The sequence below is a fragment of the Impatiens glandulifera genome, chromosome 2 (assembly GCF_907164915.1).
Source record: "Impatiens glandulifera chromosome 2, dImpGla2.1, whole genome shotgun sequence".
NCBI lineage: Eukaryota > Viridiplantae > Streptophyta > Magnoliopsida > Ericales > Balsaminaceae > Impatiens > Impatiens glandulifera.
The window spans coordinates 4,824,838-4,896,317 of NC_061863.1; the positions used below are offsets into that span (position 1 = coordinate 4,824,838).

Genomic DNA, 71,480 nt, shown 5'->3' on the forward strand with positions numbered 1-71,480 from the left:
AAAATTATCCACTTAAAATTGAAAATATGAAAAATATTTGAGCCAAAACAACTCAATTCAATTCAATTCGATCTCACTAAGAGTGCTCTCAATGAAGTGGGGATCTAGATGAAAATAAAGAAATTTACCACTAATTTAACATCAGAAATACCTCACTTCGATTGTCACCTAGAACACTATATTAATGATGTTGGAGTTAGATCGCGGAAGAAAAAATAATACCAACTCAAGTGGAAAATTAACTAAAAGTTTCAACGAGGTTTTGTTCATTTTCTATTATTAAAAGTTTTTGAGATTTTGCGACTCTTCTACTTCTTTTTGTTGCGTAGGTTATTTGAGCCTTTTTAAATCATCAATAATTTAATTAAATCACAAATATTTTTTTATTTATAATTTAAACAAATCTTCCAAACTTGGCCATGTCCGGGACAAAAATCTCTCAAACATAATAATTTTTCTGATTTTTTTCTCTCTCTCTTACACATTGTTGAGTTATGGAGTCTACACTTATAATAAATTCTATAATAGTTAATTAAAGTTTATTGAGTTTGTATTTTGTTTGAGATTGAGAGTTTGAGACTGACCAGGAGTTATTTATGTTTTATTACCTAAATATTTACCCTATAAATATGTTATTATTAAGGATTTACATTAGTAAGACAAAATTCTATTTAGATAAAGTGTGAGGCAAAAATTATGTATTTCTTCTTCTTCATAGTAAAATATAGTGGCGACTGAAGTGCACGTAGCTCATTTGAGTGAATTACTATAAATCTGTGTCTTCTTGTGTTCTTTTTTTCTTGTGTTTTTACATATGGTTTGAAGTAGGTCAAATTTGGGGATCCAAATCCTAACAACTGGTATCAGAGCTACTAGGCTAGATCGAAGCATTGAAATTGATGACAAGCGAGAATAGTATAGGACACGGGATTAAAAGATTTGATGGAACAAATTATGTCTTCTGGAGGTTACAGATTGAGGATTATTTCTATAGAAAGAAGCTTCATGTTCTTTTTAGTGAGAAACCATAGAAGATAAATGAAGTTGAATGGAAACTCCTTGATAGACAAGTTTTGAGAGTTGTCTGATTGACGCTAACCAAGAAAGATGTTCACAATGTAGCAAAGGAGAAGACCACTATGAGCCTGATGAAAACTCTTTCTGATATATATGAGAAATTATCTGCTAACAATAAGGTAGATTTAATAAAGAGACTCTTTTACTTAAGAATGGTTGATGGTACTTCTGTCACTACTCATTTGAACAAATTCAATACAATTGTGAATCAACTGCTACCTGTTTAGATTGATTTTAGGGTCGAAGTTAGTGCCCTAATTTTGTTAGCATCTCTACCAAATAGTTAGGAACCTATGAGGACAACAATTATTAACTCTGTTGGAACTTTTAAATTGAAATTTATTAAATTTAAAGATCGAATTATTGTTGAAGAGGTTCGTAAAATTGATTCTGGTGAAACATTCTAAGGTTCTGCTATGAATGTTGAAAACATGGGCAGAAATAATGATAGAAATTTCAACTGAGGTAAGAGCAGATCTATGTCGAGGATTAGGAGTAGTCAGTCCAAGTTTAGACGGATATTTGATTGCTAGAATTGTGGTAAGCATGGTCACTTGAAGAGAACTGCAAAGCACCAAAGAGAAATGGTGGTGATGATAAAAATGATGTAGCCAATGCAGTTATAGAAACTGTCTCTGATGCGTTGATTTTTTCTATTAATAGCCCGATAGATTAATGAGTTTTGGACTCGGGAACGTCTTTCCACACCACTGCTCACAAAGAATTAATGAAGAATTATGTGGCTGTAAACTGTGTAAAAGTTTATCTCGTAGATGGTGAGCCACTAGATATTGTTGGCATGGGGATATCAAATTGAAGATGGCAAACGGTTCTTTTTGGAAGATTAATAAGGTCAGACACATTCCAGGTTTAATGCGTAATCTGATTTCTGTTACACAACTTGATTAAGAAGGTCACAATTTTATTTGTGGAAATGGTGCGTGGAAGATGACTAAATGAGCAAAGTTGTTGCTCGAGGTTACAAAACTAGAACATTATACATGAATTCAACTTGTAGAGAAACAATTGATGTTGTAGTTGATGACTCGAAGAACAGTGAGCTGTGACATTGTAGGTTGGGCCATATGAGCGAAAAAATGATGAAAATTCTTTTGAATAATGGAAAGATTCCACAACTGAAGTTTGTTGAACATCAGTTATGTGAAAATTGCATTATTCAAAAACAGAAACATGTGAGTCTCTTAAAGATTGGGAAGGAGCTCAAGAAAAAAATGCTAGAGTTGGTACACACTAATATGTGGGGACATGCACATGTTTCTTCTATTGGCATATCACAATACTACGTGGTGTTTATAGATGATTCGACGAGAAAAGTATGAGTATATTTTATGAAGAGCAAATTTGATGTATTTGTGATTTTCAAACAGTGAAAGATTTTGGTTAAAAACGAAACAAATCAGAAGATTAAGTGCTTGATATCCGACAACGGAGGTGAATATATCAATTCAGATTTCAGAGAGTATTGTGTTGTGAATGAGATAAATATGGTGAAGATTGTTCCCCGAATATCTCAAGAGAATTGAGTAGTTGAACGAATAAATTGAACATTGAACGAGAGTGCTAGAAGCATGAGATTGTATGCAGAGCTGTCTAAAACTTTCTAAAAAGAAGCTATCAACATTGTTGCCTACTTGATAAACAGGGGACCCTTTGTTCCTCTTGAATTCAGAATTCCTGAAGAAGTGTGGAGCAATACAAAGGTAAACCTTTCTTATTTGAAAGTGATTGGTAGTTTATCATAAGTTCATATTAATGAATGTGATAGGAACAAGCTTGATCCAAAGTCTAATAAATATTTTTTCATTGGTTATGGTGATATCGAGTTTGGTTATTGTTTCTAGGATAATCAAAATCGGAAGATCATTCGTAATAGAAATGTTATTTTTAATGAACAGGTTATATACAAATTATATTGGGAAGACATCAAATGGTGATTCTAAGTTGGAAGAGACTAATACGGTCGATTTGAGAGAATTTTCAGCTGAATATATACCGACTATCGAAGAATACTAGTGTCTTGTTGAAGATGAAATCGTTGAGAACATGACCCTAAAGGCAAATCAGCAAACATCAGTTATACAGTTGAGAAGATCGTTAAGGAATCGAAAACCAGTCGAGAGGTGGTCTCCATCTCTGAGCTATATCTTGTTGACAGATAGAGGTGAACCTGAATGCTATAAGGAAGCTGTTAGATAAAATCAGACCGGTTCAAATAAACCTAACTTAAATAAATCTTCCATGCAGGAACAAAAAGAACCGGACCGGACAAACAAAAGAACCGACTAAAGAACACTAACCGGTCAAGCTAGTAAACCGACCAAGAATACTTGGAACGTGACCGCACAAAGAAAGGATCGGCCAAAGCTTAAAACCGGAATCATCAAACAGCCGATCAGTCACAAGGCAGAGGAATAACCGGAAGAAGTCCGGTTATATCATCCATACCGAAAGCCATCCGGTTAAGTCAAATGACCGACCAGTACAAGAAGACAATTCGGGTATCTGTTGAGAATGATACCAAAGGAACAGACTGAACACTTCCATATCCATACAAGTCTGAGGAAAGTCTGCAGGCTACAGAAGACAGTACTACCGGATCTTTCCACTTCGGGATAAGTCAGAAAGAAGATCTTCCAAGTACAGACAACTGTCCAACAGATAGTGCCTACATTGAGTAAAAGACAAACCTAGCAGGTTTGTCTTACATACCGGAAGAACAGACCGCCAGGTCTGAGACAGAATGCCAGGTCTGAGGTTGACCATCAGGTCTGAGGAAACGACCGCAGGTCTGAATCTCTGAAACACTGAATCACTACACCTCTGCTCCGCCAATCAGATTCAAGGTAGTGAAATATGACCGTTGGCATATTTCACCTATAAAATGGGCAGTTGAAGAAGAGTAAATGCGGGACAAGTAAGATACAGTGAAGCAAGTGAGAAATTCTAAGAGCATTTACTCCACAAGTGATAAGATTGTGCTATTCTAGAAAGCCTAAGTGCTAAAGTTAAAGTGTGTGTTTTACAATTTCGGTGTAAATTGTAAGAGTGTTATCGAGCAGGAAATAAGTCTCGATCGGATTGTACTTGTATTCCTTAGTGAATATCCTTCTCGCGGTTTCGAGAGGAAGGGGTGACGTAGGAGTTTTATCTCCGAACATCTATAAAATCTGTCTTGTTATTTATTGTCTGCCGGTTTCATTATCTAACCGATCCGTACCGCTATAACCGACTTAACTCCATCCAAGTCGAATCTCCAGATTACCGAAGCCGACCCATCAAATCTCAAACCTCCATCATATAAAACCGATTCTGCCTATCATACAAGTGTGCCGCTTCAACCTGAAAGCAAATCTCTTCCGCGCTTGAACCTAGTTCAAGGGTTTGTGACAGGTTGTGTAGTATTGAAACCCCGGTGTTAATCTCTAACCGGATTAACCACCACCTCACGAGTAAGAACCGCTAACCGGTCCAACCCCCGGTCCTCCAGCGGCTACCTAGATCCTAACAGAAGCAATACAATCTGATAAATCAGTTAAGTGGGAGTCTACAATGAAAGATGAGATGAACTCTTTGACATTGAATCAGACTTGGGAGCCCATTGAGCTACCAAAGGGAAAGAAAGAACTTCACAACAAATGGATCTTCATGATTAAAGAAGAACATGAAAAAATCATGAGGTACAAGGCAAAGTTGGATGTGAAATGATTTCAACAGAAGGAAGGTATTGACTGCAATGAGATCTTCTCTCTAGTAGTCAAATTTATGACAATTAGAACTATTTTGAGTTTGGTTGTGAAGAAGACCTTCATTTTCAAAAAATAGATGTCTAAACTATTTTTTTTAATGGTGATTTGGATGAAGAGATTTAAATACGATAATCACAAGGTTTTGAAATCAAAGGAAAAGATGAACTTGTGTGTAAGCTTTAAAAGAGTCTGTATGGTTTGAAACATGCTCCAAGTCAATGGTATAAGAAGTTCGATAGCTTCATGAAAAGTAATAACTTTTTGAGGTGTGAAGATGATCATTGTTTCTATATCAAGAGGTTTGATAAATCGTACATTATTCTGCTCCTTTACGTTGACGATATGTTGATTGTTGGAGCAAACTTGTATGAGATTAAAAAACTAAAGAAAGAGTTGTCTGAAAAGTTTGCAACGAAGGATTTTGGTGCTGCAAAACAAATCATTGGGATGAGAATTTTCAAGGATAAAAAAGTTCTCAAGCTGTCACGAGAAAAATATGTGAAAAAAGTTCTTAGCAAATTCAACTTTTATGATGTAAAACTAGTTACTATCCCCTTAGCTAGTCACTTTAGACTATCTAAAGATCAGTTGTCTTCAACAGAGGATGAGAAAAATTACATGGTCACTGTTTTATATGCATCTGTCATTGGTTGTATTATGTATGCGATGATATGCACAAGACCAGACATAACACATGCAGTGGGAGTTGTTAGTAGATTAATGAGCAACCCGAGTAAACAACATTGAGAAGTAGTAAAGTGGATACTACGATACTTAAAAGAAAGTATGGGTCTCGTTTTGTGTTTTCAAAAATCTAATATGAGTTTGAAAGATATGTTGATGCTGACAATTGTGGTGATGTTGATAGTAGAAAGAACACAACATGGTACATTTATACTCTGTAAGGTCCTGCAATCAGTTGGGTTTCAAAATTGCAAAAGATTGTTATTTTTTCTAGTTGTGAGGCAGAATATGTTGTTGTGACAAAGGCTCCTTAGGAGATGATGTGGTTGCAACCCTTTTCGCGAGAATTGGGTCAAGACTACGAGTGAAGTGTGTTGCGATGCGACAGTTAGAGTGTCATTCATTTGGCAAAGAATCCAGTTTATCATGGCAGAACGAGGCATATACAAGTTCGTTATCATTTAATCCGATCAACTTTAAAAGATGGAGTGTTAGCTCTTGAGAAGATTCCCGAGAGTGAGAATCCAGCTGATATGCTGACGAAAGTTGTGACAAACGAGAAACTGAAGTTGTGTGCAACTTTAGTTGCTCTTCTTCGTTAAGACACCGGATGGAAGCTACTACCTATCGAGAGATGATGAAGTTATCTCCAAGTGGGAGATTGTTGAGTTATTAAGCCTACACTCATAATAAACTTTACAATAGTTAATTAGAGTATTGTGTTTGTATTTGGTTTAGGCTTGGGCCTGACCAAGAGTTATATAGGTTTTATTACCTAAATGTTTACTCTATAAATATGTTATTATTAAGAGTTTACATTAGTAAGACATAATTATAGAGAGATAAAGTCTGAGACAAAAACTTTGTATTTCTTTTTCTTTATAATGAAATCTGGTGACAGCTGAAGTAGATATAGCTCATTTGAGTGAACCACTATAAATCTGTGTCTTCTTGTTTTTCTTCTTTTTTGCGATTTTACAGAGCGTTTCAAGCATGTTAGATTTGGGGAATCTAAATCCTAACACACATGGCCATGTTCATGACAAAATCTCCCGAACATTGACATTTTCTCAAAAATTAAATTTATCTCTACTCCTGAACATGGCAATGTTCGGGACAAAAATCTCTCAAACATTGACATTTTCCAAAAGAAAACTTTGTACTCCCGAACATGACCATGTTCGAGACAAAAATCTCCCGAATATGGTCATGTCCAGAACAAAAATCTCCCGAACATGGTAATTTTTCGAATAGATAAAAAATTATATTTCCTCTCGAATATGACAATTTTCTCTCTGGTAATTGTCGGGGATTCGTAACTTACTCTATTTTTTTTTTGTCAAATCAATCTTCTAAATATAATAATAATAATTTTCTATTTTAAAAAATATTCTTTTTTGTTCAATTCTTTAATGAGATAATAGTTTTGTTTCATTCTCATCCCCGAGGTTTACGACACCAAAACATTTACATGTCTATTTTTTTATAAATATATTAGATTACATTTATAAACAAAAGTAAAAATAAAATTGATTTCAAACCTAATCATGTGTCAAAACTTTATTATAAATAATCATACATATCATCTCTTTAAAACTTAATTATATATCTTTATAAATCTTCATTCTTATTAATAATTTTAAATTGTGAGAGTATAAGTTTGTAATTAATTATATAAAATAGATATAGTGACATATATAAATGTTGGGACCAAGTTTGTTTTTCATTAATATTTTCAAAAGATGAGATTCTTGGAATGGCTTGAATGTAGTACCTAGGCATCTTTACTTATGAGTTATGAGTACCCATCAAGTAAGTAACCACATCCACATGCATATGTTTTACTAGATACCTTAAGTTGTTCATAATAGTCAAAATATCTATCTTCCTAACACTAATTTTTTTAAAGTGATTTTTTTTCCATTCATTCATAATAAAAAACTTTTTAATGAAAAAATAAAACAAAATAAGTATGTTACAAGTTCAACTAAACTAAATTATTCACCCACTAATCAAGGAGAACTATATTCTAGAACCAATTTAGGTCAACATGGACATGAATGTTGGTCTAATTTTGAACCTATCACTTTTCTATCCCTATTTAAAAGCACCTATATCAAATTTATTAAAAATACAAGAAAAGGAAAGAAAGATTGAATCTTGATACCTTACCACTTCTATGAAGTGGTCAGCTTTAATTTATTTACTCCATCCATCATGGGAGACAAAAGAAAGACTTGTTTAATGAATTCCTTCTCAATCTTCTTTTGTACTAGTATAAGTAGACGTGAACAAGGAATGCTAATTAATACAAATCAAACCCGAAAAAAGAGAGATGGAAATGGTAGAGATCGAGAATTCATCCGAATGGGTAATCAAAGTGCAGGACAATGTCGATCAAATGGACAATTCCAAAGAAGTAGAGTTTTGGAAGAAACGTTCAATTTACAGAATTCCAGACTCGGTTATTAACATCAACAAGAAGGCCTACAATCCTCAATTCGTCTCTTTTGGACCTTATCATCACGGAGAAGAACATCTCAAATCCATGGAGGATCATAAGGAACGTGCCCTCCTTCATTTCCTTAAAAGATCGAAAAAGCCTCTCAATCTTTACGTTCAATCATTGTCTAATTGTATAAACACTCTTCTCGAATCTCCATTTGATTTTATTTTTGTTTTACTTTTGTTCAACCATCTAATATCGTGTGCATGTTTTTGTTTTGAAGTGGTGAAGGATTTAAAAGAATCTTATGATTCATTGGACGCTTTTCATGCGTGGAATGACGATGCGTTCCTTAAACTAATGATTCTCGACGGTTGTTTCATGCTTGAGGTCATGAGGACAGCAACTCAAACGCTCGATGATTATGCTCATAACGATCCTATATTTAGTAATCATGGAAAGCTTAACATCGTACCGTATATTAGAAGAGATATGCTCATGCTGGAGAATCAACTACCTTTTTCTCTCCTATGCAACTTGGTCGCCATTGAAAATGGCAAATTCAAGGTCACAACTTTCTTTGCATCTTTCTCCTAAGCTATAAACTAAATACATATTCTAATTTATTTTGTATTTTTAAATATTTAATACAAGTAATTTAATCAAAATAACTCATAATATATCTCATTTGATCACCCTACAATTTATATATTTTTTTCAATTAATCCATATTATTTACATATTACACTACATCTAACAAACTCTTACTATTATAAAATGAACATATTAACAACATAAACTCAAAACCATCCTTGATTCATTAGTAGCAACTGTCTTTAAATAAAAGTGTAAGTAGAACCAACTGATCGCCTAAATCGAACGAAAACTAGTTTATAAAACTTTCTATTTAAGGGTTAAACTATCAAACCTGTCATGGGTAAAATTTTAAAAATATGCATAATATAGTTATAACTTAATATTATGTTTAACTTAGTTATAACTTTAACATTTCCCTTAATAATTATGTTTTAATTTATATATATATTGTTATTTGTTTTTAAAGTAATTTATGTATAATTGTATTATTTAGCAATAAGTATAAACGAACTAAACCGAAACCGACGATTTGAGTTTTGTTATATATTTTAGTATACAAACATACCGAATCGAAACACTTACTTCTAATCCCTCTTATCACAGGACGATGAAAGAAAAGTAATCAAGCTAGTGTTGAAATTCTACTCCTTATCAACAACAGTAAACAACATTACAGAAATGAATGGAAAAAGTTTACATATATTAGACATCTTTAGAAAAAGTCTTTTATGGCAAGATCCAAAAAAACTAAAGAAAATAGAATCCAAGAACAAGCTAAAAACTATCCACGAAGACAGCGGGGGAGGCGGAGAAGAGATAGTTCGATCAGCAATGGAATTAAACGAAGCCGGAATCCAATTCAAAAAAAACAAATCTGGCAGCCTAAAGGACATCACATTCAAACGAGGATCACTCAAACTCCCACTTATAGTCGTCGATGATGCGACCGAATCAATGTTCCTAAACTTAATCGCATTTGAGCGTTTCCATGTAGATGCAGGAAACGAAGTTACCTCCTACATATTCTTCATGGACAACATTATAGACAATGCAAAAGATGTCAGTTTGCTGCATTCGAGAGGGATAATACAAAACGCGATTGGTAGTGATAAGGCGGTTGCGAAACTGTTTAATTCACTTTCGAAAGATGTGACGTTGGATCCAAATAGTGGTTTGGATCGAGTTCATAAGAAAGTTCATCGGTATTGTAAGAAGAGTTGGAATGAATGGAGGGCGAATTTGATTCATACTTATTTTAGAAGTCCTTGGGCAATTTTATCGGTGATTGCTGCTATAGTTCTGTTTGCTCTTACGATTGCTCAAACGATTTATACTGTTTATCCTTATTATCATCCTAGTGGTGGAGATAGTTCTTCTCCGCCACCTTCCACCACGCCTAAATCTTGATTTTCTGGCGTGAGGTTATGGAGGATTTCGTGTTTGGTGTTGTTTTAAATTTATGAGTTTGAGCGTGTTGTCTTCAATAATTGAGAGTGTTTGTTAATTCCCATGTTTTATGATATGGAAAAGTATTTGATTTGATAAAATTGATTTTTTTACGAAACAAAACGAAAAAAATACATTTCGTACATTAAATAAGAACCGACCAAGTGAGTATGGAATTTGAGATATTTAGTATGTTATGCAAAAAAAATTTGTCATTTGAGCTTAAGCTAATATGTTTGAATAACAAAACACTTACAATTTAATCTTCGGAGTTTTGATTATTCGGATCGTTATTGATTCTCACGCCCCTTGTAAATCGCCGAACAACTTCCTTATACAAACCAAGAAGTTTCTCCACATCTGAAACCGTTAATTCGCCAGCTTCTGCTTCCATAAAAGGAAACTCCCAGTCACCTGATAAAATCATGTCCATCATAAAGAAATAAATTAATAAAAGTTCATTTTTATTTTTACAAATGGGTAAAAACCACCAACTTCCATTACCATTACTGTTTGTTGAACCAGGTGGAGACTGAATTGGCGTCAATATTCTGTTTGTTTTTATTTTAAGAGCTTGAGATGGCAACGAAGTTTGCTCTTTTGGAACAACTGGATTGTTCCTTAAAGCTGCCCGGTCAGCTAAAGCTGTCTGCATGCTATCGTGAAACTCATTTTCGTCAATTGAAAGTGACTTTGCATCTAAATTGACGATAAATGAGTTAACCGATACAAGGTTGGTGAAATAGTAAGCAGCTTCTGAGACGAGTTTTGATTCCCTCCGATATAGTTGGATAAACTTGAGGTTAGAATGCAGTTGAGGAGGATTGGACTGCAATAATGAAACAAATTATTAAATGGAGTTTCCGCATATTTAGCCCAATCTGTAAGAACAAACCATCATATCACACAATTATCTCAAAAGGGAAAAGTACACTGAAGAACTGAAGAACGCTCTGAATGAAGCTGGGGGATCCAGATGAGAAACAAGGAAAAAATACCTGTGTACTTAACATCAGAAATACCAACTCAATTTGATTCCTAGTAAGAACGCTCTGAATAAAGTTGGGAGATTCAGATGAAAAACAAGAAAAAAGTACCCGTTTAATTAACATCAGAAATATCAACTTAGTTCGATTCCCACTGAGAGCGCTCTAAATGAAATGGGGGATCGAGATGAAAAACAAGGAATAATACCAGCTTACTTGACATCAGAAATAACAACTCAGTTCGATTCTTAGTAAGAACGCTCTGAATGAAGTTGGGGGATTCAGTTGAAAAACAATGAAAAAGTATCCGTTTAGTTAACAACAGAAATATCAACTTAGTTTGATTCCACTAAGAATGCTCTGAATGAAGGGGAGTCCTGATAGCCTCCAGATAATAAACCCAGGTCGTAGAAGAAAATATAATACCAACTCAAGGTAGCTCAAATGTCAACTTAACTAAAATATTGAGGTCTCGTGTTCATTTCCTACTAAAAGGTTTTTGAGATTTTGGGACTATTTTCCCTCTTTTGTTGTGTCTGTGATTTGAGCCTCTTTTTGGAATTCATGAATGAAATCATCATTTCTAGCCTTATTTTCTTGAGTATCATTTTCCAAACTAAGTACAAATCATAGTCTCAATGATTTTCGTTTTTTCAAAAGAAATGGTGTCAAAATGCATACATTTAAGATATAAGTACATACTGAAAACGTGAAGAGAAGGTTATTACCAATGAGAGCTTGCCTTAATGGTAATATATATGAGAATCGGAAGAAAATCATCAGCACCAGAGACATGATTGTCAGACATCGATCCATTGAGCAACAAATTGTTGATGATTCTGCAGCAACTCATAATACAAAGGAGTTTCTCTCGAGGCGACTTGAAAGCATTTATTTTCTGCAGCTCTTTCTGTGCAAGCTTTACAAAAAACAAATATGCAAATTTTCAGTCCTTCTATTCAATTGAATGGTTATAAAAAGAAAGTAAAGTACCAGCCATGAAGATTCATTATGAAAATTTGGAGGGATATCCAAATGCTCAGGTTTTAAAAAGCTCCTTAGAAGGCATATTTTTTCAGATATATCTTGATCAGCCTTGGAATCTTCGATCGAAACAGCAAATGTTCGAGAGAACAACTTTGTCATAACGTACTTCTCCAAACCCTACATAAAAAATCCACTCGATTTGTAAAGTTTCAGAAGAATCAAGCAAAGAAAACATATGAATTTCGAGAAATTAACCTCGACAGCACTATCAACTTCTTCTTCCGTTGCACCAGCCCATAGAGTATGATCTCTTATAGTAGCTTCCATTGTCTCAAGAAATTCTTGTAATCTTTTCCCATCACTTTCAGAGTTTGGTGTATAGAATGAAAATGAAACAATGAAGCTAAACAAGAACAACATTTCACCAAAATTTCAGTAAAAAAGAAGTAGATATTATGAATCAAACATAGAACAGAAAGATAGATAGATTGCATCTAGCTAGCTTGATCATTGCAGACTTGGTTTAATCCACTTATGTTTACTTACTCTTCTTACAGTTTTCACTTTCCAGAAATCCAAATCAATCCAATTCTTAAGAGTTCATGCATGTTTGCTTCAAATTATAGAAGAATTCAAGCAATAGATGTGCAAAAGCGATCCAGAAAACCCTAAAATGAGTACATACCTTTTAATTGATCGAACAAGATCAAGGGAAGCTGGATTCCGCATCCGATCGAGGAAATCGTAGAACGAAAGTGACGATGTTGCCTCCATAATTAGTATTCAATTGTTGATGACGATTGCTCAATATTCGTTATTGAAACAAGTTGTATCAGTAAACCTAATATGGAGTAATGCCACCAGAAACATCATTTCTCACACTAGAATTCTTCGGTTTAATTCGTGCGCCAAATTGTAAAGTGAAAAGACAGAAGATATTTATCCATCTGATTGATAGAGAGCTACAGTAAGCAAACTTACAAAGAATGGCCGGAGGAAGAAGAAGAAGACTGGTAGTTGTAAGTGGGGGTATTGAACCGTTCAGTTAACCGGTTCGGGTTAGATCCGATTTTACATGTCCGTTTATATTTGATTTTTAAATTAAGTATTAAATTTATTTTAGTTGTTTTTAATTTTTATTTTAGAATTTTATAAAATTATAATTTATTTTTTAAAATAATTCTACACATATTATAATTTAAAAATAATTAAAAAGTTTATTAAATATTATAATATATCTAATATTTACAAAAAAAAAAAACAATAATAATAATAATTAATTAATATAAATATATAATTAAATTATTATTATTTTACCGATAAAAAAATAGTTTAACCGAAAATATAACCGTTTAATTTATAAAGAAAACGGTTAATAAAAATTGCTAGAAAAAGTTAATTGGAATTGCTAAAATCGGTTAATCGATAAACCGGTAAATAAAAACGGTAAGTTATCAGGTATTTGCAAGGCTCGATTATATTGCAATGAATCTTACATGTGAGATTTTTTTAAGCGAAATATATTTCATTATAAATTTATTATTATTTCAAATAAAAGGTTATATGTATAAAAATATTAAATTATAAAATCAAATAGGTTAAATAATATGTTACAATAATCTTGTAATCTCTCGGATAACTTTAAATATTTGTAACGAATAGTGGAATAGATCAAATTGAACAAACCGATTTGAAAATTTATCTGAAGAATCTCTATCAAATATTATGAACGATATTGAAATTTGTGACACAAAATTGGTAATAATAACCGAAAAAAAAAGTTACTTCACATAATCACTTTTAAGATTATTTTTTTTTTTAGAAAAAGAAAATTAATATTCAACAAGTTACAAATAAACCTAGTCCATAATGAAATTAAAGCCCGGCCCAGGACAGTCCAACCTCAAACAAAAATTTTAGTTTCTATTTATCTTGTATATTATATTAAAAACATATAACAATTTATATTTAAATTAATAAAAATAATATATCTAGGTTAGCTCGCCTAACCTAATAAGTTAGGACCGATTCTGGTCATATATATCTTTAAGTGTGGTTAGAGATGTAATTGTGTCGAGTCAATCCGAAAAATGTTAGCATCGAGATCGACTCGTCGAGTATATATATTTAGGTTCCAGTTCGTTTTGAGCTTTTACAATCGAGCTCGAGCTCGTCTCGTATAAATTTAGTTGAGTTCACGAGTCGCTCGTGCTCATCTCGTTTAGAGCTTTTAAACATGAATTCCTCTAAAGCTCGTCTAGCGAAAGATTGTTTAATTATTTGGTTGTATAAAAGTTAATTTGTATAAAAGTCAATTTATGAATTCAACATAAAAATTAGAATTATAAATATATAATGTAATATTAATTATTTTAAATATATATATATATATTTATAAATTCCTTAAATATTTTTTAATGATTTACAAATTATATTTAACAATATTATAAACGAACGTGTTCATGAGCCTATAAACGAACATGTTTGCGAGCTTACGAGTCGAATATCGAGAAGTTCAAGCTCGTCTCTCGTTTAAATTTATGAGCTCTTAAACGAATCTGAGATGAGCTCGTTATGACTAACGAACGAGTTCGAACGAGCTTTTTATCGAGTCGAAATTCGAATAGCTCGCGACCAGTTCTATTCATTTACATCCATAAGCGTAATAGACTAATAGTTATATAAATTTATAATATTAGAAAATACTTTTTCTATGTGAAGAAATAAAAAAAAAAAGGTTTGAGCTAAATCGATTAATGCTATTATTATTTTTTAAAGATAATTTGAAGTATATTAATATTATTTGAGATTTATTTTTTTTGTGAACCAGAATAAAATTCGAATCCAATAAATCAAAAACTATGGTTTCTCAACAGGTTTAGTTGTTGTTCCAACAAAGATGAAATGTTTGAATCCTTTTTTAAAAAATAATGTTGATTTTATTATAGCTTGAACACTCTTACATTAATCAAACTAGGCCTAAATTAATTACAATTGATAAAATTCGAAATCTCCTCTGTCATTATAACTAGTTGTTATTTTGCGTAAAGAAAGAGGAACCCACCACGAAAATTTCGCCCATCTTCACATGCATATATTTATTTATTTATATTTGTATAATTAAGGAAATACAAGTCCTACCAATTAATTTATAATGAATCGCATGCAATAATACAATTAATTTATAGAATAATGTTAGAAGTCATAAAGAAAAAATGGTAGCCATATCATCTTGATTGCAAAAGACATGGTAACTAGGCTTGATTGTCCAGGAAAAAATATTAATAAACGGGTAAAGTTCATTGAAAAATATAAACCGTGTGCGAAAGAGGAAACATACATAGATATGCTCTGAAAAACTGAGAAGACGAAGCAATAGATTGGCTCACCGGTTTTTGAGTTGTTTGAATTTGTTGGAAAGTAACGGTTATTGTGGTTATGAGTTAATTTTCTTAATGTATGGAGAAAAAAAAATCATAATTGTGTTCATTTTTTTTTTATGGATTTCACTGTTTGTTTGGGATCATGGCGATTAGATGGATAAACAAATGTGTATTATCCTTTAAAAAAACAATTTATAGAATGAGATAAGCTTCTTCAAGTTAGAACATTTTCATTTATCTTAATTTTTCTTTTTAACCCCACTCAAACTTAAAACGCTTCCAGTTAGAATCGAATTCGTAACTTTTTGGTCTTTTAAACTGACTCTTATCACTGTGTTACTACATAGTTATAACATACCAAATCGAAAACAATATATCTTGCCATGAAAAAGTTCAACCCTTCAAATGAAACGGAAAAAAATGAAAAAAAAATATGAAGAAAATGAAACATAAAGAATTCATAGCAACTTAAGTTATAGGGATGCCATTAATGACTCTTTTAATTGGTGCATGAGTTTTCCGCATGATTTGTGATTTGATATTAATTTTATTTTTATTGGTACCAAAATCTATAATTTTGAAGTATTCAATTAACATTAAAATGTGTTAACTTGAACCTCTAAGCCTAATATATGAATGACCAAATTTAACCCAAAAAAAGAACATCTGAAATCTCTCAAATGCAGTGTAAACTAGTTTCATGTCATTTCTGTTTGCTTTAAGTCTAAAATCCATCCATTTTCAATAGGGTGCTTTAGTCAATGTTTGACAAAATAAACCACAATTGTTTAGGTTTCATTGAAATGACAATAATAATATAACTCATTCATTTAATTAAACAATCAATAAAAAACATAGTTTTCTAAACTATATATATATATAATAAACATAAATTAGTTCAAATAAAAAAGTGATGTCTAAAATAACAAATGTGACAGATTTTTAAAAAAAATATGTATCTAAAAACATAATTCAATAAAACTAAATTTAATATTTATAATTCGGTTAGACTATGTTATATTAGTTGATATTATATTATTATATATGATTAAATGGGCCGGAAATACGGCTCATTAGGTTATAAAATATTCATGTATATATATACTCTACACAAACTCTAATCATGGTTAAGAATAAAATTACATTTGACAACATCCAAATGAATCGGTTAATTCGGATATAAATTCGGTTAGTTTTTTAATTCAGATATTTATATACTTTTTCTAAAAATAAAAAATCTAACAATAATTTTTTAGAACATTTCTCAAGTTCACAAATTAAACGATCTAATTTATTATAACTTATAAGAAAATTAAATATAATGTTATCAACCAATTACAAACAATTTATAAAAGATATTTGATGAGCAATTATAAAAGTATTGTACATGTAAAATACTTTTTATTATTAATTTGAGATAACTCTTAGTTTTTTTTAATTAATTCTCTCAATAATAAATGTATAATTGAATAATTAATTAAATGAAAATTAATTTAGGATTAAATTCAGTTCAAAACTCATAGTCATCGATTAAATATTTATCTAAACCTACGCATTAGTTTTTTTGGGTGTTTCAATGTAGACTTTAATTATGAACATTTTAAAATATATTATAGAAATGTATTCACTTCATTATTAAACCAGATATATATCAATATGAATTAGTTACATAAATATTATTTTTATATGAAATGATGCTACACATATACACTCTTTATTGCTAATGGAAACAAAATATATTTGTATTCATTATACAAGCAAAGAACAACTAATAATGAGTTTCATGTATATTTGTTATCGGTGCTCAACTCTCTTAAGTTAACATTTTTTTCAACATTCTTTTTTTATATGAATTATCATGTCATCCCGTTTTTTAATTATAGTAAGAATTGAATCTGATAGATTTTTATCACTCGTGATCTAATAACTAATTTAAGTTTAAACGCGATAATTAACTAGTTTTATTAACCATGACAAGAAAATATCAAACAAAATGGGTTTTTTTTTTGTTAATAAGAAATAAAATTAAAACTTCAATAGTTTGACCTTTTTTTCTCAAATAAAAAAAAATAACCTTTTAACAATCCCAAGAAGGAGGAAGTGATAACCAGACTGCAAAACCTTGCTTAAGGGGCAATCCATTTACCTCATAAATGATTATATATAGCTAATTAAACTTTGCCTAGGGATCGTTTATTTATTACATTAATAACTATGCCTTGTTTGTTTGCTTCTCAAACACTTCACCTTTAGTCAAAGAACATGTTAATGTTAGTTTTTTTAATATGAATTTATTATCGGAAGTAGTTTGAAAGGTTCAAAAGTTAGGGTTTCGAACCAGATGGAATTACTTTCAAATTGATACAAAAATTAACTGAATTGATCGAAACCAAATTAATATAGACAATAACTCAAACCCTAAAGTTATGCATCACAACATTAATATATATAGTTTAAAATTGGTGCTTCTTGATCATTTTTATTTTTGGTTGAAACAAATTAGGTTGTCGATAATAACCAACTTATAATGTATTTTAGTGTACAAATCGATGATATAAATTACGCCGAAATGTGGTATCAATAAAGTCGTAGGTTTGAACCTAAAATTTTTTAAAAATATATATTAGTTACAAATATTTTTATTCTCTACCCTTAGCTAGCTAATTTCCACTTGCTTCCTTTTCACGGTAGCTTTAAGCATCCCCGCCGGCGTAGTCACCGGCCGTCAACTTTCTCTCTAATACACACCCCCCTTATACCCATATATAAGCCTTTTTCTATCACCCTCCCCAAGAAATGATACTTCCTCTATTAATATTATTGCCTTATTAATTATATATATAATCTCTCAAGAGCACACAATTAAGCACCTTTAGAAAGAAAAAGAGATCTAGTTATGGCTTCTGCTGTGCCACCAGGGTTTCGGTTTCATCCAACCGACGAAGAGCTTCTTCATTACTATCTTAAGAAGAAGGTTACCTTCGAAAAAATCGACATGGAAGTCATTAGAGAAGTTGACCTAAACAAGATCGAGCCATGGGAACTTCAAGGTTTACATTTCTTTCATAAACTTTAGAATTTCATATTAAATTTCATGGGTTAGATCGAAACCTCGATAAATAACCAATTTTTTTTTGTCTTTTAGAGCGATGTAGGATAGGGTCAACGCCACAAAATGAGTGGTACTTTTTTAATATGAAGGATAAGAAGTACCCAACCGGATCAAGAACGAATAGGGCTACGAGTGCGGGGTTTTGGAAGGCGACAGGTAGGGACAAATGTATAAGGAACAATTTCAAGAAAATTGGGATGAGGAAAACACTTGTTTTCTATAGGGGTAGAGCCCCTCATGGCCAAAAAACCGATTGGATCATGCATGAGTATCGACTCGAAGATGGGGATGACCTTCAAGGAAATGGAAATGTAAGATAAATTTCTCTCTTCGATCATTAAAGATAGAAACTAGGTCAAATTTTATGTTTCTTATCAATTGTATACAATTTGTTTAACTCGTGACAGCTTGTAGTATTGCAATTGTTTTTGTTTGATTGTTTTAATATGGATTATACAACCCTAAAGAAATTACATTTGTGTAGGATGACGGATGGGTTATTTGTAGAGTGTTCAAGAAAAAGAATTTAATAAGAGTTGGAAATGACCACCAACAAGGAACCACAACATCAAGTGGTAGCATTGCAACTTCTGATCAAATAAATGCCAATAATAATGTCACCCTAAACATCAATCATCCTCACATGCCATATGGGGATCATAACACAAACACCAACCAATACATGTTCATGCCCCAACAACAACAACAACACCAACCCCAACAACAATCGAGCTTCGATCTCTACAAGCATTCATCGCAAGGGTTGGCCCTAAATTATTCGACATTGCCTTACCCTCACAATTTGCAAACCCAAGTGGCCCTAGTTGATCCTTTGACAATTAGACCCATGGCCGGTTATGTTGACCTTTCAATGTATACACGAGATTGTGATCATAATCATACAACTACAAATGATAATCTAGAGGTGGGAACATGCGAACCAACATCTAATGCCCATCAAAATCAAGAAGAATGGGGGATGATCGATAGACTAGTGGGTCATGAAGACTCTACGCCCAAAGATGTTGTGAGATTTGAGGATGCAAATGCGGCGTCAACATCATCTTCCATGAACCATATCAATCAGTTGTCACTGCGCGGTGAAATGGATTTTTGGGCTTACGGAAAATAATCGATCTCAAAGATTTGGTATGAAGTCAGCTTCTTTTTCCACAATTGTTCATGTTAATTTGGTGAATTCATTTGATTGAACGAAGTAGTTTAGAGAGTTGAATATTGTGTGCATGACATGCCATGAACAAGTTAATGGCTTGCATGAAATGATGTTTATATATGTAATATTAATATGATTGATTATTGCGTTAATCTTGTTGTTAAAATAATTTATTTTTGATTGGTTTTGTGTTAATTTCTTTAGATTTTGGTTGAATGATTGTATTATTAGTAAGCATTGATCATAACTATGAGTTCGGTTGGTTTTCTAAAGTTACTTATGTTTGAATGGCTTATGTTAATTTTTTAAATTTTTGTTTAATAGTTATATATTGATTAAATTGTTAAACAATGATTATGACTGAGTATAAAATATATAATTGTTTTAAAATTAAGAAAGAAGAAGATGTTATTAGTTAAAACATTATATATTAGATTAAGTACATCAACAATTTATCAAAATAGTTTGGAGATATATGAATTTTTATGTGATTTTTGAATGTTAATAACATTTTAGATGAGAATCAAAAGAAAAGTAAAATTAAAATTACTTGATATTAAAAATGGAAATAATAACATCAAAAAGAAGTAAAAGATTATTTAAAATAATCTATGTCAAAAAAATAGTTTTATATATCATAAAATCGCGTGTATGAAAAATCAATTGAATTCTCAAAACCTAACTAAAGCTTAGTCAATTGAGTAATTTTTTAAGCACTAAATCGACTCATGAGGACTAAAATTTCAAAAATACACATAATGATTGGAGCAAAAAATATCGATGCTGTAAACTACAATGATGTGGAAAATATAAATATATAATAATAGCATAAAATCTTTTTCGTATAATTATTTTGTATGATAAATTAATTTATATACTTACTTAATTTATTATAAATACTATTTTTTTTAAATTAGTTTTAAGTATACTTATTATCTAAAAATATTTTTTTGCTAACAAATAAAATGGATCGAAAACTGATCTTCTCACCACTAAATCAAAAATCTAAAATTCACCACACTTGTTATGTAATTTTCTATGTATAAATTAACTGAATAAAACCAAAACTAAAAAAAAACACTTGTAGAATTTATGGCCTAAATCTCTTACCCCTATTAATTATTTATACTTTGTAATGATACAATAATATATATTTCATTTCTTTTTAAAAGTACAAAAATAGATTAAATAATTTTCTAAACATAAAGTCTCATGATACCCACAAATATGGGGTGACCAGTCCTAAGATGCTCCCGGAATTATGTCAAGTTTCATAATAATTTTAAATTTGGTCCTACAGTTATTTTTGTTAGGTTATATTTCTAATAAAAAATTTACCTCCCAGCTTATTAGAATGGATCCAATTGTTATTTAGGGTTTAACTTACATTTGTTTATTTTAAATGGGCCTTTTTTTATATAAATATATTTTTATTTAAATTTTTTCAAAATTTTTCTCATGTTACACATTTTTTTAGTCACTCAATTCATGACAAATTAAAATGCTTAAAATTTAAAAACAACAATCAATTTAAAAAATATGTACAAAATGTCTCTAAATATAATTTTATTTTAAAATGTGATAAATTAATTAAAAAATTAAAAATAATATAACGTACATTTTATCTAATTTGAAAAAATCTCAAATAACTATTTTTAATAATTATAGTTCGGGAAGAATGTCAATTTTGTTTACAAAGTTGAAGCGAGGTGTCAATTTTGTTTATGAAGTCGCAAAATTCTATTTTTGTATATAAAGTTGTCAAAATGTTTCAAAATTAAATAAAATAACGGCAACAATTTAACAGGGTTAATTTGTATCCATGTGGCATACACGTGGCATCCACATATTTATTTTATATATTTATTTATTTATTTGTTTAAAACAAACTTAATTATCATTTTTTTACATACCTAATTACCTCCATCTGTTCACCAGCAGCCGCGATCATCAATCTCTTCATCAGCCCGCCGTCGCCGCCCTCTTCACAGTCGTGGTCGTCGCCGCCCTCTTCACAGTCGTGGTCGTCGCCGCTCTCTTCACCCTCCTTACAAGCAACCTTCGTCATAACCCTCATCGCGGCAACCCAAATATGAATGGACGAGAAGAAAGGTTAGTTTTATCTCCCTAATTTCTCTTGATGAATGTACAAATTAGATCATCTTAATTGCTGAAAACACCGGTTAGTTAATTAGATCTTTTATAATAATAATCTCAAGCATTGCGTTTGATTTAGGTTTCCTTTTCCTTTCGTTACAGTTGTTGTTTAATAGATCAGCTACTACTACTCTTTGTACCTGCATCTGAAACAAACATTGAGCAATTTAATTGATCAATCTTTTATTATGCCAGATCATGGTCTTCTAGATGTTGTTGAATTCAAGTGGAGAGACTTAGATGGCAGACATGTAAACAAAGCACTTCTTTTTAGTTTTGTAATTTGGCTTAAAATGGTCTTTCTCTATATGATCGATCATCCATGGATTTTTCTGAACAAGAAGTATGCATAGCAAATCCTTGGATCGAAATATTATCCGCCATCGACTTAATGGCTATGTTGACTCTTTCTCAGATAACATGAGGGATGCTGTTGATATACTACTAAAAGCATCAAGTTACTTGGAATTTTGTGTCAAAAATCTTCTTCACTTCCCAATAGACATCAAGTGTGTGATCTTCACAAGCAGTCCCTGTTGCTGCCCTCTTCGCCCTCTTCACAACAACCGTCGTAAACATTCTCTGTCGCAACCCTAATATGGGCGAATTGAAGACTAAAGTGAAGGAACTTAATATGGAGATTCAAATAGAAAACTCTGAATCATTTCTTAAAGATGAATTATCATTTTATTTTGTATTGTAAGAATTGATTATCTATTATGAAAACCTATGTTGAAGTATTATGTTAGTATTGTCTATTTATCCTCCTTTTAGAACAACTAATTGAAATGTTAAGTCCTAAAAATGAGAGCTTTTGAATTCTATGTTCTTTATTTAGTGAATCAGTAAACATGAACAGTGAAAAGAAAACTAGCTAAAGTAGAAATCTGTGTTTGTCCATTCCTAAGAGAATGTAGCTAGAAAGGCAGAATAAGGTTGATAAACTAAACCCAATTCAAGAGAAGCTCACAATGAATTGTCTGTTTATCTGCTAAAAATGTTTTATCATTTTTCATGTATTTATTTTGAACATTCCATTCTAATATTATAAAAGATATTAAGTGCAGTTTTATTTTAACCTCAATATCTTTATTTATGCAGCTTAGTTTCCAACCTAATATCTAAACCTGAAATCTGAAATGAAATATGTTATTTCACAATTGAGAAATCTAAACCAAGAAATATCAGATTCAAACAAAACTATCAATATAACCAAGAAATACTGAATTCAAACAAAACTACCAAAATAAGCTTCTCGGAAGCTGAGTTTACAATAAGAATTTCAGTATCATCAGAGCAACAGTACTAAAAGATAAAGAGCAGAACTTCAGTATCACCAAAAATACATAAATTGGTTGTCCAAGAGACCCTCAAATGTGAAGATTCAGGATTCTGTAACTATTTTTTTATAAACATAATAGGTTTATGTAACTCTTGATCCATTAAACAACTGTAACGAAAGGAAAAGGAAACCTAAATCAAACGCAATGCTTGAGATTATTATTATAAAAGATCTAATTAACTAACCGGTATTTTCAGCAATTAAGGTGATCTAATTTGTACATTCATCAAGAGAAATTAGGGAGGATAAAACTAACCTTTCTTCTCGTCCGTTCATATTTGGGTTGCCGCGATGAGGGTTACGACGAAGGTTGCTTGTAAGGAGGGTGAAGAGAGCGGCGACGACCACTGCTGGTGAAGAGGGCGGCGACGACCACGACTGGTGAAGAGGGCGGCGACGGCGGGCTGATGAAGAGATTGATGATGGCGGCTGCTGTGAACGGATGAAGGTAATTAGGTCTGTAAAAAAAAAGGGTAATTTTATTGATTTATTTACTGAGGTTTATTTTAAACAAAAAAATAAATAAATATGTGGATGCCACGTGTATGACACATGGATACAAATTAACCCCGTTAAATGGTTGCCGTTATTTTATTTATTTTTGAAACATTTTGACAACTTTATATACAAAAATAGAATTTTGCAACTTCATAAACAAAATTGACACCTCGCTCCAACTTTGTAAACAAAATTGACATTCTTCCCATTATAGTTCATTTGGTCAAAATTCAAAAGTGGGTCTCATGCATTGAAAACTATTCAAATCACTTTTAAAGACCAATTGAGTCTATTATAATGTAAAATATTAGTTTATATTAATATTGAGAATTGATAAACTCAACGAAAAATTCAATAAAACAGGTCCACGAATCCGACGTGGCCTGCTAGGTGTCCCCACGTCTCGAAAACGCTCGTTTCGGGTCCCGAAACCACTCATTTTGGGTCCCGAAATCACTCATTTTGGGTCCCGAAACGGTCATTTCGAGAATGAATTTTTTTTTCCCGAAATGGCCGTTTCGGGACCTGAAATTACCGTTTCGAAACCCAAAATTACAGTTTCGGGACATTTGAAAATTTTCTCTCTCCTACCCACGTGTCATGCCACGTTGATTCGTGACTTACTTTCATTGAATATTTCCTTAAGTTTATCATTTTTCATTAATCTCATATGTTAGTTCAAATTCTAATAAACTGATTTTAATCAATTTTTATTATTAATAAATAAAAAAATACATGATAATTTAATTAATATATTTTGAATATATGGATTTTTCAGTTCATATTGGATAGGAAGTTAATGATTCAGTGACAAATGAGATCGTTAAATCTATTATGTTTTCCCGGCTCAAATTCCCTTTATCCGTCCAATCTCTCCGGCGATATATGCCGCCGGCAACATTATCGCCGCCGCAAATTCATCAGTACTGATAACCTCTGCAACTACCGAACCGTATTTTCATTTCCTTCTTCTCCCCGTCGCCGATGCCTTATCACCGCCAAAGCCAATACTAACTGTTCTTTGGACGATGGCGATATTCATTCGTTGCTACAGGTTATTTTGCTTTTCTTAACTTCAATTAAGTCGAAGAACAAACAAACAACAGAACTATGAGCTAGTATAGTAGATTCTTCGATGTTTTGCCTTCCGAAACCCTAACTTTAAATTCAGCTTCTCTTACTGCAAATCCTTGAATCTCACTGTATTGTAGAGTTGAAGAATGTGATAGAAACAGTATATAACAATAGATAGAGATAATTAGCCAAAACTTGTGTAATGTATTTGTATATTGAAAGAATTTATACATGAAAGGTTGAGAAATAAACAATTATTCCTTAATTTTGTTGAGTTTCTATGTATATGAGCCTCTTGTGAAAGAGTGTGATCTTGACTCTTTGATAATTGAGTTTGGCTATTGATAATATCTTTTAATATGGAGTTGAGTGAGCCAACCAAATGTTCGAATTTTAATGACAGATTCTACCTCATGATCTGCATGACAATGTTTTATCCACAGCCAAAAAAGCTCAGCTATTAGAGGTGATGACATTTTCTTCTATAAATTCTTATATCACTGTTTGAATGTATTTCTTGAATCAAATTGATGTGTGTATGTATAGGTGATACTGGATGTGGGCCGATTGCCCGAGGCACGGTATTATGGTAAAGCTAGGAGGAGGCATTACTTGAGGGAAACTGAGGTAAATATCTTAAGGTTTCACTGTTTCAGATAAGTTGATCAATTGCATAGGGTTCTTTTGATTAATTGTATATATAATATATACTAGCTAGGTATCAATGGAAGAGTTAGTACATGCTCAAAATGAAATAGGAGAATTTGGAGAAGACAATCGGGCTGGTATTGATGGAACCTTGCACAGAATATCTGCTATAAGAAGTAGAGAAGGTGCAGTCATTGGTTTGACTTGTCGAGTTGGTCGGGCTGTTAGGGGTCAGATCGATATGATTAAGGATTTGCTTCAATACGGAGAGAGCATATTGCTTATAGGAAGGTATCAAATGTGCATCTCTAAACCAATCGTTATTAACTTAACTGAAATTCCATCAAGGTGAGACATAGAAATAATTGGGAATTAGAGAAGGCAAGATTAAGTTCCATTCATTTCAATCATATCATTTATAAGATCACAAAAATAGTCATGAATATGAAATGTGTTTACAAATTACAAAATTAGGGGAAAAAAGAGGTCAAAGAAACCCCCATCATATGTAGGTCTCTCCTTTAATGATTGAAGAGAAAGAGTTCTCGTGAATCATTTTTCTTCAAAATTTCCCACCACCACAATGCAATGCAAGAGGTTTGATCTTCCATTTCAACTCAATCCTTGTTAAAGAGAACCAACCAATTCTTTGTATTTCAAAAATGTACCATGCCAGCATGACTCAATGATAATTGAGGACAATCCACAAAAAAATCCAATTGCCTCATTTGTAAACACTTGTTGTTTGTGTAGCAAGACCCCCCTACTTCATTCAGGGAGTTCTTACTAGAAATCAAACTTGATTTATTTGTGATTTTGTATCTATGTTTTATACATTTCATATGATTAGATAGCAGGAGTACTTTTTATTTCTTTACTTTTTCACATGTATAATGAATGTTGTTCAACAGGCCTGGTGTAGGTAAAACAACTGTAATGCGAGAGATTTCGCGTGTCTTGTCAGACGAGCTTCACAAAAGAGTGGTATGAGACTTTTGAAGTTTGTTTAATTATTAAGACTTTTAATAATAAGCTAATGGAATTTCTGAGAATTTAATAAAACAGGTTATTGTAGACACTAGCAATGAAATTGGTGGTGGAGGAGATATTCCACATCCAGCAATAGGTGGTGCAAGGAGATTACAAGTACCCAAACCATCAATGCAACACAGAGTCATGATTGAGGCCGTGGAGAATCATATGCCCGAGGTAATCGTTATTGACGAAATTGGGACAGAAGCTGAAGTAAACGCTTGTCGTTCTATTGCTGAGAGAGGAGTTATGCTTATAGGCACAGCTCATGGTGAATACTTGGAGAATATAATAAAAAATCCTACACTATCTGACCTGGTTAGTTTTTTATTGCCATTTCGTGTTGAATTAAGATTTCAGACACATAAACATTTGAAACCGAACCTACTTCGAGACAGATTCAGAAATTTATTGTTTCGTAACTTGTTTGGATGTGTACAGATTGGAGGAGTTCAAACTGTGACATTAGGAGATGAAGAAGCCAGGAAAAGAAAAAGTAATAAAAGCATTCTTGAGAGGAAAACTCTCCCAACATTTCCCTTCTTGATTGAATTGAGGGAAAGGCATCATTGGATTGCGCATCGGGTAACTAATTCCTTTTGTCATGTTTATATCGAGAGGGTGTATGGGAAGACCATGGGCTAGCATGTAGAGGATTATAGTCTTAGGTTATTATATCTTTGAATGAAGATTGAAAGTGTCTGTATCCTCTCATCCTCTTCTTTTTCTTCATGTTGCAGACAGCTAGGAGCTTAGATTTAATTCTTAGAGGAGAAAAGCCATTGGTGGAGGTATATAATCCTAATACCTTATTCTACTTTATCTTGAATTGTAATAGTGAAATATGAGATTTTAAAGGCTATTTTGGTTGATGATTTGAATGATTTTATTATTGATATGGATCGATTAGTGGACAGTGGTTTGTTTGAGATTAATCTGCATCAAATAAGGCTAAAATGTGCTTGAATAACTTGGTTTTTGCAGGTTAGAAGGAGAGATAAACAGTTGAAAGTGGTGATAGAAAGATGGAAAAGAGAGGTCTGAATTTATATTTGCTTTGATTCTTTCTTTATTTAAATGATAAATGACTGAGAAATGTTTATTAGGCCACAATTACATTTGACAAATGAAACCCTATGTCCACCAATAACATATTTTTTCTTCCCAGCATAGAAAAAACACAATTATAAATATATAACATTTAGAGTTTTTTTTTTTCGATTTGACTACTGATCAGAGATAGGATGTATCATCTTATTCTACTTAAATATAATTAAATATATAACATCACAAATATAAATATAATTAAGGCTATAATTTTTAATATAATTAACCTTCTAAGTAAGGTTATATGAGCCTGTATTTTGTTTTTAATAATATTTAACTTAAAATATCATAAAATCAAAAAAATTATATAATTCTTTGTTTGTTAATAAATGTTATATTTGCTTAGTGATTTAAATTTTCATTTTGTAAATGTTATATTTATTTAGCATTTGTTTTATTTAATTTAAAAATATTTATTTTTTTAGTTATTGTTTATATATTCTCTCAAATTTAGTTAATTAAGATTTTTTATTTCAAATCCTTAATATTTGTAAACTTATTTTTACATAAAAATAAATTATTATTAGGTTAGTATTTTTTATATTTTAATTTTAGTTTTATTTAATTAATTTACAACAAATTATTAGATGTATATATTTAAATTTATCCCAAAAAAAAATACTCAACCTCATCACTACCAAAAAAATAAAAATAAATAAAATAAAAATAAAAATAAAAAATAAAAAATCCAATTTTATAAGTTTTTATTTTTCCAAACCAATCAAGCTTAGAAATATTTTCAAATAAACTTTGAATATAGTGTATGGTTTTACTTCTTATTTATTTATAAATCGGTTAACCAACCATTTTTGTCCTATAATTCAATTTTTAAAATTAGTATTAAATTTATTAAATAATTTTTTTTAAATTATTATTTGGACCATTTATTATGTTATTCTTTCCTTTTTTTTATTTTGTCTATGTTAGATTTTTTTTAAACAGTTTTATAAAATTATAATTTAAAATTTAAAAATAACTAATATACAAGGTTTTAAAATACGCGGTCCGACCGGCGGTCCGACCGGCGGTTCAACCGGTCCGACCGCAAAACGTTTCAAAGGACGATCCGATTTTTAACTTTGATACGGGAACCTTTCGAACCGGTCAAAATCCGGTCCGATCGGACGATCCTACCGAAAAACCAAACCGGAAATTTCCGGTTCGAAAGGTACATAGTGATATTCTTTCTTTTTACTACTTCTTTTTCGGTTTGTTCCAAATCTTCTGAACCTCGCGAGCAGAGAAAGAGAAAGAAGAAGAGAAAACCAGCAAAATGAGGGTCTACGTGCAAAGAGAAAATCAACCCAGATCTATAATCTGTGAGAATAGAGAGAGAAAGTCTCTGGTGCAAAAATGTGGAAACGAAAGAAGTGTTTATCTTCATCTCCCTGTCAATGGAGAAGTTTTTAAAAGTATTCGTAGCTATTAATAGCTGTCATTTCAGGGGTCTCATTTTGTTTCTTTCTCACTTATTATTTACAGTCTTTTATTGAAGACCGAAACGGTTTTCAGAATCTTGCTAATATATATAAATTATTAAATATTATTTATAATATATTATAAAATAACTAATATAAATTATAAAATATAAATATATAATTAAATTATTACTGATTTACCGGTTAAACCTCTATTCAACCGAAAATCGAACCGTTGGAAACAGTTAACTAATAAACTAGTAAAATAAAACCGATAAACTATCTATTCGATTATCGATTTTTTTGAACAGCCATGGCTGTTTGGATTCTAAGTAAACATTTTTAATTAATTACATAGAACACATGCATGTGTTTTTGGTTGTATTTCATCATCTTCAACTACACAACAAGATCCTGTTAAACAAAATAAAATCCATACCAAAACTATACAATAATGTTTCGACATTCGAGGTATAACACGCCTACAAGACAAACATCAACTCCTCCAGTTGTTGGTTCCCGACGACATATATAAGTATATAACGAACAAATTTACCTCTATTCGAAACAATTTGTCTCATGCTATGTTCCAGGCAACAATCAGCTAGAAACAAAAAGAAGCATACCATGAATATTAACAATTCCTTAAATAAAACCAGACAAGATAAAAGCCCCACTTCTGTTCTTATCTGATCTTCTTACTGTTCTTCTTCATCTTCGTGTTCATGCTGTTCTAGTTTACGCCATGGGAGTAATTTGTTGGGTTGGGCTCCACTCTCGTATCCACTACTATCGCCTGATTCACTCACCCGTTTCTCCATCAATCGGTCATTTATACGCCCATTAACTCTCGTCGGCCTCCTATCCTGCACTTATATTGGTTTTGTTTAGTAAACAAAGAACAACCAAATCAATAGACATTGTCTTTTACCCATTAATCATAAGACACTAGGGTTTGATCCAAAAAACATCACAAATTTTCTTGGAAAAACATCTCTTCTTTTGTTATGTATATACTTCTATTGTTGATTTAGATGGTATATGTTTTGTAACATAACTTAGTTATACTATAATCATAAATTTATTGACAACGTTTCTAGCACAAGGATGAAGAGTCGCATGTAAAGCACAAGGATGAAGAGTCGCATGTAAAATAATCTTGTTCGGCTTGCAGGTTATGAAAAAATTGTTATTTTGGTATTATTATAGTTGAATGATATTATTAACGATGAAACAATGAGTTTTCTAGATTAAAATTCAAATAACCAAAATCGAACAAGCCTTTCAGGATTGAAGAATACAAAAACTTACATCTCTTAGAGGAAAATCATCGGTTTCAAGCATGTGTATGACATGCCCCATCTTTGGCCTCTTTTGAGCGTTTGGATCTACACAACGTAAAGCTACTAATATAGCACGCTTCAATGATCTCGAAGAAGGCTTCTCGGGTATTTTAGGATCCAAAATTCCCTCCGAATTTCGATTTGTCACCATTGATTTAAGCCAATCAACCATGTTTACCTAAAACAGTGTATAATAAAAATCACAAAACTATAAAAAAAAATCACGATTAATATAAAAAAATGTGTATTCGAACCTCCCCGGGAGGGCGACTATAGTCAACAGGGTTCCTTCCGGAAAGAAGCTCCATAAGAAGAATTCCGAAACTATAAACATCGCTTCTTTCATTCAACATTCCGGTACTAGCATATTCAGGCGCAACATAACTGCAAATTGTGAAGCAATTTACAAAAAAATGTCAATATGGCTTCCAAATTAAAAATAATAATAAATCCACTAACCCGAATGTTCCCATTACTCGAGTTGTCACATAATTTCTCTCCGAGCCTAATAACTTGGCTAAGCCAAAGTCCGATACCTTTGCATTCCATTGCTTATCGAGCAATATGTTACTCGACTTTATATCGCGATGAACAACCTTTGGTTCGAGACCCTCGTGTAGATAAGTAAGTCTAATTAAAACAACACAAACAAACACACAATCAATTATTGAAGATGATACAAAATTGTAAGGATATGAAATAACCAAATTACCCTTTTGCGGTTCCTAGTGCGATATGCATACGTATGTCCCATGTAAGAGGACTATATGGCCCGACATCTCCGTGAAGCCATTGTTCTAAGTTGCCATTGTTTACGTATTCATAGACGAGCATCCTATTAACATCGAATGATTAGTTTTTTTGTAAGAAAATCCGTAAAAATCGAAACTATACCTGTGAGCTCCTTCAGCACAATAACCAAGCAATCTCACCAAATTCTTATGCCTAACGCGTCCAATTGCTTCAACTTCGACCTTAAACTCCCTCTCAGCTTGACCCCTACAAGAGTTTAGAAACACGTCAATAAATCTTTGAATCTGCGTGAGACTAAGGCTTTATATCCCATCGTTAAATTAATCAAATCGTCAACTAAAATACCAAATTACACTAAAGGTTACTTTTTATAAAATTTTAAATAAAATACAAAGAATATTTTGCTTATTTAACTCTAATCACATTCACTTTTTCATCAAAGAAATATTATTTCCAAAAACACTACTTCAAACAAGTCATAAATTCGACTTTTCATAAAAAAAACCGATTATTTCAAAAGAAAACGCTACATCAAACAAGTCTTAAATTCATTTAAATTCATATCTTGATGAAAAATATGACAAAAATCCCAAATGGGATCATTTTAAACACCTTTGTTTAATTATGTATCTAGATAGGATGAGAAACTATCAACAAATTCATGAATCTGATTAACTTCTTATCCCATCATCAATTAAATTGTGAACCAAAATACAAAACTACTTTTTGATTATTTCAAAAGAAAACCCTACATCAAACAAGTCCTAAATTCATCTAGATCCATATCCTAAATGGGGGGTCAATCTCGAACACCTTTGTTTGTTGCTATATCCAAATAATTTGTATGAGACTAAATTCATCATGATCTATATCCAAATGAGAAACTCATCATCTTCAATCAATCAATCAACTACTCCAATGGAACTATTTGAAATTTCTCATCCACATTGATCCCCCAATTCATTTTAAAACAAAATCTCAATGAAAAATGGTAAAAAGATGTAAAATTTCACCTGTTATTGAGCAAATTCTTGACAGCCACACGAGAATTATCTTCCAAAATACCACGATAAACAATACCATACCCACCTTCACCAATCACATTCTCATCTGTAAATCCATTAGTAGCATCTTCAAGCTCCCTTAAAGTATACCAATGTCCCCAACCCAAATGAGATACCTCAGGTGCAGCAATAGAAACAGCAACCTGATCACCACCAGACCTAGTCTCTCCACTTCCATTAGAAGAACTTCCTCCTCCTCCTCCACCGCCTCCGCCGCCGCCGCCGCCAGATGGCTTCTCAGGATATGAAATCCGATTATTACCCTTTCCAATATCAACTTGAATCATCCTCTGTCGCCTAATCGGACTCCCATCATCAAATCCAGCAATTGGGTCAGAAACTATCACCTGTTCTTGATTCGGCTTGAGGGTTTTTTCATTACTGTTGAGAGGATCGATTCTAATCTCCTGGATTTCCTTGATGTTAGGAACTGTTGTGGGTTTAGTGTTATTAGAAGATGGGTTTTTGTTGTTGTTTCGTCTAGAGATGAACCAGAGTGAAATTAGGAAGAGAATAACAACAATTCCAGCTCCACAACCAATTCCAACTACAACCCATAAACGAAGACCGAAGATTGATGTTCTATGAGAGAGCGCATCGTTTATAGATGGATGTTTCTCATCAGACATCTCTCCTCAAGCTTCTTCTTCTTTTCTTCTTACAGAATGAATTGGATATGAAATGATAGAGAAGACGACAGTGGAGATAGATAGTGGGGACTGTTTCACAGCAGGCAGTGTGTGTGTGGGGTTAAGAGAGAAGGAGGGAAGCAGCTGTCAATGATGGGACTTTTGAAACAGGGGAAGAAATTCAACGCAATTCTTAGTAGGGTTTCAGTTTGAGGGATGATTTTTCGTCGGTTGATATTAAAAATGGAGATTTTGATTCTTTGTTTGTAATTGTTTACTGATCTATGAAAAGGGTTAATATTATTATTATAATATGATAGATGATGAAAACACAAGGAGACAAAGAGTGATGGAAATGGGACCAATGCATTCATTCTTCTTTGTTTATAAAAATGGCTGAAATTTATAGCTATGATGCATTATCATTGTCTACTTTCTTGAAAAGAGTTAAGTTGTTAGACTGTTAATTTTTTATTACTCTTTTATTGTACTTTATATCATTATTTATTCAACATTTCAAAATAAAATTACAAGTTATCTTGATAATAAAGAAAAAGAAAATAAGACATTGTCATGGATTGGTTGGAATTTTGAAAAGAAAATTAGAAAATCATAATTGGTGATAATTTTGATGATATTAATTTTTTTTATTTTGGATAAAAATATTTAAAATTTATTAATATATATAATAATAACTATTTCCTAAAAAAAAAAAAAAAAAAAGCTCTTATGGCCTCGGATTTCATAATTTCAAGACCAAAATCTCGGTAAATTGTTCGTTTTTAATCTCAACTTACAACTCAGACAATAACATTCCTTGAACAATGTAGCGCGTTGAGAGGACTGAAAAGATATAAAAAAATAAACAATTCTCTTTTGAGTACGCCTCTTCATCAATTTTAAGAAAACTCGTGATTGATTTCGGCTGAGCCAAAGCCTATCTTTTTATGCGAATTCGACCGGAAACAACATCCCCTTGATATACGACAAAAGAAGAGAGATAGTATGAGACGATGTTCATAAATTTAGTTAATAAATAATTTTTTTATTAAAAAAGTATAAAAAAAAACACATAAAACTGGTTCTCATAAAGTTATAATGAGTGGGTATTGTGCTGATTTCTTTTAAGTATGTTTAGATAAAAAGTAAATTATTTATATTTTTTATTAATTAAATTATTATAATGTTTTTTATATATTTAGAATTTAAAAAGGAAATTAGTTAATAAATTGTTAAATAATGAATTTATTCATCACCTGATTCTCAAAAGTTTATCAATCATCTCAAAATATGCTAGATTGTTAATTTTAATATTAATTGGTAAATGACACTAAATTAAAAAATACAGGGGAAAAACTAATATTAGTTATAATTTTAATTCAATTAGATAAATATGACAAAATTTTATAAAATAAAGAGGAAACCTAATATTTGTTAAAATTTTAATTTGATTAGATAAATATTACATAATTTACAAGATTATTATGATACCATTAAAATACTTCTAGATTTTGAGGATCTTATCCATCCGAATTGATGGATAAATTAATAAATTTATTTAACCATTATAAAATATATAAGATCATAATTTTTCATAAAAATAAAAATAAAAATAAGAGAAAATTTATAAGCTTCTTTTATCAATCTTTATTCTTTCATGGTTAAAGTCATTCAATTACTTGTTTAAGACTACATCAAAATGCATTTATTATTTCTGTTTCGTTTTACTCTCATTTCGGTTCGATTTTTAGAAATATTTGTAAAGTACTGTTTATATTATATTTAAAAAATTATATAAAATGATTTTAAAATATAATATATAATTCATATTATTATAAAAAAAAATTAAAACATTTATAAAATATAAAAATTAAATAAAAGTATATTTATGATATTTCTATCTCCGACCGGTCAAAACCAAAAAATCCAGCTCAAACTAAACAATTCAGATCTAAACTCATCAAACATGAATAAACTTGATGTCACTAAAATTATAAGAAAGTTAGGATAAAAAGACTTTATAAATTAAGAAGTATTTTCTATAAAATTATTTTATAACATATTACCTTTATTTATGACTCTACTTTATTTAAAATATTTTTAATAAGAATAGAACTTAATGTTGAAAACTATTACAATTTGAGTTAAGAGTTGAGTTAATATGAATCAGTGTGCCTGGGCAATACAGCCGCTTAGGACCTTAAAAATAATTTATTACTTATTTTAAATATAATATAACATTAATAATATTTACAATATAACATTAAAAAAATAAGTTAAATAAATATTAAGAACATTTAAGTTAAACTTTGGGTATTTTAGGTTGGCCGGATGAATATATAACTTAGTTCTATTTTAAATCAAACAATTTAATTAAGAACAGTTTTAATCAAAATCAAATCAAATCAAATAGAATAAGTTTCTCCTAATTTGATATAATTGACCTGCAACCCAAAAAAAAAGAGAACACTTAATTAAATTTATATATTTTTTAAAACAAACTAAATGTATTTATTTTGAAAATGCGTAATCTTTGGAGCTGAGTTTAGGCATTTATTTTATTTTATTAAAAGACTATTTTTTAAAAATATTTTATTATTTATTAATTTAAATAAAATAATTATATATATATATATTAACCAATTTAATAATATTTATTAGTTTAAATCCAACTCCTAAACATTAGTTTCGGATGATTCAAACATGTCCATTATAATTTTTTAACTCATGTAAGTAAGCTTAAATATAAAGAACTTCTATCATGATAAAGTTGGACTTTAAAAAATATATCTTCATTTAAAAAAAATAATAATAATAAATTATTTTATTAAAATAATAAATTTATAAAAATTATTTATAGCAAATAGAATATATTCTTGCTTAAGATGAAGACGAAAACCCTGTTATACCTTGCAACTTGTAATTTGTAACTATCTCGATTCTTATTTATTTATATATTTTTTTTATATATTATTATATATTGTATATATAAGTTTAGGTGACCGTTTTATTACATAAAGTCCTTTGTCCACTTTTGACTGCCGTAAAGTGCCATTCAATATATTATATATTGAATATGAATGATAATATTTAATAAATTTATATGAAAGTATTGTCTAATTATATTCTACATTTAAACTACATGCTATCAAAAAATGAAAAAAAAAAATCCAAAACAAATAGTTTATTTGAAAACACTTTTCTTTCTATGAGAAGCCATAAATAAATTTCACAATTTGTATAGAGCTAAATTTTGTTTTTAAGACCTTGTTTTATGTTGATAATTTTGAGGGTTTTTTTAAATTTTATCCAAAAACATCTTATTTAATGAAAAATAGGTTATTTAAATTTATAATTGATTGAATTACTATAATGCCATATTGTATTTAAAATATAAATTTTATAAAAATAAAGTAATAATATTTTAATTGATTGTTAGAATGATAAAAAAGAAAATTTCTAAAAAACTAGAAAAAATTCCAAAAATATCTATAAAAAAATCCATATCAAACTGGCTATAAATATGTACACACCTAGGTAACGTATTTCCATATATGTTTTAGAATCCAAATAACAAGAAGTCCATACATTTCTTTTAAAAGTTTGTCGTAAAAAAAGTGTTTTCAAATGAGTATAGAAATTCAAAGGTGGTTTCGAAACCATATTCGGTTATATATTAAGAAACCAGAGTGTTTTCAAAATAGGCGATTATTCGATGATATCTAAAAAGAAAAGAAAAGACTTTATACATGGACCATGTTACAAACAAAGAATTGCAACTTAAATCATCAGAAGAAGATGAATACAACCCTTAGGAGCAATTCAACCATTTCAGCAAATTATCCTCGAAATATTTTATTGTAAACATAAATCCGATAACAAAGTTTTCAGCATTTATTTGAATCGATCTATTGCAGTTTCAAATTCTTTCCAAGTAGTACAAGACGAGGAATTATAGATATACATACATACGACAGCATACCTGAAATTCGAATTACCTGATTGGATTGACAAATTACTCCAAATTGCGAAAATGTGATTTATCTTTCTTCCTGATCCAGTAATCCCTACATTAATAGTATATAGAAATGAATTAGAATTCACTCCTCCACAAGCTTAGTATTGAAAAGAGAAGTTACCTTTGAGGATCTAGTTTGGTTAAAGCATCCATAATGATTCTCCATTGTTTCTAAATCTCCCATGTCCATCACAAATGGAGCTTTATTTGAAACTTCACCATTTGTATTCAGAATAAATTCATGACTTCCTTCAGCTAATGAACTCATTCCCACTTGAGGCAGATGTTTAATAGGCAATGATGGAGGTAGACAGAACCCATGCAAACTTATTCCATTTCGCATTGTCAACATCTGAACCAATCAATCATTTCAAATCGAATTATGAAAACCATCTTTGACGAGAATTAGAACAGACAGATCAAAAGAACCATTCAATACCAACATTAACTAGGGGTGATTCTGGATCAAGTTGGTTCTGTTGATCTGTTTATACTCTATCAAGACCTTAGATAATATGTTTTTTGATTTGGGTAAGGTTGAGTAAGGAGGGTGAGATGCTCATTGATACTTGTAACTAAGGAAGAACAAATAGGTAAGAGATTACATCTACATCTACATCAAATGAAGAATTCTATTCATCATAAGAGATAATCATCACTAAATCATGAACTATGTAAAGAGGCAATAATCATACACAATTAGCCAAACCAATGTCATTTTTCACCTGAACTTGGAGTTGAAGTTGTTTCAGATATTCAATGGCTTCATCCAGCATTGAAGCTTTGTCTGTCTGTAATACAAAAAAGAAGAAGAAAAGGCAACTATATCAAGACGAGATCATCCAACAAAAAACACTTAACAAGAGAAGGAATGGATTTACCTTGTTAGAATTTGGGATAAGATTCTGCAATGCTTTCATCTTCTCATTGATTCGACTCCTTCTCTTCTGCTCACAAGCAAAGAAATCAGTTCTTTGTCATTCTCAAGTAAGCATAATAGTGAAAGAAAAGAGAAAAACTGAAAACCTTCTCCGATAGATTATGAAACTCTGCAGCTCTAGTCCTCTTGCCATGATTAGTCCTCATCTTCAGACCTAGACGTTCCTCCTAGTTTCAGAGTTACAAAAACGAAATTTAAACTCAAAATCAAAATCAAAATCAACAAGCATGAGTCTCACACACAAATGATTAAAAAATACCTTTCCAGATTCAGAAACGTGTTGACCTAAATTATCCGATTGAAAATCAATTTTCCACGAAGACGTAACTCTCTCGAAATCAGTTTCACATGCGGAAGAAAACACGGTTCCTTTACACTCTTCCTTATCCTCAGGAAAGCAGGATCCTGGATCGGAGAAATTGAGCTCTGAATCAGCTATTCCTCCAGCGAATCTGTCACTTGAATCGGAGAAATTTGACGATCGGCTAAAAGAAGTGGCCGCAAATGAAGTGTTCGGCGCAGTCGGTGCAGTTGTAAGTGAATCTCCTAGAAGGTTATGAAGAAACGAAGATATATCTTCTGTTTGAAGACAAGTAGATATAGTAGAGTCGGTTCCATACGGATTTGCCATTTGATTTTGAGTTTATTCAGCTTCTACAAACCTGAAAACTATTTTACAAATCGATAAGGAAGATGATGATTGATGACGCCGCTTTGAATCAGATTCCTCTGCAAATTCAATCCTCTCTCTTCTAGAGTCTTCACCTCTGCCGGTGGAACGGCCGCTTCAGTTCCTTTAGTGTGTGTTTGTGTGTGTGTGAGAGAGAGAGAGAGAGAGAGAGAGAGAAAGAGAGAATTGTAATTAGAAATGGGAATGGATAAAAGAGAAGATATAAACAGAGCTACGGCTCTAATCAAACAGAATTAGCCTTTTCCCGCGCTAATCAAAATTCTTTTTATTGACAAAATGGGGTCTCATTTTTTACTTATTTTGTGTAATTTCAATTTTCAAATTTACTCCACATGAAAATGACATTTCAAAGAAATTCAAATCCATCCAAATCTTTGGAGCTTTTATTTTCATTTTCAAATAAATTTAATAAATTTATGATAACTATTTTATTTTTCACTATAAACTTTGTTTCAGTGTAAGCTCAATTTCCTCGGTTTAATCAGTTAACCGGATATGAGAATGATATTTGTGTTATGTGGTTGTGTCCGGATTACTATTAAACACAATTATTTATTCTTTATATTTTATAAAAGTTTTAATTTAATTTTTATAATAATATAAAATTTTAATTTATATATATTATATATTATACATGACCGAGCGACTGACCTACCTATGTAAAGTTACACAAACTATTATATTCAATGAATCTAACCTAAATTATACATAGTAAAATAAGAACAAGGGCACTAATTATATAAAAATATTATTTTTTAAAAAAAAATTAGAATATAGAAGGATAGGATTGCCCCTAGTTATGACATTTAAACGCTCGGTTTCGGTGAATCTTCGCGGAGTACCATTATATCATATTCTAAAAATGTTTAATAAAATTATATGAAAGAATTTTAATATATATATATATAGTGTAATAATTAAAAAGCTATATTATTATAAAAAAAAATTAAAATTTATAAATATGAAAAATAAATATATTAATGAGGTTATATATTTAGTTGTATTTATAGTGTTCAGGATAAAATTGGGGTTAAAGATATATAATATATATATATATATGTCGCATCCCGGTCAAACCGGAAAAACACCGATTCGTAACAGATCAATTTTAATCCCTGCTTATGAACCTTTCTTACCACTCAAAAGAACATAAATTTATTTAATTTATTTGATAAAGAATATAATATAAAAGGTATCTGGATAGTTTTTCATAATTGAACAAGTTCACGGATGGTAGTAAAATAAATCTTCCAAATATAATCGAATGCAAAAAATAAATAATATTGGTCTCCATCCGTCCAATTATTATCCCTAATTATTAGTGTTTACGAAAAAGAATTTAGGTCCAATACAATTTTTTGTGTTTATATTCTTTTTGTAAAGATTAATAATGGCTATCAATCTTATTTTTATTTTTAATAATGACAACGGTAGATAATAACATATAATTTGCAACAACAAATGTCATACAAATTAGATTAGAATACTTTTTTAATATTAAAAATAAAAATATGATTTAAATTAACAAAAACAACCTCACAAAAAAGTAAAATTGAATAAATAGTCACACCAACAAATAAAATTGAAATTTATTATTAACATATAAAAAAAGATGCTTGTTATCAGGAAAAAAATAAGAAAAAAGTTGACATTGTCATCAATTCTAGACTTTACCTAAATTATTGATGACAGTCCCAACAATATTTAGAATAAGGTCAAATTATTTATGACGAATGGAAAAAAGATAACGTTAAAAAATGAACCGGTCTGACCAAGTTACATCATAAGGGTACATAGTTTTTATTTTATTTTTAAAAAATAATTGTGTGAATTAATTTATTATTATTTTTCTAAGTAAAGAAGTTTCATTAAATTTTATTCACATTTTAAAATTTCAGACAATATCATAACTCAAATTAAAAGAAATATATATATATATATATATATATATATATATATAATAATAATAATCTAAATATTGGTTCGAGAGAGACAAAAAAAAAAAATAGCCACAAATGAACAAATAACTTATTAAAAATGAACAAATAATTTACAGTATTTAACAAGAAAACAAAAAAAAAATATTTATAGCAAAAAAGTAAAATATAAATAGTATATAAACATAAATATTAAATATTAAATTGTTTTTATTCAAAGTGATTTTGAAAGATAATAGTTTGACTAGTATATGAAATCTATTATAGTGATATATCCTAATGCATTGGATAATGTGTAAAATTAATTGGTCATTATATCTAAGTTATTATGTTTAGTTTGAAATGAAATTGTAGGACTTTTTATATGTATTAGATTTAGTTAATTTAATTGTTATAGATGGTTAAGTTTTTTTGAAGGATATCATTTGCATTCTATGCATTGACCCCCTTTTTTATTTTTTTTAAGAAAAAAATATTAACCTAGTATTAAAAATGTTCTAATATTTTTATAATAACAAATGATTTATAATGATACAATTAATCACACAATCATATGTATCTTTAAAATTTTATGTACAATAAATTTATTAGAATTAAAAGTAAGAGTTCATAGTTAGTCATGCTGACCCTAAGGTAAGGCCCAAAAATAAAATAAAAATTGCATTACAAAATTTGAACATAGACTATAACATTTAATCACCAAAATGTCAAATTAGTCCTACTTATTAGGACAAATTTAGATTTCGAACCACAATTTTGAAAGTCACACTTTAGGGAATTAGTTAAAATAAAAATAAAAATCATATTACTAAAAAAATTCATATTATCAAGATAATAAGATTTTGGATCTAACACAAAAACTTATTTTTGTGCCCTAAATGTAAAGAGAACATGTTTGATTTTCAAAAATAACATACAAACATCTTAGGTTAGACCAAATCAAGTCTTAAACAAGAGCACTTCTACCCTAATTTATTGAGAGAAAGGCACTAGTAGTTGTAATAAATAATAGAAGAAAAACTGTTTTAGGTCATATTTGTAATTTTACCATGATGTAAAAAGGAATTAGTAATATACAAACTTTTGAAATAATAATTACTAATAAAAAAACTCTATTTGACATCTATAAACACTTTCATCATATTTATGTTAAAGCAAAATTGATATAAATACAAGTAAAAAAAATAGTTAATTTCAAATAAAAACTGATGTTAAAGCAGCAAATTACCTATAGAAAGAATAGAATAGAAGTAAGAACACTGGATGAAAGAATACTGAATAATAATAATAATGGCAATCAATAATTTCTTGGGGGTCAAAAAGGTAAAATTATAAATAGAAGTAAAATAGAGAGATGCTTCTAATAATCAAATCTTTGATGATCCACAAAGCCAACATGATCCTCTTTTTCTCTCATACCCACCCACCCACCCACCATCTTTTCTTAAAAAAAGTTTCTTTCACAAACCCTAATCCAAATGCCACCCTTTCTTGATTCTTCTTCTCTTCAAATTTCATCTCATGATGTATTATTATTATTATTACTAGTATTATTAATGTTATTCAAGCCGGTTGCTTTACAAATGGGGCACAAATTTTTGTGCATCAGCCATTGTTTTATGCAACCAGCATGAAATTCATGTCCACAATCCAATGATCCAATATCTTCCCCATCGAGATACTCCTCCTTAAAAACAAAACAAGAAAAAAAAAAAAAAACATTTTTTAAACGAGTGATTTTGAAGATGTTTCGATGATGAAAAACTTTGACAGTACCTGGCATACACAGCATGGTTCTAACTCCATTTGAGAACCCATAGCGATTGTGAAATACTTGCGTTTCTTTAGCTGATTCATAACTAATTCTTCAGTCAGACCTGTGCTTACATACCCAATTCGATCTTCTAGAGCCAACAGCTCCTGTTGGAAATAGACAGAACAAATCAGAAAACAAGAATGGAAAAATAAAAACATAGCTCGGGTGTATTCATCCCTCTTTACCTCGTAAGACATGTTATCTACATCAACCCTCATTTCCCTGTGTCTGTCATGAACATCAGCCATTCTGAAGAACACTGATGACTGATCAAGAATCATAACATCCTAAAAACATAGAATGATAAGTGACCACCAACAATAAAGGATATTTTACTCATTTAACCCAAATAACCCCAAAGAATCCACTTTTCATCAAAGAAGGTTCCAAAAAATCCTACATCAAGCAAGCTCGAGTGTTTTAAGAAGTTGAAGTCTAAGAGAATTGAACAAAATACCTTGAGGAACACAGACAGAACAAACACAAAAGTTACAGATTAGAAGTGAACAATACAAACTCCAAATGTAATATAATTGAGGAGGCTAAATCAGGTAGGAGAAGAATAAGTGCTAGCAGTAACAGGACTAATGAAGAGAATTCTCTATAGTTGAATCGAGGATAGTGGTGAAAGAAGGTCCAGATTCATCGAAGGAAGATTCATATATATGCGATGATTATTACTACCCTTACTTTTAGTTTTGTAACATTTGAAAAAAATATTAAATACAAAAGATATTTAAGTCATATATCCCAAAGAATCCACTTTTTCGTCAAAGAAGGTTATTTTTCTTCCAAAAACTGGATAAATTACGAAAGAAACCACATCAAACAAGCCCAAATGTTTTAAGTTGAATCCTAAGAGAATTGGACAAAAACCCTAGAGGACAACCAAAATCAAAGCTTGGCAGAAGTGCAAAGAGAAGAGAAAATTCACTAGATGAATTAGGGATAGTGGTGGAAGAAAGTCCAGATTCAACAAAGGAAGATTCATATAAACACTATGATTTATGTCATTCTTTGGAGTTAAATGGATTAATACAAACTTAAAGAAAAAAAAAACAGGTATGTTCCATATTAAGATCTGACCTCAACACCCAAAGCCTCGCCTCGACGCATTAGGTCCAGCACATTACGGATCTGTCCAACATCAAAAAAAAATGTTAGTAGATATTTTCAAGAAGTTATATATATTTCATATTTTCTCTGCTCATCAATAACATCATTCAAATCATCAACTAAAATATCAAAACACCCTCTATTTTAAAAATAACATACTTCCATCTTTTCATAATATATTTTTACCCAAATAACATGTATTTCAATAACTAGATCAAACAAGATGATTTGAAAAACCCCACTAGGGTAACTCAAGTGGCAAAAAGTCTTAAACTAAAAACCATAGGTTTTATGTTCGATTCTCACTAAGAACACTGATTAAACGAAAACTGTGACTGCGGAGGGTGATGGCCACCCCAGGAATAAACCAGAGTAGAAAAATAAAAAATAATAAAGATGATTTGAAGATAACCCAATATCAAAAAGACCTTTAACTATAACATGTTACAATTTAGTAATACAATATCATTACTCATCAATAACATCATTCAAATTATCAACTAAAATATCAAAATACACTCTATTTTAAAAGCAAAAAACTTCATTTTTATCATTATATATTTATACTTTTTATAATAACATGAATTTCAATAACCTGCATCACACAAGATGATTTGAAAGCAACCCAATATCAAAAAGACCTTAAATAATAACATGTTGCAATCTATTAAAACATCAGCATAAGAACACAATAATAATGGAAATCAGAAAACAAACCTCGGACATAAGCCTAGTTCGTCCTTCACCGCCAGCAGCCAAAGTTCTTAACGGGAAAGGAAGCCCAGATGCACCATCAAGTGTTCGTTCAAGCAATGCAGCTGATCTCGATCGTGGCAATGTCACACGTTGGCCATGATCAACAACTGCCGCTGGAGGCGCTTCTTGCAGATTAGTATTGGAAGGACCAGATCGTACGTTACCCCCATTGTTGCTCGAGCTTCCCGCTTCAAAATCAGAAGCAGCCAGCAAGGAACGTCGAACCAAATCTAACCTTCTCGGGTATTGATTAGAAAACCAATTAGGACCAGCAGCTGCCGAATGTCCACTAGGGTTTGTTGCTGCTCCTGCTCGAGAACTCGAACCAATGTTGGCAGAAGAAACGCTCAGACTTCCACTTCCATTCGACAAACTCCAGTTTGTTGATTGCTGTTGAATTACATTCGCAAACAAAGGGTTTGGGTTTGGGTTTGGGTTTGGGTTTGATTCAACGTTTCTTGAACTAGAACCTCGATTCCACCTAGAAGGAATTAGAGTTCGACGTAAACCAGGAGCATGTCCAACGACAGGTGGCGTCTGTCTTGGTTGAAGCGTGGGACCTTGAGGCAATGCTGAAGAAGACCCATTGAGCGAAAGAAGCCTTGAAAGCTGTTGCATATGAGGAGCATTAGGATTACTACTCCCAATGGTATTCTGTAATGTGAGTTCATCTTGTCTACTTCGAGAAGATGAATTTATCCTCACCCGGAAATTCCTCTGTTCGAGTGGAATTTCCGTTGCTGCCCCTGCCCCTGTACCCAAACCGAGTATCGGGTTCATATTCAAATTTGTATTATTAAGAGTCGGTGGAGCGGAAATACTCAAACTTCCATTGCTATTATTGTTGTCATTCCAAACATTACTCTCTCCATGTCTAGAGGATTGCCCTTCGATAGCTTTCCGTTTACACGATAATCTTCTGGCTCCATTCTCTTCCGAGAGAGAATCAGTAGAAGAACTAGACATCCAACCATTAAGATTAGGAGGAACAGGACGTTCCACAATCTGACAATCATCTTCAACATTCTCAGCCACAGCATTCATGTTAAGATCCCTATGAATAGCAACAGCAGCAGCAGTTGCTTGAGAGTTTGAACTTTCAGCAAAGAAATTAACACCTGAAGTATTAGGGATAGGTTCATACTGTTGTAATCCCAGTAAAGAACCAGTCCCAGTAAAAGCAGACGAAGAAGATGAAGACTGGTTTTGAATACTAGAACTGGGCTCACCGACATTCCATCCACTTAAAGTTTGCCTATGTTGTTGATTCATAGAATTTCCAAGAACAGGAGGTGGGGAAACCATGAAATCAGGTAAAACAGTATTTGCATTGTTATTGATTGAATTCCAAAAGATCTGTGGATCGAGAGTCGAATCGTTCGATTGTTGTAAGTTCATAGTATCAGGTAAAGAACCTAGAGCACCCCTTTGCCCTTGCATTAGAAGAATCTACAACGAAAAAACAAACAAACAGAATCACACAACAATCTTATCTAACAAGCAGCTACAGTCAAAGAAACAGCGCCGGCAAAAACAAAGATATACAGAATTGAACAGATTGCAATACACACATATAAACAAAAGAAAAAAGAGGGTTTTGAAGAAGAACCACAGATTAAACAAAAACAAAACACAAAAATGAATGAAACCCATATAAAAAAAAAACTAATCAATAAGATAAGATAAGAAGAGACAACAGTGGATGAAATGAAACGATCGGTGATAGATTTGAGATTTGAGAACATACGAGAGAGACGGATGGTAGCGGATTGAACGATGGATCTGGCCCTCCCTCCCGATGAATGAATCAAAACAAGTTTCTTTGTCTCTGGGTTATGAAGGGAAAGGGGGAAAACTGTAAGAGAGAAAGAAAGAAAGGGTTAGAAGATGAGATGGGAAAGGAATGGGTGCTTGTGAAGAAGGAAGGAAGAGGGTGGGGTTGGTTTAAGGCCTAGGATTTGATTAAAGAGGGGAGAAGGACAGTAAAATGTTTATTTTACGAAAGAAAGAAAGAAACCCATCTCTCTTTCACACAGAATACACACATACAGATAGATAGATACACATATAATACAGAATTGAGTGTGAAAAAAGTCGTAAGAAGGGGGGGGAGAGGGGGGGTCTGGCTTCATTCATTCATTGATAGAAAGAGAAAGAGAAAGATAGAGAATTTAATAAAGAAAACAACTCAGCCAACCAGCCATAGGTGTCCTGTTGAGCCGCTTACCAAATGGCTATAGTGATACAGTTTCTCTCTCTAAAATTGAAAACCCATCTTCCAATGTGCGCCGAACAACCTTTCCCCCTCCTCCCTCCTCCCTCCTCTCAGTCTTTCTTTTTCACGCCAAGCACCTGCCCCCCTTTGCCTCACGCCTTCTTCTTTCTCCCTCCCTTTCTTCTTCTTCCTCCCTCTCCCTTTCTTTTTCTTTTTCTTTTTCTTTTTTTCTTCATATTAAAATCTTAAAAAATCAATAACTTTTGGGTGGGTTATATTTAGTAAAAAATATATTAACAATAATATAAATATATATTAGTTAATTTGATTAGTAGGATTATTAGTTAATTGGATAAAATGACACTTATCTTTGATCTTGGGTTATACATATATTATTTGAATATTTTTTATAATAATAATAATAATATAAGATATTTTGATTGAAATATTAAATAATATGATGAGTTATGATTGTGAGTAAATTTAAATTAAGGACTAGTAAATTTATTACACTCATTTAAGATTATATATTTAGTGAATTGAATGTATATTATATTATATAGGTTTGATAATTATTTGGATATTCAACCATATATATTATATTAAACAAAATTAAGTACAAAATCTTTAATAAAATAACAATTTTTAATATTTTTTTATTAAATGAAGAAATAAAATTCAAGTTGGTGTATCAAAAATAAAAATTGGAGTTTGATATTTTAATAAATTTTATATCTAATCCTACAAATTGGTTTTTTAATATTAAAATCTAATATTTAATCTTTATAGCAAATCAAGTGTTTTTGTAATGCTGATATTGTTATGGGAGATTATTTGAAAATATTGTAAGATCAAACACATTTGTAAGAGTAGAAATATGTAGTAAATATGACTATATAGGTTATTACTATTAGTTTTCACAATAAAATAATTATATATATGTATTGAAATGTAGTTTAGTTGACTTATGAATTAATCTCAATTAACCTTGTTAATCAAACAAGACAGGCCTAATAAAAATAACAAGCAAAACACAATTGATAATAATGTTCAACAAATCTGACATTAAAGTATAATTGAAGTATTACATTTAATTTTTTTTGTTTGAAATTTGAATTTCAAGATTATGTATATTTAAAGGATTAATGTAATGAGATTACTATTTTACAATCAATTATATTTGATCAATCAATTCAATTGATGAAAGAGTATTTTTTAATAATTGTTTGAATATTTTTCTTTATAAAAAGTAAAAACTTTAATATTTTTAAAATATATAAAAAAAACACTTGGTAAGTAATTCAAGGAGAGATATAATTTTAATAAATAAGGCCTAATTATTTTACAATAATATATCTGTATATTTTTTTGACCATAAAAAATACTTTATTCTTAAACAATTAAATTAGAATCAAATTGAATAAGTTTGTTCACATTCTATATATATTAATAATATTAATAATATTTTATTTTTAATATCTTATCCTATTCTCTATGGTGTCATTTTTTTCTTTTTTATTTATAAAATATTGTTTTTTTGTCAAAAATATAAATACTGCTTTTTGAATTACAAAAGATGCATTAATTAATGTATTTTTAGACAGTATTATAATATATTATATATATATATATATATATATATATATATATATATATATATATATATATATATATATATAAACAAAATAAAGAGAATGATAAAAAATCTATTTTTTTAATATAAATTTATCATATATTTTTTTAAATTAACTTTTTTTTTTAACTATTACAAACCTATGACATTAAGTATTTAGTTTATTTTACATACTTATCTTATATAGTTTTATAGTGTAAATTTTATTATTATTAAAGATTTGTAGATTAATAGTTTTGTTGGTAGATAATTAAAGTGATGATGGTAGACACTCATATTTTACGTTCTAAATTTTATAATTTTAAATATCCCGAGTAAATAATTTATTTCAGAAAATATTTTTATACGGATAAAAATAATTAATTAATTTAGAGACGATTTCGTGTTAATAGGACTCCAAAATAATTAAATTCCTGACTAATTAAAAATAATTCAAACAAATTAAATGGGTTAAAAATGAGAATTTTATCCATTAATTGTGTTTGTGTATTTGTTTTCAGCATCGTGTGTATTCCATCTGAAAGCGTTTTGGGTTTAAGAATGGAGTCATGATGGTGGAGTGTCATATTAATTCTTCTTTAATTTTAAAATATATATATATATATATATATATAAAAGGTCTCATATACAATCGGACATTGAGACCCCGAAAAAATGCCTCAAATTGTGGCTCGGACCACCGAGGCACATAAGACCAACACTAGGCCCGGTGGTCAGAACGGAAGGCCTAGAGCAATGGACTCCTAGAGCAATGGACGGAAGGGTCAACCAAAATAGATGTGGTCAACAAACGTGGGTTGCCCGTTAGCGACCGAAGAAGCCCCAAGGAGATCCGCGATTTCGCCTTCCTCCCCGGATCACAGCGGTTACAACATAAAATATTTTTGGGAAAAAGGTGAAAGTTCATTTCTCAACCATTTTTTTCCGATCAAAATAAAAAGAAAGGATCATGATCATTTTCTTTAAGTTCTTTCGAAAAAAACAATGATTGGACGAGAACAATTTGTCCAATGAACTTTGGAGTTATTTTTGGGAAATTTGCGACTTGGAGCCGTTTGGGAATTAACTCGAGATTGTGTTAACTTTAACACCTCAGAAAGGTCATTTGGAGCAGACTCTCAATGTTAGAGAGGAAGAGGAGCCCTAAAATCGAGATCGTCTCTTTATAAGAGCTTTTCGGATTTTGGAGTTTTGGAGCTAGAGGCCCCGGTTCACTACGAGATTGATTGGATACGTCCTTTAAGTCATTTGCAATGTATGTATCATTTTCGAGCTTTAATCAAGCACCAAAATAAATCTCTAAAATGTATTTGAACACGCAAAACATTTTTCTTTCCTAATTTTTCAAGAATCAAGTTACGACTCTAAAAAGTCAAAATTAATCTAAAATTAAAACTTTTTAAACGAGCTATAACCGCGTGTACCATTTTGGTTACTTGTCTCACTCAGCACTTGAAAGGAAAGTAAATTATATATGAGGCGACAATATCGAGCCGAGAAACAATCCTCCCGAGGGACAAAATTTGTGTGATAGAGCTTCAATGTTCTTTCTCACATATAAATAAGCACCGAACAAAAAATAAAATCTCTAAAATATATTTTAACACGCAAAACATTTTCCCCCTAATTTTTAAGAAATAATTAGATGACAACTCTACAAAGTCAAAATTAATTCAAAATTAAAATCCTTTAAACGAGCTATAACCGCGCGTACCATTTTGATTACTTGTCTCACTTAAAAATAATTAGAAGGTGAGAATTATCGAGAGCATATTCAAGATATTAAAAATATATATATATGAAGTGTAGATAGGGAAAAACAAATGAAGTGTAGATAGGGAAAAACAAATGAAAACTAATGTTTTCCATTGATATTTTATTTCTTTTTTATGATTATTTAATAATATAAAAATAAAGCAGACCAGTGTTACTATCAAAATTATAAAATTGCATAAAAAAATAGTTTATATATGTTTGGTTGCAAATTTATATATATATACCAAAAAAAATTAAGAAGATTCTTTAAAACATAAATTATATAATAAATTAATCATTATATTATTACTAAGAAACAAATAAAAAAGTTAAAATATTAATATTAACTACTTAAATTGAAATAGAAGTATGCTAATTTCTTAATATTAGAAAATATCAATATTCTTGATAAAAGGTAAATATAATTTTAGTTAATTGTATTTTAAATTAATTATATACTTATAAAAAATAGGTAAGCTAATTGAAAAAAATGTTTATTAATTTTTGTAGGATATTAATTGTGGTTATATAAATTTAGTCTTACATATGACTGTTATTTGTAATATTTAACATCAAAATATTATTTTACTAAAATATATAATAAAACATATTGTTAAGTATAACACATTTTAGACTTGAGATAGTACAGATTATATCAATTTTACTATATTATGGTTTTTATTTTTAATACAAACATATATTAGCATCACATTTAATTAAGTTTGTTCACAATTTTATATATATTAATAATATTTTATTTTTAATATCTTTTCCTATTCATACAATTTTTTATGATGTTATTTCCCCCATATATTACTCTTTTTTTTTTTATATAAATGAAGATAGTGTTGTTTGAATGAAAAATTATTAATTTTCTTGAGTATAAGTAATTTGAAATATTATATTTTATATTTTTTTATTATGAATGAAAAATTATTTAAGAATTATGTTTGTTAATGGCTAAGGTTTTGGTCCATGACCTAACATTTATAAATATCGGTGTCACCATTAGTGTCTAAGCCTAATGGGTCACGAATTGGTCATCAATAATAATAATAATAATTATTATTATTATTTTATAAGTGGATGAATATGACTAATTAAAATATTTTAATAACTTTTTGATTTGTATATAGTAATATTAAAAATAATATATTAAATAATTTATTAAGAATGGTTATGTTTTTTTTTATATATGAATTGAATTATAATAAGTTAGAATTCAAAATACATTTACAATTTTATTAATTCAAACATAGCCTGGACTGTTGTGTTTTGATATTATATCTTTTTAATAAAAAAATCATCCTTTTAATTTTATTAAACTAAATATAATTGTCAGTCTACTAAGTACTTTCAAACATTTTAATTTTTTTTATTATATTGATTATAATGGTTTATGAAAAGTCAACCAAAAAATAAGTGGATTAATATACTAATCAACCCATGAGTTAAAAATTATTTATAAAATATATTTATGAATAAACTTATAAATATAATTTAATAATCACATGTTATTAAATCATTAAAATTACATTCTAGACCAGAATTTGAATATTATTGAGGGTAAATTTATGAAATTTATAAATATTTTAAATAATAACGAGGATGGTACATGTAAGTAGGCATGATCATTATAATATGTCCGAGATTTTCGATCAGATTTATCCTGTAACTATCCCACCTTGATTATTTTTAAAAAATTATTTATATAATTTATAGAACATATTGTATAAATGATGGTCTACGAGGATTTTTTAAACCGAATGAGATGATAATAAATGAAAAAATTTAGTTAAAGTAAAACAGAACTGAGATAATAAATACATCTCACATATATTGTCATATATTGTTGTCCTCCTTGTATGTGAAGTTCGAATCTCAATTATCAATTTGTTAAATTTAAACTGAAAATCTAAATAAAAATATTAACTTACACATTAGGTAAGTGAGAAGGTTTGATATGAGTTTTTGTTGATAAAAAATGGTAAAATGAAATTAAAAATAAATAAATTAAAATAATTATTAAAAAGTAAAATAATGTTTAATTAAATTAAAATTATTTAAAAAACAAGGTGTACATTTTTGTGACAAGTTACCAATGGTCTAATCTAATGTCACTAATGAGACTTGAAAATAGGATTATGTCACGTTTTTTTTGGGAAAAGGATTATGTCACGTTTGATTCAGCTTATTTTTGCTATGGCCAACAAAAGATAAAAATAACTTAAACGAATAATTTGTTATGAATAAATAAAATAAAATATATTTAATGATTTTTCTATCTTATTTTTATCACCAGAACTATTAAAGTAAGAAAAAATAAATTATAAATAAGTTGAATCAAACAAATCCTATTATTACTATTTATTATAAACAACGATGATAATGATGTCGACCTGGCATATGGTTGATTCCGGCGGGCCCACCTGGCCAATGACTAGATTCTCCACTCTTATTTGTACAATTTTGACCGTTTATTTATGACCGACTCTTTCAGATCCAACGGCTCTGGATCGATCTTATAACCCTACCTGAATATTCCACGTTTATAATTTAGGGTTTTTTTGCTTCCACGATCCGAAGGTAAAATTTAGATTTAGATGCTTGATGTTGAGTGATTAATTAATTATGACTTTTTATTTTTATTTTATTTAGTGGTTACTTTAATTTTACTAATTCTCTAATACACACTGTATTTCATTTTTATTTTTTTTATTTCTTGAGAATAGAATAATAATTTTAAGTGAAGATTTAATTTAACTTATTATTCAGTTACATTATATTATAATTTAACAAAAATTTAAATTATATATTTTATTTATAAGTATATTATCTTAAAAATCAAATCATAATCACGTATTAATTTATTATTATTATTTTTTTAATTTGTTTCTTTCATAGTATAACATAATAATTATCTTACTTTTATATAAAAACAAAATATTAATTATTAATCGTTTCAATGGTCTTATTTGTATTTTATTAATTGATCAAGGATTAGTTTGAACTTCTTTAACATCAAATTCTAGTGAAAGTATTTTATTACTTGTTTTCTAACAATTTCTTATAATGAAAAAGTCACTAAAATTAATTTAAAAAAAAAAAACTAAAACAAATAAAAATGGAACTTATCGTGCATGTGAGTGTCAAGAAAGTATATATTAATTAATTTGATCTTATAATATGGATATGGAGTTAGAAATTTAATCTTGATTAATAATTTGTTGATACATTTTTTTTTAGGACTTCTTAATAATGACTTGATCAATAAATTGAAATTGAAAGGATTTCAAGTAATTAACTATTTGTTAATTAAAAAAAATCTCTAATCTAACAACAATTTAAAGTGAAAAGGGTAGACGAACAACTCTAACTTGAAGGCATTCTAATGATCTAATCTCCACTAAACCAAACCCAATTTTAATATATATAATATATGGGTAAGATTATCTTTAAGTGATGAAAAAGGGGTGTGAATACACACTTCAATTTAATAAAGATAAATGATCTATCTATCAATGTTAAATGTTATAACTCAACTTTAATTAGTGGGAATCATAGGCCCTCATGTTCCCTTATTCATTTATTTTATGGTAAATAGTTTTCTTTTAGTGAAGAATTTGGGACAGTATCCTATGGCCAAACATTCGGTTATTATTATTATAACCACTTCATTCACATCTAATATCTAGATGGTATCCGTCATCCAACTCATCCCCATATTCACCTTAAGAGGCTAGATTTGAGTCCGTCAGGCGACAAGTTCTATACCTGATTAAATGATTAAGTGTGTTTGCGGGGTAAATATTTAATCCGTTATCCCACTTGTTTTTAAATGGTATGAGTTATAAGATATGGTCGGGCCTTAAGTTTGGAATGACTTAGGTAAAAAAAAATTATTTGGTTCTTATTTTTTATTTTACTATGTATATTTTATGTTAGTATGTAAATATGATAGTTTCTTATTATAGTTAATGAAAATAACATAATTTAGTTTTTGTTAATAAATGTAGTGACACAATGTTCAAATCTTTTTAGTGCACATTTTTTTTCTTTTTTGGGAGCCTTGGTAAAGGTTAGAGATAACAATGAGAGCTAATAGACATATATACAATATTCGTGGGTACTCGATCGGGATCAGATATTTTAAATCGGGGTTATAGATGGGAAGGGGAGAAGGCTACCTAATCGGGTTCGTCTAGGCCTATCTCGCCCTACCTTAGGGTCGGAAATGTCTATGGTAATGCAATGCATGTATTTGAGACATTTTGTTGTATATGAAATAACACATGAAATTGAGCAACGGTGATTTTTTTTATTTTAAACTTATATCTAAATCTGATAGTTGCTTAAGAGCTTATATATTTCTTCTTCTTCTTGATTTATTATATAAATAGGAATTATGTAAATATCATAGGCATGTACAGATTAGTTTTATTTATTTACTTTTAATATTGTTAATTAAAGTAAGTTTTGAAAGAAAAAAAAAACTTTAAAGTAATGTACTAGCATTTCATATTTAATGTGAAGACCCTAGCTTCTTTGATGTTCATGTTAAAAATTAAATTATTTTAAAATAATATAATTTGATGATATCGAAATAAATTGTTTTGGATTATTAAATGATTGAACAATTTATTATTATTATTATTTATAAAAAATACAATATTAGTTTAAAAAAAAATGTAATCATATTATAATCTTGAAATTTTATGTTCTAATTACCATTCAAATGCGACTAATTTGATATTTTTTTCATTAGCTAGTCTAGATACTAAAAAAATGAATTTGTTTGAAAATATTTAGAGTGGGTTGGAATTGAGTTTAGACAGAAAAATATTGTTAATAATATATATAATTTTAAACATTATTTCATTTAATTAAATAATAAAAACTAAAATCCAACTCTAAATATAGTGTTTTCAAATAAAAACTATACAAAAATACAAATGTTGGGCACCACATTATAACATTTTACACACTATACAAGTTTCAAGGAGGTGTTTGGAATATGTTGACTTAAAAAATAATATTTAATAGTTGTGATTTAGTACTTAACACAACATGATTTAATATTTTTTATTAACATAATTAATATTTTATTTAATGTAATACATTAAGTTAAAGTATAAAGTTTAAATAAACAAAAGTCACTTAATTAGTGTTAAATATTGTTTAATCTCGTGGACATAAAATATTATTATTTTATAATAAAATAATTTAAGAAATAAAAAAGTAATGTGTTATTACTAAATATAAAGTTAATGGTTGGTGTGAGTTGTGTGACTCTTAAGATTTTGTAATTTTATAATTAACAAAAGACTAATGGCAATCAAATTTTAATAACTAAATTTAATATTTTAATATTTTATTTTTTTATAAATTATATAATTTGATTTTACATAAATAAAACAAATTATTAATTATTAAAATAAAACAAAATAAATCATTGTAAGTAATGATTACTTCCTTACAGTGTTTGATTTTAGATAATATATAACTAATAATATTTTAATATAAAAATTTAAAATAAATTCTCAATATTACTAAGATGTTAAGTAACACTCAATTTGGATCCATCATATAGGTTGATTTGGAAGTGGGTATTTTTAAATTTGATTAAATGAATTCAAATTTATTTGAATTTTAGAATCAGATCTAAAAAAATGCTTCATTTTGAAGGTGAATAAATAATTTACATGTTAATTTATAAAATGTAAACATAAAGCTTGAGCAATATTGACATTTACTTGTTGACTCCATTGATGAAACTCAAATAATTGATTCAAACACATAATATCAATATTACAATTGAAGATGAAAATGGTATTGAAATGATTAAGTTGTTGAAGATATATATACAACTTTTTTTTATAATGTTAGGAGTAAGAAATGTGACAATGTAGTTTAAAATTTGGAAACTTAACTTAAGAAAAACAAATGATATAATTATTTTAAAATGTTTTATATGAGATAAATGTATTTAAATTAAAAGATTGATGTTTAGACCTTCAAGAGTAAAAATAACTGTATAGACACTAAAGAAGCAAAAGAAGAACAAATATAATGTTTTTTTTTTTATAATTTATGTATATTAAAAATGATAATAATCGTTTAAGCATAATAATAAAACATAACATTTGAAAAAAAATAGAATACCACTACGTTACTCAATAAGTTATCGAACTCGTTAATATTTGAGAGAAACGATTAACTCCTTATCAACTTCACTGATTTTTCGAAACGAATATAAAAAATCATCATAATAGTAATATTATGAATGATACGTATTAAACGAATACGATCCTTGAAGGTTCAATAAAAATCTTCGTCCTTGAACCATTTTTAATATATATATATATATATGTATATATATATAATATTAATTTAATATAAAATTAATTTTTAAGTTATATTATATTATTTGTAAAAAAAATATTATATATAACTTTTAATTTAAATTAGTGATAATTAACTTTACATCCCTAAAAATAAAATAAAAAAAACAAATTATCTTTTCAATTATTATACATGGTTATATTATTTGAAAAAACATTAAAAAAAATATTGAGTAGATTGGATTGGGTTAAGGTTAAGTTGAATTTGGGTTGCATCATTTCGATTTGGATTGGGCTACTTAATTATATAATTTGTTCAATAAACATTTTCATATTATCTCCAACTAGAAAAAAGAAGTGAGAATAAGAGAAAGAAAATAAGAATGAATATATTTTATGACAAAAAAAATATATATATTAAAATAACTTTTATAATAGATTACCACTAATTACCCAATTCATAATCTAATGAGTAAAATAACTTACAATAAAATAAATATAAGTTAGATACATTTGATGATTCCAATCTAGAATAAGATTGATTTACTCATAAGAAAAGGGCACTTGTCCATACCAAATATGTGCTATAATTTGGATACATAATTGGTAATGTGCCGACATCATTGCCGTGGGGATAACCATTGTTTTGACTAATTATTTATCACTTCTCTTTCCATCTTAATGGTTCACTTTATAGCTAGACAACTCATTTATGTATATGTAGTTTTGACTAATAAAATAAAATGTATGTTTCTTTCTTTCTATTTTTCTAATACACATTTGATATGCAGGTTGGCCCTAAGGTAAGCCATGAATTAGGCGGCCCATAAAATAATAGTAAAAAACTTATGATGTGGGATATAAGAATATTTGTTAAATTAGATAAAAAGAAATTTAAAATATATCGCACTCACAATAATCGGGTCGTTTTATTGTTGTTCTAAGCGAGAAATTCATGAATTTTTTGTTTCCTTAAAATTCACTATACTACTAGGATTACTTTATTGAGTTATCTTTTTTTTTTATATAAAAATAATATAAGAATTTTAATATTAGATAATTAAAAATAAATAAAATATGATATATAAATTTTATTAAACATCACATGGATTGTCATGTCTCAACCAAAACCCATTAATTATTGGATTAGGTAACTCCTTTTTATTGGTTATATTACTATATATTTTTATAATTTTGAGTATGGATTGTGCTTTAAGATTTAGTATAAAATAATATATATTTTTTAAATGTGAATCTGTTCTTTGGGGAATTGGTGAAAAATTAATTTGAGATTTTTTATCAATTAAATTAAATTTATTTATTCAATTATCCCAGTGAACTATTTTAAAGAGGTTATTTATTATTTTAATTAGATTGTTGATAGACTAGGAGTTGTTTATTTTGTTTTAATTTACATTGTGATTTTTTTTATATATTATTTATTATATTGCTCAATAAATGTATTAATGGTAATTAGATTTAAAAAATAACAATTTATATTTAGAGAAATTACAAAGTGACCATTATCCTTGTAAAACAAATTAAAATCCTATAAAAATTCAATTGGTGATTTGTCCAATCATTGTATATTTAAAAATCTATGTTTCTAGTTTTTTTTAATTATCTCTTCAATAATATATATAATATAACTAAATAAAAAAAAAGTAAGATGAATGGATGGATAATAGATTAATGCTAAATCCAAGACTCGCATATTTATATTAATAATATATAATATTATTATATATCTAATATAGATTAACTTTAAGTATGTAACCTATTTTCTAGATAAACATAAATAAAAATTCTCGAATCTCCAATTAAAAATTAAAAATATTGAACAGTTCATATATTTAACCATATATTAGTGATATATTGAAAAAATAACTTTTATATTTTATTAACTGTAATTTGTTACTGTCATTTTTAAATATATCAAAATTATAGAAAAAATTTAATTGCAGATTTTCTTCCTTATGTGTTTGAAAAACTATTAATAATATAGATTAGAAGATGTCACAATTAATATGTATTGAACCATATATTAATTAATCATAATTGAATTGAATAAATAACCTTTTACATATAAGATTTTATTAATATTTATAGATTACAAGATTGATCAATCAATATATATGTAACCATATATTAATGATAATTAATTTGAAAAAAAACTTTATATTGATAAAAATATATAATTTAATTGTTATTATCTTTTTAAAATCAAATCAACATCCTAAAATTAATAAATTGAAGATTTACGAATCATTTTTATGCATATGAATAATAAGGGTTGAATATCCAGATATATTGATGCACACAAATTATTAATAAATCAGTTATTCAAAATATGAAAAAATTAATGTTTTCATGTTAAATATTTGACATATATATATATATATATATATATATATATATATATATATATATATATATACTGTTATTTTAAATTATTAATGTAGTTTGATGACGATTAAATACAATTAATAAATATTTCATCAAATTTAATTAAATGGGAAGTCATTTTATAGGAGATGTCATACTAGTCTTTTTGAAAATAAATACAAATAAAAAAAATTGCTTGATATAATAATCATTTAAACTTGAAAATATTTCTAACCTTGGTAGAAGAAACAAGAGAACAATTGCTGGTAAAAGATAGTCTCAAACAAATAAGCATGTAACTAATCCTATTTCAAATTAAAAAAACAAAAACAAATTATTAATGAAAGGGCAATTGAAGATAAACATTATTATCTTCTAATATAGCAATATCAGTTCATGATTAAGGGCCTGAAATCTACTCATCAAAATTTGTGTCGTCCCCTTGGCGAAGATCCATAACTTCAACGGGACTAACTGTAGATCGACGATACAAGCGACATAACACAAATGGAGGCTGCGAGAAAACAAAAACACAATCCACAAAAACACTAATCTTTAAGCCGAAAACAACTTATAAAATAATAAAATATTTTTGTAAAAATTGAATAAGTTATACCAACTTGAAAGTAATAATATTTACCTCGGGATTACGAAATAGAGAAAACTCTTGCATTATCCAATTCGTCCGAATAGCCCCTCCTACAGAATCTGTCGCATAAAACACAAAGCTTCTTTTCGCTCCAATAACCACACCTCCATTTCCTTCTACACTTATACCACAACCTTTCTTCTTCCAATAACCACCAACGGAAATCCTCTTCCCATCTTGATCATTAATAGAGGCCGTAGCCACATAATAGTACCACCTTATTTGCGTTCCGCGACGCCCAGAGTAAGTGAAACTATCAGTTTGTGGTAAATCAAAAGGATTGAGACCATACAAATTGACTTCGTTAATATGATCATTGAGATATTCTCCGCTATTCTTGGGGATTAAAAATTCATAAACTAGCTCTTGTTCGGTGGGACGAAATTCCATTCCGGGATGAGATAAGATCATGGATACATGGTCGCGATAAATAGATCTCATGTTTTCCATGGCTTGAGAAATTGTGAAGATGATAAAATGTTTTATAGAGAAGTTCTAATGCATTAATGTTATCATGTTATTATTATATTTCACATTTTTAGTAACACAATAAATTTTATTGAGGAATTCTAATGCAATATTGTTATTTTATTATTATTATTACGTACATTTGTAGTTTTAGTAACACAGTAAATTTATTGAGTTCTAATGCAATATCGTTATCATTTTATTATTACATTTGCATGTTTTAGTAAGTACAATAAATTTTATAGAGTAATTTTAATAGAATATTGTTATCACATTATTATTAATAACTACATATTGCATGTTTTAGTAACACAATAAATTTTATAGAGTAATTCTAATAAAATATTGTTCACTTTATCATTAATATATATTGCATGTTTTAGTAACACAATAAATGAGATTTCACAATTAAAAGTGATTTATTGATAGAATTGTTTTATGAGATTCATGTTCTAATTGATTGGGCTTTGTTTAGGCTAAAAAATTGGGATTAACTTAAAGAAATAAAAGGAAAAAATTAATTAAATATTTTTTTGAAAATAAAATTAATTAATTTCACCTTATTATATTAAAAAAATAATAATATTATTTTTGTATGGGCTTAAGCCCATTATGTTTAGATTCGACCTTGTAACCTAATTTAACTTGATGATATGTTTATAACTTGATGTCCAAGTATAAAATCATAATATTAATCATTTTCTTATTCTCATTCCCTTAATCTTTATCAAAATAAATAAATTATAGCTTACAAAAAGAGATAAAATTAAAAAGTCATCTTTAATATGGAGAGTTAATAAGAAAGTATACACTATATAATAAAACATAATTTTATGTTTTATTTTCTTACTCTTCAATTTTTTGGGTAATCTCCACTTAATTACATAGTATATAAATAATTATATAGGCTTTTTTAATTAATCTTGTATGTATTTACAAATCTATATAATCTTATTATTAGTTTAAAAATTGTAATGAAGATTCATGAGATATTTAAAATATGCATAGAAATTCAACTTTATTTAAATAATTGTCATATACTATTGTGTTACTGAAATTATTTTAGTTTATATTGTTTAATGTCCATTTACTTGCATAATATTTTTCAAATAAACATATAACCTTTAAACTAATTACATAATCTTTTTATATAGTAAAATTCTGTTTTATAAATTTAGAAACTTTTTATAAATTATTATATAGTTAAATTGACAAAAAAAAATTGTCTAAGAGAAAGTTTGAGGTTAAATTAATTCTCACTAAATATACAAAGCAGATATAATTATTTAATATTTAGGGGGTCTTCAATGATTTCCAAAATAAAAAAATGAAGAAATAAAATCTTAAATTATCTCTTATACACTTACAATAATTTAACCAATAAAATCTATAAATTAGTAAAATTAATCCAATAAAATCATCTATATGTGATGTTTGGTAAAAGTTAGCATGTGCCCATATTTATTGGATTTTTAATTTTTTTTCTTTTAGTGATACTATTATCACTTAAGTTAGTGAGTTATATATTTAGATTTTAAGTTAGATTAATTTCATGTGCAAATCTTGTAGTTTCTTCATTATTTGTAACAATATACAGACTTATTTGCAAAAAAAAATCAGTAATTTTATAGAATATTTATAATGTAAAACTCTTCTTTACCATTATGATTCTTACTTTTCTTAATAAAAATTGGTACAGATTTTATAACTTAAACTATTAATAGAATTTGAAATATTAAAAAAGGTTACAATAAAATAATAATAATAATAATATTGTTGACTCACCCAATACAAAAAGATAAATATTAAAATTAATTTATATAATAAATAAATTTTACATTTATTTTTTTCAAAAAAACCCAGATAAATATATAAAATTATTTAACTATTTGATTGAGCCTTTTCTTCCTACCTTAACCTAATATTTTCATTTTTTCCAAATAAATTATTACATTTATAAAATCAAAATAATAATTTTTTATTTATATTTCTCTAATTATTTTTATACATTAAACAATTTTTATACTATTTCACTTCATCAAGCTAGTCCAGTGATAATAGTCGACTTAAGAGACTAACATGTCACGGATTTAAGGGGAATCGTGACGGTGGGTGCTAGTTTCCATTTAATTCAAAACAAGAAACTGTACTCGACAATTTTTTATAAAATACAAATACCTCTAAAATTAATATATTATATATAATATTGAAAAAGATAAAAAAAATGTTAATATATTATATATAATAAAAATATATTATCAATAAAATTAAAAAAAATAATTTTAATATATTATATAATAAAAGTAAATATTAAGAATATAATAATTAATTTATTATATATAACTAATTTATTTTCAATGAATAAGTAAACCAGTATTTTGTTGTGTATATTGAGGACAGGGAGTTCCAATAGTAGTGAAGCACATTGAATCCATCGTTAGAATGTTCATAGGTCACTCCAGATTCCAGAATGCATATATGAGGCAGCATGTTACTCAAGTTGAGTAAACACAATCACATATCTATCTATGGGCCTCAGGTGGACTGATTTCTACTTCGAAATTTTTTTATATATTTTTTTTACGGTTAAAATGTGACATTACCTCATAATTTTTTTTAAAAAAAATTAATAAAAATTATTATTTTATTTATTTAATTATTAAAAAAATAGTAAAAACTTACCATAATTTATCTGTTTTATTCAAAATTATCTCGTTTTTTATTTTAGTCTACTCTAAATTTTTTTAAACCCACCCATTACTGAAATCTTGGTCCGTCCTGTGTGGACACGGCGATCCGTGTCATGTTGGATTCTTTCATTTCAATACAAAAATTCCCTGTTCAAAAATCACTTTTCAAGGTATCATTTTTTTTAACCCTTAATTATGTTTAATTAGATTGATTATTTGTTTCCTTTGTTTGACTTAATATTGTCTTATGTTATTGAAATGTGCACATTTAAGAAGGATTTCAATGAACTAATCCTTCATCTGCTAAGAGATCTCGTGAAGGATGATGTGCACGTTCTCGAGGTTGTATATGGCGGTTCTTCAAATTTGACTCATGTCTACGTGAAGGTGGAAGAACTACAGAGTAAGGTGAGCCAATAATTTGACCTCATTTGGAAACACCTTAATATCTGATTTGGGGTACTTTCTATTATTATCAATTATCGAGTTTCCTTCCTTGCAAGGTGTTGTGTTTGAAACACGAGTTTTGTAGTGTTTGCAGGCACTGGATTATGAAATCCATAACTTGAAAGATTTCTTTTCAAGTGGCCTATTCTCTAAAGCAGACTTCAAGTTGGATGATGAAAGAAAAATAATTCCACATTACATATCCAAGTAATGAATGTATGGTTTGGTTGTTTAAGGTGAGACAAACATTAGGCCATATATCAACTCTGCTAATTTGCCCTCCTTTTTAGGGCCCTTTGTTGTTTTGAGATAGTCAGTCAATTCATGGTTTGCTCAGGCATATTTATTTGGTTTTTGTTTCAAATTTGAATGATTATTTGTTGGAGTTTATTAGAATTTACTTGTTTAATTAGTTTTCTTTATTCATTGAAAATTCTCTTTTGTGAAAGAAAAAAAAAATAACCAGACAACCTTTTTGATTATCAAATGCTGTAGGAATTAAATTGAAGAGTTTATTTAACTATATTGGAATGATTTTGTCATTATTTGTTATATGACAAACTTTATTGATGTTATTAGTATTACTAATATATAACTCATTCATTTGCACAAGTAATAATATAAAAAACGGAAAAAAAATTACGGTGAAAATTTGATAGCATTTTTATTTTTAACATTTTATATATAATGTTAGTTAAAAAGTTGAATTTATATGGTTAAAACGTCTCACATTAATCAAATTTGGTGTTGAATTTAAAATATAAAGTCTTATTAGTCTAGTTGGTTATAGTTGGTTATAATGTTGTACTTGTTTTTGTTAAGTTGCAAGTTCGAAATATACATATAACATTTTTAATTTTATTTTTAACCGTTTTAAGTTTATGGGTGGGTCAACCCCCAATCCGACTCAAGTATCCATTACTCTCACATATATATCCAAATTAACCACAGCTCTCGACTCGACAATCCTGACATTTTAAAAATTAAGCATCATTATATATATACTAGCATCTATCTCGTGCATTTGTACGAATAATAATATAAAAAACCGTGAAAAAAAATAGATAAAAATATGATAGCATAATTTTATTTTTAACCGTTTTAAGTTTATGGGCGGGTCAACCAACAATCAGACTCAATTATCCATTACTCTCACATTGCAGAACGATCTCTAAAACAATTGACACAGTTTAATTCCTCAACTCAATTAGTTTGACTTATAGAGTCACTTCTTCCCCATACTACGAATGAAAGAGAAAATGTAAATACTACCATTAAAATAATTTAGACGAGACTTACTATATCCATATGAATTATGTCCCATATCTCTATAAATATAATATTATTCTTCCATTATTTCTCACTAATAATAGTGAAATTTATAGCTTAAGAATTATGACTGTTTAAAAACTATTGATGAATCACCGCGTTCATCAAATTTGGTGTTGAATTTATAATATAAAGTGTTATTAGCTTAGTTGGTTAAATGTTGTACTTGTTTTGTTAGGTTGCAAGTTCGAACCATACATATAGGATTTTTAATTTTATTTTTAACCGTTTTAAGTTTATGGACGGGTCAACCCACAATCTGACTCAAATATCAATTTACTCTCACATATATATTCAAATTAACCACAACTCTCGACACGGAAATCCGGACACTTTAAAAATTAAGCATCATTTTATATATATATATATATATATATATATATATTAGTTAGTTAAAAAGTTCACTTATATATATTAGTTAGTTCAAAAGTTGAACTTATATTTATTATAACGTCCCGCATTAATCAAATTTGATGTTTAATTAAAAATATAAAGTCTTATTAGTTTAGTTGGTTAAAAGATTGTACTTGTGTTTGTTAGGTTGCAAGTCAAAACATACTTATAACATTTTTTATTTTATTTTTAACCATTTTAAGTTTATGGGCGGGTCAACCCACAATCTGACCCATGTATCCATTTATTCTCACAAATATATTCAAATTAATCACAACTCTCGACCCGATAATCTGAACACTTTAAAAATTAAGCATCGTTATATATATATAGAGAGGGATTAGTTAGTTCAAAAGTTGAACTTATATTTTTAAAACGTTTCGCGTTCATTAAATTTGTGTTGAATTTAAAATATAAAGTCTTATTAGCTTAGTTGGTTAAAGGGTTGTATTTGTGTTTATTAGGTTGCAAGTTTAAAACATACATATAGTATTTTTAATTTTATTTGTAACCGTTTTAAGTTTATGGACGGGGTCAACCCATAATCCTACCCAAGTATCCATTTACTCTCACATATATATCCAAATTAACCACAACTCTCGACCGGTAATCCAGACACTTTAAAAATTAAACATCATTAATATATATCTATCTATATATATTCAAAGAAATAAAAATGTTAATATATTTTATATAAAAAAATATATATTATATATAATATTAAAAGAGATTAAAAAATTATTAATATATTATATATAATATTAAAATAGATAAAAAAATATTATATATATAAAAGTATATTATATATAATATTGAAAAAGATTAAAAAAAATTAATATATTAAATAATAAATATAATATTCAAAGAAATAAAAATGATTAATATATTAATTATAATAAAAAATATATTTTGTTGTCTGTATCTATTTTTTTTACATTTATTTTTTTATTATATAATTTTAGATTAAACATTTCATTGAAGGAAAGTAGTTTTTTATGTGTACAATGATAAAAGAAAATGAGTTAAAAAAAATTAATAAATAAATTGTATACAAAGTTATGTCAAAAGTTTTTAAAAAAATTAATAAAAAAATAAATTTATATCTTCTCAAATTTTATCAATTCTTTTTAATTACACATTTTTTTATTCACAAAACTAACTTCAACTAGATAGATTGTATAAATTTAAAAAATAATACTCTAAATATCATTTTATTCAAAATCATGACAAATTAAACGTTAAAATAATATTATGAACATTTTGTTCATTTGAAAAAAATTAAAAATAGCTAAATTTTTTATAGTTTGACCCATATGAAACAATTTAAACCAACCTTTATTTGATAAAAATTATTTAAGTGCCAGTTATAAATAACAATGAACCTTTAACTGAATTTAAAATATTAAAAAGTTTAACAATAAAAATAATTAAAATACTGTTGACTCACCCAATTAAAAAAACATCAATATTAAAATTATTTTTATATAATAATTAATTTATAAGAAACCCAAATAACATAAAATTAAATAAATATATATTAAGCAATTGCCCTGTTTTCTCGCTTTTGATTGTTATACTTCAGTTCTAATCTAACTTTCAAAAAATAAAAATTCAATCTTTTGTTATTCAATTCAATCCCCGAAATTCCAGCCTATAGTTTACAATGAAGATGATTGAATGGGCACATATCGTTGCGCCGGCCGCCGCCGCTGCGTTTATTCTCATCCTGATCGTTGCCATTATCCTTCACTGTTTCTGTCATCAGAGAAAAAAAGCCTCGTCCGAGATGAACCTAATCAGAGTCGAAAGTATCCGACAAGGCATCCCTAATAAGATTTCCGATCAAAGTAATGTTTTCCGGCGAGATCTGTTCAATTGGAACGATCACCCATCTCTAGTTTCCGACGCCGTCGAAAATGGGTGGTCAAGATTTGCCTTTTCCGGCCAGTATTCGCCGTCGTCAATTCTGGGTCCTTGTAATTCCGATTTGATGCAGAAGATTCAGTTAAATCCTGGTTTAATCAAAACAGTTTTACCTTTACCAGGTCCATCATCTTGTTTTCCTCAAGAAGCTTATTTTGAGATTACAATCTTGTCTCTTGTTGAAAAAGAAGATGAGAAAAATAACAAAACTTTAAGAGAATTATTGAAGAAAAACGGTTATTTATCAGTCGGGTTAAGCCGAGGCGGGTATACTCCGGCGAAGTTTCCGGGAAGCTATCTTGGTTCTATTGGGTTCAATTCCAACGGCTCCATTTATCTCGATGGTTAGTTTATTCATAACTTTTTTTGTCTATTAGTTCGACTCTTTTCACCGAGTTAACTACTAGGGTTTTTAACCATTTTATCAAAGTTTTTTTTATTAAGATAATTTCTTTTATATAATTTTAGGAAAGAAGCTTACATCCGGATCTATAAACGAACAAGATGGTTTAGAAGAAGGTCGGGTAATTGGATGCGGGTACAACCCGGAAAAGAAAGAAGTGTTTTTCACATCAAATTCTGAGTTGGTTCAAAAGATGCATATTAGGTCTGAGGAATTTGGAAGTCCTTTGTATCCGATTGTGGCAACCGATATTAAGGTTACTATTATGGTAAACCTTGGACAGACCGTTTTCAAATATGGTCCGGCTAACCAATATCGGATGAACCGTGATCCATGTGTGAACTCGTCTAATGGTGAGGGATTCGATTTTGAAACGGAATCGGAAAGTGATTTATTTGAAATTGTTTTAGATAAGTTTGCAAGATTTGCTAATTGATTAGTTAGCAATATTAGCATCATTTAAAAGTTAGTGCTTTTGTATATATGTCTTGATTTTTTTATTAATGTTTTTGAATCTCTTTGTATATGGAAACAAACTCATATACAAACATAAATAAGTTTTAGATTTTTTAATTTTGTGCATTAGAAAAGTTATGATATTTACTAGTAGATGTTAGATGATTTTTCATAATTGGTGTTGTAGAATTATTAACACCTTATAACATCATTTTGATGACCCTTCTTAAGGTTATATTTGAGATTTTTTTTTTTTTTTTCTTTTATCAAATTACCCTAGAAGGACGAGGGCACCTATGAATTTGCCCCCAACTTCCTATTTGTTAAAGTTTTTGTTAGTGTGTTTAATAGTTTTTGTTTTTCTTTAATAAATTTAAATTTAACCATCATAAATTGGTTAACTCTATTAAGATTATATATCTTAGGGATTTGATGTATCAAAAAGTGAGTCAGTTTGATAATTTTTTGAATATCTAATTCTATAAATCAAATCATTCATATTCCATATTTTTATAACGTGGAAAATTCAAATGGTTATATCTATTAAATTTATAGTTCATTATAATTTTAATTATTATATTTTGAGTACAAATTAAATTTGTTCAATTATTTAAATAGACCCTATATTCGAATCTATTCTGTCTATATATATATTTTTAAATTGATTTCGCTTCAATTTAAGATGTTTTTAGTCGGAATGAGACTTTTATTGTTCTAGACAATATTCTTGTCACTTGAACAGTTAATGTTATATTGGTGTTTATTATATAAAAATTCTATATACAATCCTATATAAGTACTGTGAATCATGTTAAGTCTGATATTGAGGTTTGACGGTTAAAATCGGTTTGAATGTTACCAATTTACACCATTCATTTACTTTATATTAGTTGCTAAATTGTGTTTTTTTTTTGTAATACTTTATATCTTACACTAAATTAAGCTTCAAACAACCATAAGAACTATTGGTGAAATCAACTCACAACAGCAAAATTACAACTCTATGTCTTATCTCAAAAGAAAATGAATGAATATGTCCAAAATTTATGATTTAAAAATTTGACATCCAATGAAAATCATGATTAAAAGACTGATAATGAGACTAAGATGGGAGACCTTTTGTCTTACTACACCAGTAACCATGATGTTTTGGTTTCCTAAGAACACTAACCAAAACCTTTGCATTCCACCAAATTTGTTCTTTACCCATCTCAATCAAAATAGATCTTTTATCGGATTTCAGTTTTATCGATCGATAAGAAGGAAGTGGCTTGTGAGATGGTCCATTGTTGGTTCTCAAATTAAAGCCAGAAAATGAAGAAGATAACTCCTGATGTATACTAGGAATTGGTTTAAGATTGTTGTTACTTAGTTCTTGATTCATAGTTGCTTTAACACTTCTTGCTTTAATTTCATCAACCACCTATGATAATCAAAACATATATTTTGATATTCCATTCTTTGAAAATTAGCTTGCACAATATTTTATTGACATTTGTTCTTTTAAAAAACATTCTTAAAATTTGACTTGAATTATTTAATGAACAGTGTTTTAGTTCACATATTTAATACATTCAATAAATATTGTTTTTATCATTAAAGTCTTTCACAACAACCCTATATTAATACAATCTCTAATATTTTTAAAATAATAATAATAATCATTTGATACCACTTGGAAAGAAAGCGAAGGTGGGCTCTGGCCCATTATTTTAACAATTGTATATATTAGTCATCTTCTTCACCATTGTCGCCCTTGATAGGGTTAGAAACCGCCGCCGGATCATCAACTGGAACGGTCTCTTGATCTGAATCGGTCATCTCCATCAAGTTTTTATCATCCATGGATCGATCGTACGTATAGTTTATTTTAATAAAGTGTTCGTTTATACTATGTGTTCTTTTATGCGTTCTTCAATTGAACGGTTAGTTATAATATGGCCATTAACTTATTGTTGGAATGGGAAATGCCAATCCAAAAGTAAATGGATTGTGTTTTAACCTTACAATGTAAATGGAAGTTTTCAATTTTCTTATTTCAAACTATTTTTGAGTGTAAATGTCATGTCAAACAATAATTCGTCTTAAATAAAAAAAAAAAATCATTCTCAAACTAAAAAAAATATTCTTATCATATTCTTATAAGCTTTTATAAGTTTATAATATTATTATCCAATATATTTTACAAACTTATAAATTACATCATAATATTATAATATTATTCAATTATTTTAAACTTAATTATAAATAATTATAAAAATTCAACTCAACAAAATACATATGAGATTGTGTTTGTTATTTTAATTTACGAAGTATTCTGTAGTTGGTATATTATTGTAATATATTTAGTAATTTTTATAATAATATATATATATATTAAAGTAATTTTTTGTTTAATATTATTATAAATTATTTTTTAAATATTATTATAAATTTATGTTATATAAAAAATATTATATAAATAAATTAAATTAATAATTATATAAATAAGTTTAATATAAAATATAGGATAAAAATAAAAATATAAACAAATTAAAATATAAATAAATAAAATATATAAACAAATTAAAATATAAATAACTTATATAAATTAATTATATAAATAAATTTAATATATAAAATTAATTAAATAAAAGTTGAAGGGTTAAAATGTAAATAAAAAAAAATATGCAATTGTGTATGTAACTATACTGTAGCTACACATATTTGCGTCCTTCTGAGAGAGGAAATGAAAATCTCATTTTGCTTTTTTTTTTTTTTTTTTTTATTTCGGTTGGAGAATAAATCTCATTTTGGATATTCGTTTCCAGTTTTATTGTTGAGAAAACTTTTTTTTTTAAATGTCATGTCAAATATTAATTCTTCTCAGAAAAATTAATTCTCAAATCCAAAAAAATATTCTTATAATATTTTATCTTACATCAACTTTTATAACCTTTTAATATCACCTCATATATTTTAATATTTTTTAATAAAACAAACATTATTAAAAAAATTAAACATGTTCATTATTTTAATTTTTTAACATTATATATTATAATTTTCAGACTGTGATCGAAGATATACAAATCTTTAGGCCACTATGCATCATTTTATCCGAACAAATTGTCTGTAATGGAAGTACGAAGAGATTGATTTAAGAAGTCTTTAATAACAAACCAAATCTGAGCTTATAATTTTAAATTTTTTTCAAGTAAAAGAACACATATTAACATATTTGTTTTTTCAGAAAAAAAATTAAATATGTAAACTTATTTGTCGATTTTTCTTTGTTTACATTCCCCGTTCTTTTTCGTTTGTTCGTTTTTTCCTCTTCTATTCTTCCTTGTCCAAAGGTCATTTTATAGGCATACTAACTGTTTTTAGATCTTCTAGAAATTAGTCATTTCGATTGAAAACTTTAATGCATATTAAGATTCTTATCCTCTCTAACTTTTTAGAGATTTAATTTGTGAGGAAGAGGACAAGGCAACGTCATAAACCTTATCGGCAGGGATAAAAATGGAAACGTGAATATGTTGTGGATCTAACGAAAGAAAGATGTTGTTGATTTTATTCGAAATGATAAGATCGGACATGACGTCGTTTTGTGGGTGAAATGAAAGTAGGGTTGTCATCGGTTTTTATCTCAATATCGGATGGGAGGTCGTAAAAATGGACTAAGGCTATTGGGAGGCAAGAGAGGTAGAGATATTTGAGGGTTAAAAGTCTTCCTTCTTTTTCTTCTTCTTTTATTTTAATTAAAACATTTACATATACATATATTTATTTAAAAAACCTCAAATCTCAAAGGGCGTTTTTTAGATATGGGATTTAGAGGCGTGTCATGGATTGGGCCGGTTTTGTTCGCGGGTTGACCTAGGTCAATTGCTGCATTTTGCCTTATGAATAGAATGAAAGAAGATGGTGACTGTCGCTCATCTCCATCGTTTAGTGTTTAGGATTTAAGGTTCTTGTCAACCTCCCATTTAACGATGAAGATGAACGACTACTACCATCTTCTTTCATGTCATCCATAAAGCAACTTTCAGCAGTTGACCTATGTAGACCCGCGAACAAAACCAATCTGGTCCTGTCTCTAAACCCATATCTGAAAAAATCTAAATATTTTAATAAAAAAAAAAAATGAAGACCCTTAATTCTCATAAATGAGTGACAGAGGAGGGAATTTGGAATAAGGAATGAGAGATGAATGACTTGTAACCACATCACTGACTAGAAAAGTATAAAGATGAAGAGAGATAGAAAATTTATTAATTTTCAACGAATCAGATTGCGGCATATCATTATCTCCCCAAATCATTTCTCTTTCCTATAACTCTATAATATCTCTCTACTACCTCTCACTAATCCTAACCCTCCATTCTTCTTGTCGATCTCTCATTCGATGATGGA

General features: G+C 28.8%; 9 protein-coding genes across 11 annotated transcripts; 4 read left to right on the forward strand and 5 right to left on the reverse strand.

Moving 5' to 3' along the window:
• The first annotated feature begins 7,858 nt into the window (after positions 1-7,858).
• LOC124924056 (UPF0481 protein At3g47200-like) lies at positions 7,859-10,121 on the forward strand. Its single transcript, XM_047464102.1, has 3 exons — positions 7,859-8,164; positions 8,258-8,541; positions 9,175-10,121. Exons 1-3 carry the CDS (start codon positions 7,864-7,866, stop codon positions 9,976-9,978), a joined length of 1,389 nt encoding a protein of 462 aa, XP_047320058.1. The 5' UTR covers positions 7,859-7,863; the 3' UTR covers positions 9,979-10,121.
• On the reverse strand, positions 9,464-12,957 carry LOC124924057 (vacuolar protein sorting-associated protein 9A-like). Of its 2 annotated transcripts, XM_047464104.1 has the most exons (7): positions 12,676-12,957; positions 12,246-12,393; positions 11,997-12,167; positions 11,746-11,922; positions 10,522-10,846; positions 10,274-10,431; positions 9,464-9,596 (listed from the first exon to the last, which is right to left on the reverse strand). In XM_047464104.1, exons 1-6 carry the CDS (start codon positions 12,762-12,764, stop codon positions 10,277-10,279), a joined length of 1,065 nt encoding a protein of 354 aa, XP_047320060.1. In that variant the 5' UTR covers positions 12,765-12,957; the 3' UTR covers positions 9,464-9,596; positions 10,274-10,276. The 2 variants fall into 2 exon arrangements, with proteins under 2 accessions (XP_047320060.1, XP_047320059.1); XM_047464103.1 differs by lacking the exon at positions 9,464-9,596 and having other exon boundaries at positions 10,109-10,431.
• A 5,312-nt stretch (positions 12,958-18,269) lies between these two features.
• Positions 18,270-19,617, forward strand: LOC124924195 (protein BEARSKIN1-like). Its single transcript, XM_047464263.1, has 3 exons — positions 18,270-18,423; positions 18,519-18,796; positions 18,970-19,617. The coding sequence occupies exons 1-3, from the start codon at positions 18,270-18,272 to the stop codon at positions 19,615-19,617; spliced, it is 1,080 nt and encodes a 359-aa protein (XP_047320219.1).
• A 4,853-nt stretch (positions 19,618-24,470) lies between these two features.
• LOC124924196 (uncharacterized protein ycf45) lies at positions 24,471-27,515 on the forward strand. The gene is made up of 9 exons (XM_047464264.1): positions 24,471-24,710; positions 25,134-25,196; positions 25,277-25,357; positions 25,449-25,669; positions 26,290-26,362; positions 26,444-26,728; positions 26,852-26,995; positions 27,151-27,201; positions 27,395-27,515. The coding sequence occupies exons 1-9, from the start codon at positions 24,471-24,473 to the stop codon at positions 27,452-27,454; spliced, it is 1,218 nt and encodes a 405-aa protein (XP_047320220.1). The 3' UTR covers positions 27,455-27,515.
• A 1,837-nt stretch (positions 27,516-29,352) lies between these two features.
• LOC124924055 (probable serine/threonine-protein kinase At1g01540) lies at positions 29,353-32,779 on the reverse strand. Its single transcript, XM_047464101.1, has 8 exons — positions 32,045-32,779; positions 31,173-31,277; positions 30,991-31,113; positions 30,738-30,908; positions 30,533-30,662; positions 30,247-30,456; positions 29,638-29,801; positions 29,353-29,539 (listed from the first exon to the last, which is right to left on the reverse strand). The coding sequence occupies exons 1-8, from the start codon at positions 32,722-32,724 to the stop codon at positions 29,536-29,538; spliced, it is 1,587 nt and encodes a 528-aa protein (XP_047320057.1). The 5' UTR covers positions 32,725-32,779; the 3' UTR covers positions 29,353-29,535.
• Positions 32,780-36,523: 3,744 nt separating this feature from the next.
• Positions 36,524-38,521, reverse strand: LOC124924058 (transcription factor SPATULA-like). Its single transcript, XM_047464105.1, has 6 exons — positions 37,942-38,521; positions 37,769-37,849; positions 37,624-37,689; positions 37,468-37,533; positions 36,864-37,094; positions 36,524-36,791 (listed from the first exon to the last, which is right to left on the reverse strand). Exons 1-6 carry the CDS (start codon positions 38,311-38,313, stop codon positions 36,765-36,767), a joined length of 843 nt encoding a protein of 280 aa, XP_047320061.1. The 5' UTR covers positions 38,314-38,521; the 3' UTR covers positions 36,524-36,764.
• Positions 38,522-41,574: 3,053 nt separating this feature from the next.
• On the reverse strand, positions 41,575-46,333 carry LOC124926379 (probable E3 ubiquitin-protein ligase RHG1A). Of its 2 annotated transcripts, none has more exons than XM_047466591.1 (6): positions 46,226-46,333; positions 43,960-45,447; positions 43,213-43,263; positions 42,312-42,413; positions 42,087-42,230; positions 41,575-41,997 (listed from the first exon to the last, which is right to left on the reverse strand). In XM_047466591.1, the coding sequence occupies exons 2-6, from the start codon at positions 45,436-45,438 to the stop codon at positions 41,830-41,832; spliced, it is 1,944 nt and encodes a 647-aa protein (XP_047322547.1). In that variant the 5' UTR covers positions 45,439-45,447; positions 46,226-46,333; the 3' UTR covers positions 41,575-41,829. The 2 variants fall into 2 exon arrangements, with proteins under 2 accessions (XP_047322547.1, XP_047322546.1); XM_047466590.1 differs by lacking the exon at positions 46,226-46,333 and adding an exon at positions 45,746-46,092.
• Positions 46,334-58,742: 12,409 nt separating this feature from the next.
• On the reverse strand, positions 58,743-59,426 carry LOC124924197 (NAC domain-containing protein JA2-like). Its single transcript, XM_047464265.1, has 2 exons — positions 58,968-59,426; positions 58,743-58,841 (listed from the first exon to the last, which is right to left on the reverse strand). The coding sequence occupies exons 1-2, from the start codon at positions 59,424-59,426 to the stop codon at positions 58,743-58,745; spliced, it is 558 nt and encodes a 185-aa protein (XP_047320221.1).
• A 6,540-nt stretch (positions 59,427-65,966) lies between these two features.
• Positions 65,967-67,065, forward strand: LOC124924198. The gene is made up of 2 exons (XM_047464266.1): positions 65,967-66,570; positions 66,695-67,065. The coding sequence occupies exons 1-2, from the start codon at positions 65,967-65,969 to the stop codon at positions 67,063-67,065; spliced, it is 975 nt and encodes a 324-aa protein (XP_047320222.1).
• Positions 67,066-71,480: the final 4,415 nt, after the last annotated feature.

Coding starts and splice junctions, on each gene's coding strand:
- LOC124924195 (XM_047464263.1), top strand. CDS start 18,270: ATGGCTTCTGCTGTGCCACCAGGGTTTCGGTTTCATCCAACCGACGAA. Junction 18,424..18,518: donor CGAGCCATGGGAACTTCAAG/GTTTACATTTCT, acceptor TTTGTCTTTTAG/AGCGATGTAGGATAGGGTCA. Junction 18,797..18,969: donor ACCTTCAAGGAAATGGAAAT/GTAAGATAAATT, acceptor ACATTTGTGTAG/GATGACGGATGGGTTATTTG.
- LOC124924056 (XM_047464102.1), top strand. CDS start 7,864: ATGGAAATGGTAGAGATCGAGAATTCATCCGAATGGGTAATCAAAGTG. Junction 8,165..8,257: donor CGTTCAATCATTGTCTAATT/GTATAAACACTC, acceptor TTTGTTTTGAAG/TGGTGAAGGATTTAAAAGAA. Junction 8,542..9,174: donor TTGAAAATGGCAAATTCAAG/GTCACAACTTTC, acceptor CTCTTATCACAG/GACGATGAAAGAAAAGTAAT.
- LOC124924197 (XM_047464265.1), bottom strand. CDS start 59,426: ATGGAAAACATGAGATCTATTTATCGCGACCATGTATCCATGATCTTA. Junction 58,842..58,967: donor CTCTATTTCGTAATCCCGAG/GTAAATATTATT, acceptor GTTTTCTCGCAG/CCTCCATTTGTGTTATGTCG.
- LOC124924055 (XM_047464101.1), bottom strand. CDS start 32,724: ATGTCTGATGAGAAACATCCATCTATAAACGATGCGCTCTCTCATAGA. Junction 31,278..32,044: donor AAGAATTTGCTCAATAACAG/GTGAAATTTTAC, acceptor AAACTCTTGTAG/GGGTCAAGCTGAGAGGGAGT. Junction 30,663..30,737: donor CGAGTAATGGGAACATTCGG/GTTAGTGGATTT, acceptor CACAATTTGCAG/TTATGTTGCGCCTGAATATG.
- LOC124924196 (XM_047464264.1), top strand. CDS start 24,471: ATGAGATCGTTAAATCTATTATGTTTTCCCGGCTCAAATTCCCTTTAT. Junction 26,363..26,443: donor ACGAGCTTCACAAAAGAGTG/GTATGAGACTTT, acceptor TTAATAAAACAG/GTTATTGTAGACACTAGCAA. Junction 26,996..27,150: donor ATCATTGGATTGCGCATCGG/GTAACTAATTCC, acceptor TTCATGTTGCAG/ACAGCTAGGAGCTTAGATTT.
- LOC124924057 (XM_047464104.1), bottom strand. CDS start 12,764: ATGGAGGCAACATCGTCACTTTCGTTCTACGATTTCCTCGATCGGATG. Junction 10,847..11,745: donor TCATATATATTACCATTAAG/GCAAGCTCTCAT, acceptor TCATTATTGCAG/TCCAATCCTCCTCAACTGCA. Junction 10,432..10,521: donor TGGTTCAACAAACAGTAATG/GTAATGGAAGTT, acceptor TGATTTTATCAG/GTGACTGGGAGTTTCCTTTT.
- LOC124924198 (XM_047464266.1), top strand. CDS start 65,967: ATGAAGATGATTGAATGGGCACATATCGTTGCGCCGGCCGCCGCCGCT. Junction 66,571..66,694: donor CGGCTCCATTTATCTCGATG/GTTAGTTTATTC, acceptor ATATAATTTTAG/GAAAGAAGCTTACATCCGGA.
- LOC124926379 (XM_047466591.1), bottom strand. CDS start 45,438: ATGCAAGGGCAAAGGGGTGCTCTAGGTTCTTTACCTGATACTATGAAC. Junction 43,264..43,959: donor GAACTAGGCTTATGTCCGAG/GTTTGTTTTCTG, acceptor GATGTTGGACAG/ATCCGTAATGTGCTGGACCT. Junction 42,231..42,311: donor TAGATAACATGTCTTACGAG/GTAAAGAGGGAT, acceptor TATTTCCAACAG/GAGCTGTTGGCTCTAGAAGA.
- LOC124924058 (XM_047464105.1), bottom strand. CDS start 38,313: ATGGCAAATCCGTATGGAACCGACTCTACTATATCTACTTGTCTTCAA. Junction 37,850..37,941: donor ACGTTTCTGAATCTGGAAAG/GTATTTTTTAAT, acceptor CTCTGAAACTAG/GAGGAACGTCTAGGTCTGAA. Junction 37,534..37,623: donor TTATCCCAAATTCTAACAAG/GTAAATCCATTC, acceptor TTTGTATTACAG/ACAGACAAAGCTTCAATGCT.